This window comes from Pecten maximus, chromosome 12 (assembly GCF_902652985.1).
Source record: "Pecten maximus chromosome 12, xPecMax1.1, whole genome shotgun sequence".
NCBI lineage: Eukaryota > Metazoa > Mollusca > Bivalvia > Pectinida > Pectinidae > Pecten > Pecten maximus.
Genome location: NC_047026.1, coordinates 26,597,642 through 26,669,730, shown reverse-complemented (window position 1 = coordinate 26,669,730; position 72,089 = coordinate 26,597,642). Strand labels below are relative to the sequence as shown.

General features: G+C 36.7%; 1 protein-coding gene across 1 annotated transcript; it reads right to left on the bottom strand.

Moving 5' to 3' along the window:
* Nucleotides 1-33,997: 33,997 nt before the first annotated feature.
* On the bottom strand, nucleotides 33,998-60,683 carry LOC117339405. Its single transcript, XM_033900972.1, has 12 exons — nucleotides 60,611-60,683; nucleotides 55,870-55,975; nucleotides 47,547-47,674; nucleotides 42,580-42,745; nucleotides 40,485-40,651; nucleotides 39,536-39,703; nucleotides 38,173-38,310; nucleotides 37,761-37,937; nucleotides 36,416-36,520; nucleotides 35,969-36,046; nucleotides 35,271-35,352; nucleotides 33,998-34,948 (listed from the first exon to the last, which is right to left on the bottom strand). Exons 1-12 carry the CDS (start codon nucleotides 60,672-60,674, stop codon nucleotides 34,516-34,518), a joined length of 1,812 nt encoding a protein of 603 aa, XP_033756863.1. The 5' UTR covers nucleotides 60,675-60,683; the 3' UTR covers nucleotides 33,998-34,515.
* Between the last annotated feature and the right edge of the window lie 11,406 nt (nucleotides 60,684-72,089).

Sequence of the window (72,089 nt, the reverse complement as noted above, 5' to 3'; positions counted from 1 at the left end):
TTCCCTAATATCATGGTACCACAGGAAGAGAAATCAAGTTTTTGTTTCATCAATGTGTTAAACCATCATGTTAAAACTTACTAAAACAAGAGGCCCAGAGGGCCTGTATCGCTCACCTGGTTTTCATGAGATATGAAACAAGAATGATGCTTAAGTATATTTGTCACTGGTATTGCTATGTCATTATATCATAGGCATTTTATATGGGTATGTGAGGTTTTTATGCCAAAAAAATTTATTAATCCATAAAATGAAATTGACTTATGGCGCAACCCCATAGGGATGCTACCACACAAATGTAAATGATATCCATTGCTTAGTTTCAGAGAAGAAGTTGTCTCTGTCGTTTATATCAATTCTGCCAAAATGACCCCTTTTGGCCCCGCCTCTTAGCTTCCCGGGGGTCAGCCCTGTCATTTGTACAATTTTGAATCCCCAACATACAGTGATGCTACCAGACAAATATGAGCGATATCCTTTGCTTGGTTTCAGAGAAGAAGTCCTTTATATGAATAGAGTCAAACTGACCCCTTTTGGCCCCGCCCCTCAGACCCCTGGGGGGGTCAGCCCCACCATTTGTACAATTTTGAGTCCCCACCCCATAGGGATGCTTCTGACCAAATTTGGTCAAATTCTGATCGGTGGTTATGAAGAAGAAGTCAATTGTTGATGGACGGACGGACGGACGGACGGACGCTACAGTATGGCATATAAGCTCAACTTGATCCTTCGGACCAGGTGAGTAGTCCTTCGGACCAGGTGAGCTAATAATATAAATTTCCAAAAAATCTTGTACAATTATGTCATCACACAAGAATGACATGTAATTATATGTCTGGCCTGTCCCACTTTGTCAATATAATAAGTTTAATCAAACTCTAAAATTAAAATTTCAGTATTTTCTCCAAAAACAACCCAAACAACCTCCACATAATAGTATGGAAGCACCCTGTATACATTATAGACATGTATAGATATTGCAATACAAATATTAAATTTCCAAAATTCACTTATTCTCTTCTGTCACCAAAATATATTATTTTTACCCAAAAAATCACCCTTTCTGAAAAGTGAGAGGAAAATAACCCGATACATGCAGTCAGGATACAATTCATTCCAATTTGGCTATAAACAAATTTGAAAACCAATTGGAGAGGCAATAAAGATATTCGTCCCATTTCTCAAAATCTAATGTTTTAACCTTTAATCTGTAGGGGTGTTGAGATGCCTTTACCACAATCATGCAACTATAATCTAGGTTTAGTTGACATAACACTGATACTTTTTCAGAAACTGAGCTAAACACAAAACTTTAAAAGTCTAGATTCCCACTATCCCTAATTTCCAGACACTGGACAATAAATTCTGAATTATATCACATAAATTAAGGTTTTGTTGAGATGTTGACTATGTGATCTTATAACTATGTAAGAAGCTTGGTTGAAGTTGGATTTATACTTTCTAAGAAAACGGATCTGAAAGCAAAACTTTAAAGTGAAATAATAACGCCGCCATCGTCGCCACCGTATAAAAGTAACACAATAGTCTTGTTTTGCGACGTTGTCACAGGCGAGAAAAAATGGTGACAATTTGATATTGATGTTTGGCTGATCACCTTGACCTGCTGGAATACATTTTACTCCCAACGAAACAAAAACAAAACCATGTAGGCAGAAAACCAGTAACTAACTATTGCCAACAGAACTCGTAATTGACTATATTCGATGAGAAAAACCTAGAAATAGCCGGAGTGATGTAGGCAGTATAAACCAGTAACTAACAAACTAAATGATACATTTTCTCAAGTTTAGAAAAAAGGACTTCAATGTACTTTATATGTTCATCAACTTTGATATAAAAACTTACCTTGTTACAAACTACAAGAAAATAGTTGTTGTGATGCAATATGTCTGACTTTTCGTGCTCTATTCAAACTCCTTCAATAACAGCTGAACGCCTTAACATCATAGACATTTTCCTAATAAAGAAATCATAAAGATTATGAAATATTACTGAATTATTCATATAAATGCATTTAGAACAAAATAAAGGTAGCTTTTTTTCTATTTAACATATTTCATTTTTCTTTTTCACATATTACACTATGTCACCTAGACTGGCCACCAGCCCCTAAGTTTTTTGTCAGAATTGCTCCACTAAATTCTAATACTAGATTATCTCCCCCTAGTTTGAAACTTCTAGCAATTAAATTGATATATATTCTAGAGACAGATGGCCGGTCTATATGTCAGTGTTCTACAAATAGGAAGGTGAATGCAATTAAATGTAGTTCTTGTTTGATATGTCGTATTAAGCTGCATGTGAAATTTTTCTTACTAGTTTCTACATGTAGTTCTAGATTTTCTATAGCGATGTCGCCAACTCACGTGTACTCCCCAGTTATAGACTCAATAATGTTACAAGCAAAAGATAAGCTACAACAGGATGACTGTCACGAGTTTCCTGAAGCATGAATACTTCCTAAACCATGACAAGTAAATTTCTTACAGCAAATATCTGAAGAAATGAAAGTCCTAGAAATATAGGCCAACGAATGCTAGGGGGGGGGGGGGGTTCTGTGAATAAACATTTGTGAATAAAATCAAAATGGCACAATTATCTAGGAGTTTTCTTCATGAATACAAACCCTTTCATGTAACACTTTATAAAGATCATCTGGTCAATGACAGTCTACAGACAGCAGCGTGTACTCTCCATCCTGTCCATAAATGCTCAGGGATTTCGTATATTACGTCCTGTTTCTTCCCCCCAGTCTGTGTTCATTATGTTTGTACAAAACACCAAAGATTAAAACGGTCATTGCTCTAGCCATTTCATTCCTTGAAGGATTTTGATTAAAAGCACAATTAAAAAGGGCCATTAACATTTTGAACAAGTTCAAGGTTTGTTGGGTCAAGGTCACTGTTACATATGTATGTACTTTTTTTTTAAATATTCAATATCAGCACTCTAATGACTTGACATTCCCTGAAGGATTTTCATCAAACTTCACACATTAATCAAGGACCATGATATCTATTGTTGGGTCAAGGTCACTTACTATTTTTAGAAAATCATTTGGGTGCTCTAGAAGCTTTGTTCCTTGAGGAATTTCGATCACACAATTATAAAGGACAACAATATCATGGACAAGTTCGAGTTTCAGGGTTGTTTGGTCAAGTTCAAGGTCACTGTTACCATTTTAGATCTTTTCACCACTCTATCAGCTTCCTTTGTTGGATTTTTATCAAACTTCAGACTCTTTTTTAGGATCGTAATATCTCTGACAAGTTTGACTGTCAGGGTTTTAAGGTCAAAGTCACTGTTACATTCGTACTTTTTTTTTTAAATATTTAATCATGGTAATAAAAAAAAACACCTGCAATCTGAAAGAATAACTGCTCATCCAAATTAATTCAGAATTTCCCAAACACTGAACTGATATAATAGCACATCAATTTATTCTTCAGACCAAACATTTTACTGCCAGCATTAATTAACAGGTATTTTCATATTGATAATATTTGATGAAATTGTTAAAATCAAGGTAAAAATAAATCACTTATAAAATGATTTTCTGGATAAAGAAGAAAAGCTGTTATCAAATACAAGTAACTGTATTTTCTATGTTTAAAAGTCTGAATACATTCCTCTTGTGATCGCATGTCCTGGAGAATTAGAGAATCTGTTTAAACCAATCGGTTTTTGCAATCAACAAATTGAATTTACCCGAGATTTATTAACTTTATAGGTCAAAAATCATCCTGACAATGAAGTTTGATAGACGTTGAAACATTTGCGAAATCCGTCTTTATAAACAACTTGTATATTTTAAGAATTTTCTGCATGACAAAAAGCATCAGTATTAAGCAATAATAACTCAAAAAGAATTGTCTAATTTGTACATGCTAACTTCATCAATCAATACCTAAAAAATTATTTTCACAGAAAATAAAATTGTGTCTCTCAGGCGATCTCTGTCTGTATTTAACATATAAAGTCAGCCATGATGACAAAAAGTATGAAATGAGTTCTTTATTTTATCCAAGCAACCTTCAACTGAACATTTTTCAACTTAACTTTATATAACTTATGCCATTTTGTCAGGAACCTAAAATAGGATTTCTAATTTGACACAGCGTGTTTCTAATAAATATCTTCATCAGAATTAATCTCCTCTGATTGGCTTAGCTTTGCATGCAACATAAAAATAATTACCAAAAATTCATTGAAATTAATTACATTTCGTTTTTACCCATACCTTGAAACTTTTCTGAAGAATACAACAAATTTACAAGGTTATTGTCCTTGAACCAATAACAGTGAATCAACAAGAAAATCTTTGATGTAAGGGAGGATTTCAATCTCTTCTAAATTTCAGATTTAAAGGTTCATACATAAGACAATAACAGTATAACCTGACTAAACCAGCCCTTGTCTAAACCAATCCCTGTCAATGCCAGCGTTAACAGTTTGTCCCAGCAAGCTTTGACAGTCTGCCTCAGGAGCTATGTCAGTTTATAACCCCTGGAAGCTTTGACACTCTGTCCCAACAAGCTTTGACACTTTGTCCCAAAAAGCTTTGTCAGTTTGTCCCAGCATGCTTTGACAGTTTGTCCCAGCAAGCTTTGTCAGTTTGTACCAGCACGCTTTGTCAGTTTGTCCCAATAAGCTTTGACACTTTGTCCCAGCAAGCTTTGTTAGTTTGTCCCAATAAGCTTTGACACTTTGTCCCAGCAAGCTTTGTCAGTTTGTCCCAACAAGCTTTCACAGCTAGTTTATCCACACAAACTTTGACAGTTTGTCCCAGCAAGCTTTGTCAGTTTGTCCCAACAAGCTTTCACAGTTTATCCACACAAACTTTGACAGTTTGTCCCAGCAAGCTTTGACAGTTTATCCACACACGCTTTGACACTGTCCCAGAAAGCTTTTACACTTTTTCCCACCCAGCTTTTACAGATTATCCAAAGGAAGCTTTGACAATTTTTCCAATTAACCTAAAAATAGCTTCAACATAACTTTCCCCTCTTAATCAAACTAGTAAATTATATCACTTTTTTTATTGATGCAAATTGTATGTACTAACTTATTGTTCAATTCCCTGGCTTACCAACCTGTCCTGAACAAGAAACATCTGCAATCCAGCAACATGTTTTGGTCCCAATGACACCAGGTAAGGCAAGGTTATACTACAAAATGTATATAAGCATTTTAATGACTCAGCTGTTCTTTTTGTATAAAACTTATAGTCTAGGATATGATTTCCAGTACAACACCAATCTTATCATCAAAATACCTCATCGCCTGATTGAGTTAGTGCCTACAAGCAAATAATTAGCTGAAAACTTTTCAAACCCGCCTTTATGATAAAAACAAAGCAGAAAAATCGCATTTAGTTAAATGCCCTACTTACTTGATGAGGCAATTTACAAAGTTCTACCTGTCTGACCTAATTAAATAAAGGATACAGACAGGCATTATGGGTAACTAGCAATTTACAAAGTTTTACCTGTATGACCTAATTAAATAAAGGACACAGACAGGCATTATGGGTAACTAGCAATTTACAAAGTGTTACCTGTATGACCTAATTAAATAAAGGACACAGGCAGGCATTATGGGTAACTAGCAGTTTTAAAGATACTGCCCCATATCATGGGTAACTGGCTATTGTGGTAACTTCACTTTAACATTTTTTTTCTCTAAAACATATCTGATATATCTCTACAACCCTGGTAATTTCATTCTGTGGATGAAATGATATCATATCCTCCCCAGGCTGAATTTCTCATTAATGGAATAGGACATGATTCTGAATGACTGCCTTCCTTATCTGGAGATAAGGCTCTAAGGCTATTTTCTGCAATCTTATACATAACTACAAACATACAAGTGACATGAGAAGAATACCAAGATTCAAATGCATACAGGCAGACCTAAAACCATGATCCGGGCTGCAATTAACATTTATTGCTGATCTTATTCAAAACAAGGTGTGTTTCTCTGTTTTAACGCCCCAGTAATCTCCAAGATATCACGTGTACTTTATTTTGCAAACTTACCTCTTGAGACATATTTGGGAATACATGATTTTGTGAACGCTGATCAAGGAATGACTTTAAATTCATGAATAATGAGCTATATTAAAGTCATGGACAATACCAGACTCCTATATCGATAACAGATAGCTTGATCACCATTAAAACGTGCTATTTTTTGTACAAATAACTGGGAAGGATTTGAATTTGCAATTGACACTCCTTGTGTATCAATGCAAAAATATCTCCCACACGAAATACAAATACATGATTTACAGATGAATATCTCCCCACACGAAATATAAATGCATGATTTACAGATGAATATCTCTCCACACGAAATATAAATGCATGATTTACACATGAATATCTCCCACACGAAATAAAAGAGGCCCAGAGGGCCTGTATCGCTCACCTTGTTTTCATGAGATATGAAACAAGAATGATGATTAAGTATATTTGTCACTGGTATTGCTATGTCAGTATATCATAGGTATTTTATATGGGTATGGAGGTTTTTATGCCAAAAAATGCATTAATCCATGAAATGAAATTGACTTTTGACGAAACCCCATAGGGATGCTACCACACAAATGTGAGTGATATCCATTGCTTAGTTTCAGAAAAGAAGTTGTTTAAACCAATTGACTCCTTTTGACCCTCTGCCCCCATGGGGTCAGTTCCTTCCTTTATAAAATTTTGAATCCCTACCCAAAAGGATGCTACAAGTCAAATATGAGCTATATCCATTGGTAAGCTTCAGAGAAGAAGTTATTCATATCAATTTAGCCAAATTGACCCCTTTTGGCCCCACCCCTCAGCCCCCGGGGGGTCAACCCCAAAATTTGTACAATTTTGAATACCTACCCCATGACCATGCTACCATACAAATGTGAGTGATATCCATTGCTTAGTTTCAGAGAAGAAGTTGTTTATATCAATTTAGCCAAATTTACCACTTTTGGTCCCGCCCCTTAGCCCCTAGGGGGTTCAACCCCAACATTTGTACAATTTTGAATACCTACCCCATGACCATGCTACTATACAAATATGAGCGATATCTATAACTTAGTTTCAGAGAAGATGTTGTTTATATCAATTCAGCCAAATTGACCCCTTTTGGCCCCATCCCTCAGCCCCCAGGGAGGTTGGCCCCACCATATGTACAATTTTGAATCCTGACCCAAAAGGGATGCTCACAGTCAAATATGAACAATATCTATTGTTTGGTTTCAGAGGAGAAGTTGTTCATATCAATATAGCCAAATTGACCCTTTTTGGCCCCACCCCTCAGACCCCCAGGGTGTCAGCCCCATCATTTGTACAATTTTGAATCCTCACCAATAGTGATGCTTCCAGACAAATATTAGCGATATCCATTGCTCGGTTTCAGAAAAGAAGTCGTTTGTATCAATATAGCCCAATTGACCACATTTGGCCCCACCCCTCAGGCCCCTGGGGGGTCAGCCCCATCATTTGTACAATTTTGAATCCCCACCCCATAGTGATGCTACCAGGCAAATATGAGCGATATCCATTGCTCAGTTTCAGAGAAGAAGTCGTTTATATCAATATAGCCAAATTGACCCCTTTTGGCCCCACCCCAGAGGCCCCCAGGGGGTCAGCCCCATCATTTGCACAATTTTTAGTCCCCTACTGTATGATGTCCCTAACAAAACAACTGTGTGATGTCCTACCCATAGGGATGCTTCTGACCAAATTTGGTCAAATTCTGATCAGCGGTTATGAAGAAGAAGTCAATTGTTGACGAACGGACAGACGACGGACGACGGCCGCCACGGTATGGCATAAGCTCACCTTGGTCCTTCGGACCAGGTGAGCTAACAATGTAAACTATTGTGTATGTGGGTTTTATAGAGTCAAATAAAGTGTATTTTGGTAGTGTAAACTTATGTATGTGAGTGGCATAAACTTTAGTATGTGAGTGGCATAAACTTTAGTATGTGAGTGGTGTAAACTTTTGTATGTGAGTGGCATAAACTTATGTGAGTTGTGTAAACTTTTGTATGTGAGTGGTGTAAACTTTAGTATGTGAGTGGCATAAACTTATGTGAGTGGTGTAAACTTATGTATGTGAGTGGCATAAACTTATGTGAGTGGTGTAAACTTATGTATGTGAGTGGCATAAACTTTAGTATGTGAGTGGCATAAACTTATGTGAGTGGTGTAAACTTTTGTATGTGAGTGGCATAAACTTATGTGAGTGGTGTAAACTTATGTATGTGAGTGGCATAAACTTTAGTATGTGAGTGGCATAAACTTTAGTATGTGAGTGGTGTAAACTTTTGTATGTGAGTGGCATAAACTTATGTGAGTTGTGTAAACTTTTGTATGTGAGTGGTGTAAACTTTTGTATGTGAGCGGTGTAAACTTTTGTATGTGAGTGGCATAAACTTTAGTATGTGAGTGGCATAAACTTTAGTATGTGAGTGGCATAAACTTTAGTATGTGAGTGGTGTAAACTTTTGTATGTGAGTGGCATAAACTTATGTGAGTTGTGTAAACTTTTGTATGTGAGTGGTGTAAACTTTTGTATGTGAGCGGTGTAAACTTTTGTATGTGAGTTGTGTAAACTTTTGTATGTGAGTTGTGTAAACTTTTGTATGTGAGTTGTGTAAACTTTTGTATGTGAGTGGTGTAAACTTTTGTATGTGAGTGGTGTAAACTTTTGTATGTGAGTGGCATAAACTTATGTGAGTTGTGTAAACTTTTGTATGTGAGTGGTGTAAACTTTTGTATGTGAGTGGCATAAACTTATGTATGTGAGTTGTGTAAACTTTTGTATGTGAGTGGTGTAAACTTTAGTATGTGAGGTGTAAACTTTTGTAAGTGAGTTGTGTAAACTTTTGTATGTGAGCGGTGTAAACTTTTGTATGTGAGTTGTGTAAACTTTTGTATGTGAGTGGTGTAAACTTATGTATGTGAGTGGTGTAAACTTTTGTTTGTGAGTGGTGTAAACTTTTGTATGTTAGTGACATAAACTTTTGTATGTGAGTGGTGTAAACTTTAGTATGTGAGGTGTAAACTTTTGTAAGTGAGTTGTGTAAACTTTTGTATGTGAGTGGTGTAAACTTTTGTATGTGAGTGGTGTAAACTTTTGTATGTGAGATGTAAACTTTTGTATGTGAGTGGCATAAACTTTTGTGAGTGACATAAACTTTTGTATGTGAGTGGTGTAAACTTTTGTATGTGAGTGGTGTAAACTTTTGTATGTGAGTTGTGTAAACTTTTGTATGTGAGTGGTGTAAACTTATGTATGTGAGTTGTGTAAACTTTTGTATGTGAGTGGTGTAAACTTATGTATGTGAGTTGTGTAAACATTTGTATGTGAGTGGTGTAAACTTTTGTATGTGAGTGGTGTAAACTTATGTATGCGAGTGGTGTAAACATTTGTATGTGAGTGGTGTAAACTTTTGTATGAGTGGTGTAAACTTTTGTATGTGAGTTGTGTAAACTTTTGTATGTGAGTGGTGTAAACTTTTGTATGTGAGTTGTGTAAACTTTTGTATGTGAGTGGTGTAAACTTTTGTATGTGAGTTGTGTAAACTTTTGTGAGTGGTGTAAACTTTTGTATGTGAGGTGTAAACTTTTGTATGTGAGTGGCATAAACTTTTGTGAGTGACATAAACTTTTGTATGTGAGTGGTGTAAACTTATGTATGCGAGTTGTGTAAACATTTGTATGTGAGTGGTGTAAACTTTTGTATGTGAGTGGTGTAAACTTTTGTATGTGAGTGGTGTAAACTTTTGTATGTGAGTGGTGTAAACTTTGTATGTGAGGTGTAAACTTTTGTATGTGAGTGGCATAAACTTTTGTGAGTGACATAAACTTTTGTATGTGAGTTGTGTAAACTTATGTATGCGAGTTGTGTAAACATTTGTATGTGAGTGGTGTAAACTTTTGTATGTGAGTTGTGTAAACTTTTGTATGTGAGTGGTGTAAACTTTTGTATGTGAGTTGTGTAAACTTTTGTATGTGAGTGGTGTAAACTTTTGTATGTGAGGTGTAAACTTTTGTATATGAGTGGCATAAACTTTTGTGAGTGACATAAACTTTTGTATGTGAGTGGTGTAAACTTTTGTATGTGAGTTGTGTAAACTTTTGTATGTGAGTGGTGTAAACTTTTGTATGTGAGTGGTGTAAACTTTTGTATGTTAGTTGTGTAAACTTTTGTATGTGAGTGGTGTAAACTTTTGTATGTGAGTTGTGTAAACTTTTGTATGTGAGTGGTGTAAACTTTTGTATGTGAGGTGTAAACTTTTGTATGTGAGTGGCATAAACTTTTGTGAGTGACATAAACTTTTGTATGTGAGTGGTGTAAACTTTTGTATGTGAGGTGTAAACTTTTGTATGTGAGTGGCATAAACTTTTGTGAGTGACATAAACTTTTGTATGTGAGTGGTGTAAACATTTGTATGTGAGTGGTGTAAACTTTTGTATGTGAGTGGTGTAAACTTTTGTATGTGAGTTGTGTAAACTTTTGTATGTGAGTGGTGTAAACTTTTGTATGTGAGTTGTGTAAACTTTTGTATGTGAGTTGTGTAAACTTTTGTATGTGAGTGGTGTAAACTTTTGTATGTGAGGTGTAAACTTTTGTATGTGAGTGACATAAACTTTTGTATGTGAGTGGTGTAAACTTTTGTATGTGAGTGGTGTAAACTTTTGTATGTGAGGTGTAAACTTTAGTATGTGAGTGGCATAAACTTTTGTATGTGAGGTGTAAACTTTTGCATGCGAGGTGTAAACTTTAGTATGTGAGGTGTAAACTTTTGTATGTGAGTGGCATAAACTTTTGTATGTGAGGTGTAAACTGTATGCGAGTGGCATAATCTTATGTATGTGAGTGGCATAAACTTTAGTATGTGAGTGGCATAAACTTTAGTATGTGAGTGGTGTAAACTTTTGTATGTGAGTGGTGTAACTTTTGTATGTGAGTGGTGTAAACTTTTGTATGTGAGTGGCATAAACTTTAGTATGTGAGTGGCATAAACTTTAGTATGTGAGTGGTGTAAACTTTTGTATGTGATTGGTGCAAACTTTTGTGTATTTGAACAGTGTAAACTTTGAACAGTGTAAACTTTTGTGAATTTGAACAGTGTAAACTTTGAAGTATTTAAACAGTGTTAAACTTTTGTGTATTTGAACAGTGAAAACTTTGAAGTATTTGAACAGTGTTAAACTTTTGTGTATTTGAACAGTGTTAACTGTTGTGTATATATTTGAAAAATGTAAACTTTTAAGTATTTGAACAGTGTAAACATTGGTGTATTTGAACAGTGTAAACTTTTGAGTATTTGAACAGTGTAAACTTTTGTGTATTTGAACAGTGTAAACTTTTGAGTATTTGAACAGTGTAAACTTTTGTGTATTTGAACAGTGTAAACTTTTGAGTATTTGAACAGTGTAACTTTTGTTTATTTGAACAGTGTAAACTTTTGAGTATTTGAACAGTGTAAACTTTTGTGTATTTGAACAGTGTAAACTTTCAAGTATTTGAACAGTGTTAAACTTTTGTGTATTTGAACAGTGTAAACTTTTGAGTATTTGAACAGTGTAAACCTTTGTGTATTTGAACAGTGTTAAACTTTTGTGTTTTTGAACAGTGTTAAACTTTTGTGTTGTTGAAAAGTGTAAACTTTTGTGTTTATGAAGAGTGCAAACTTTGGAGTATTCGAACAGTGTAAACTTTTGTGTATTTGAACAGTGTTAAACTTTTGTGTATTTGAACAGTGTAAACTTTTGAGTATTTGAACAGTGTAAACCTTTGTGTATTTTAACAGTGTTAAACTTTTGTGTTTTTGAACAGTGTTAAACTTTTGTGTATTTGAACAGTGTAAACTTTTGTGTATTTGAACAGTGTAAACCTTTGTGTATTTTAACAGTGTTAAACTTTTGTGTTTTTGAACAGTGTTAAACTTTTGTGTATTTGAACAGTGTAAACTTTTGTGTATTTGAACAGTGTAAACTTTTGAGTATTTGAACAGTGTAAACCTTTGTGTATTTTAACAGTGTTAAACTTTTGTGTTTTTGAACAGTGTTAAACTTTTGTGAATTTGAACAGTGTAAACTTTTGTGTATTTGAACAGTGTAAACTTTTGTGCATTTGAACAGTGTTAAACTTTTGTGAATTTGAACAGTGTAAACTTTTGTGAATTTGAACAGTGTTAAACTTTTGTGAATTTGAACAGTGTTAAACTTTTGTGAATTTGAACACTGAGTGTAAAGCTCCTTTTCCAATTAATCTATGCTGCAGCACTACTCCATTTTGATTGTTTTTGTTTATTCCTACAATATTAAGTCAAAATTTGATTTTGTCACATGATTTTGACATGTCCATAAAATAAGTGAATATTACTGACAGATTCCAGTGATATGACTCTTGCAACTTGAAGACTGTTTCAGGTCATTAAGAATTGATCACAATTAAGACTGATTACAATATGAAATCTAAACACTACACAATCCTAATATCATATCCATAGAACTCCTACCACCATAGGTAAACATATACACACCAGTTTAATTCCTGCCCCAGGCTATGCATCTTTTAAAGACCTTTTATTTTCCTGCTGTTAAAATGACATTGTATTTATAAATATCCATTAAATGCAGCAGATATGTTCACAATATCATCTGGCAAACCTCAAATGTGTAGAATTATGTCACACATTTGTTGAACTCACATGAATAGATATTTACTCCTGTGCTACCACCGACCGTCTGTGGCTTTAACCATAGAGAATACAATAGCATTACGAAAATGGAAATCTTCCGAGTGACTAGTTTGTGATCGTCTCGTGTAATGAAGCGTGTGTATATCCCTATATGTCCCAAATACATTTCACCACTCCCTCCAAATGTCAATACACTTTTCTGCATGGAGAAAATTGCTAATGCAATAACAACGATTCAGAAACAATTTTTGCTCTTTGATATCGTTCAAGGCGAAGTATCTGACATAGAGGTTTATTAAACTAGCCCTACCCTGCACTGTGCCGATACAAGGAACGGACAAGTAAATCCTCACAGGACATCCCAGTAACACAGGGGAATTAATCCCAATATATTTACATAAGTTATACAAGTACCTATTCATCATCTACAAATAATGGTCTTACATCAGAAACAAATAACATTTGAACAAGTAAACGAGGCTTGGTCAAAGGGAGATAACTTGTAAATCTGAAGTATTCCCAGTCAATGGATTATTTGGGAATACAGCCACAGGCCCATAGATTTTAGTAACATCATCTAATTAATGAGGATTCAGATAGAGACATTAGTAAATCTTTGTAATTAGCTGTGTTAATTGTAGATTTTTATCTATTGTACTCAGGTAATGTCTACTAATGTTGATGTGATGAACACCTTGGCAGACTACCTATATGGGAGGTCATTTTGTTTCTTTATAAATTAATTTGATCATATCAGGTGGGTCAACAGAAAATTGATTAAGCTCACTTTTGAAAACAAGAGGCCCATGGGCCTTAACGGTCACCTGAGATTTGAAATATTTCAGTTTATTTAATTGACCCTTTTTGCCCCCCCCCCCCCCCATCAGCCCCTAGGGGTCAGTCAGGGCCAACATATGCATATTATCACACCTTCATTCCATGCTGAAAATGTTAACCAGAATGAATTACAATAGAAATCAAAACAAATCAGTCAAAAATGTGATATCCCTATATAAACTATAGTAAAATTTACCCCCTCCCCAGGGGCAAACATGTGACCCTAGGGTCATGAAATTTAAAATTTAAAAAGAAGATTTTTGAAATTTCAGTCAATTTGACCCTTTTTAGCCCCGTGGGGTCAGTCAGGGCCAACATGTGCATGCCATCAAACTGTCATCCCATGCTGACAATGTTTACAAAATTAGAATTAATTCCAATAGAAATAAAATAAATTAAAGTCAAAAATGTGATTTCCCTAAATAAACTATAGTAAAGTTTAGCCCCTCCCCAGGGGCAAACGTGAAACCCCTGGGTCATGAAATTTACAATTTTGGAAAAGCACCTTAAGACCCTTCCATCTATGAAGAGTGTTTGATTCCACCATATCTGAGAGTAGAGAAGAAGATTTTTGAAATTTTAGTCAATTTGACCCATTTTAGCCCCACTCCTCAGGCCCCTGGGGGGTGGGGACCGTATAATTCACAATTTTGGTTGACCTTTAGCCATAGAAGCTTCCAGCCAAATTTCATTGAATTTGGTTTAGGGGTTTTGGAGAAGAAGTCGAAAATGTAAATTGTTTACGGACGCACGACGCACGGCGACGGACAAAAGGCGATTAGAATAGGTCACTTAAGACTTTGTCTCAGGTGACCTAGAAATATAAACTATATTAAACAAATTCAGCACTGAGGGCCAATAAGTACTATATGGTATATAGCGCTCTAAGGGTTAAACTTTTCCACCTCATATAATTATTAGATAATACAAAAAAAAACATCAACCTCAAAGACATAAAGGAATAGATTCTTGTAACATTTCTAATACTATTAATACTACATATATAAACTATATTAAAACTTTTCCACCTCCCATTTCTGAAGAGTGCTAGATTCAGGCATATCCGAGTGTGATGAAGAGGTTTGTTGAAATTTCAGCCACTATGACCTCTGTTGGCCCTGCCCCTCCCTGGGGATGCGGGTCAATATATCAATATTCTTAAAATGGCACCCATCCTAATAGTCTAAGTTAGAAAAATTTCAAACTGAAAAGTAACAAAATATTTCCTACAAGAGGTCAAACAGACCTGTATTACTCATTTGGATATGGCTGAAGATATTGAAAAATATTCTACATTTCTACAGAATTTTCAAGGCCCCACCATATACACATTTGGTTCCCCTTCACCCAAGGAAGGATCAGAGTAAATATGAACCAAATCCTTTGATTCCTACAGAAGAAGAAAGGATGCTGCGCAGCGCTATGGCATAAGCTCACCTGGTCCAAATTTTCCAATATAAACTATTGTAACCTTTACCCACTCCCAAAGGGTGAATGTGATGCCCAGGGTAATGAATTTTACAATTTTGATTAAAGTACCTGAAGACCTTCCTATTTCTGTTGTGTGCTAGATTCTGACACATCTGAGTGTGAAGAAGATTGTTGAAAAAAAGAAATACGTACAGTATGTTTTATGTCGCATTGTTACCATGCATTGATGCTGAAAATAACCTTTTCCTGAGTGCGAAAAAAAAGAAGAAAAAAAAAAAAAAAACAAGAGATCCCAGAGGGATCTTGGCGCCCACCATTGAATGATCTTTATAGGTTCCATGTCAGATTGATCTTTTCTCTACTTTTCCCTTCCTCTAAGTCTTACTAATCTGTGTAAATTCAGAAACATCCCTCTAATACTTTTCAAACAAGGGTAACCTATATATAAAATTTAAGATTTAGCGATAATGGCTGTCTGTTGTTTACGGATTGGTCCCAAAATGCAACACCAGGGACCAAGGGGAACCTACATATGAAATTTCAGAAAGAGCGATAACAAACTTCAATTGTCAAAATACAAGATGGCTGCCTGTCGGGCAGGTTGTTTTCTGACTGGTCTCAAAATCAAATATGCATAACTAGGCACAGAGGGCAACCTACAAATGAAATTTCAGAAAGATCCCTTCAGCAATTTCTGATAAACAGCGATAACAAACATCAATTGTCAAAATCCAAGATGGCTGCCTGTCGGCCATGTTGTTTTCCTATTGGTCCCAAGATGCAATATGCAGAACTACAGACCAAGGGGAACTTACAAAAATGTTTGAGAAAGATCCCTTCAGTACTTTCTGAAAAATAGCGATAACAAACTTCAATTGTCAAAATCTAAGATGGCTGCCTGTCGACCATGTTGTTTTCCGATAGGTCTCAAAATGTAATATGCATAACTAGGCACCAAGAGGAACTTATATATGAAATTTGAGAAAGATCCCTTCAGTACTTTCAGAGAAATAGTGATAACAAACTTCAATTGTCAAAATCCAAGATGGCTGCCTGTCGGCCATGTTGTTTTCTGATAGGTCTCAACATGCAATATGCATAACTAGGCACCAAGGGGAACCTACATATGAAATTTGAGAAAGATCCCTTCAGTACTTTCTCAGAAATAGCGATAACAAACTTCAATTGTCAAAATCCAAGATGGCTGCCTGTCGGCCATGTTGTTTTCCGATTGGTCTCAAAATGCAATATGCATAACTAGGCACCAAGGGGAACCTACATATGAAATTTGAGAAAGATCCCTTCAGTACTTTCTCAGAAATAGCGATAACAAACTTCAATTGTCAAAATCCAAGATGGCTGCCTGTCGGCCATGTTGTTTTCCGATTGGTCTCAAAATGCAATATGCATAACTAGGCACCAAGGGGAACCTACATATGAAATTTGAGAAAGATCCCTTCAGTACTTTCTGAGGATTAGCGATAACAAGAATTGTTTACGGACGGACGGAGGGACGGACGGACGGAGGGACGGAGGGACGGACGGACGGACCACGGACCACGGACGCAGGGCGATTTGAATAGCCCACCATCTGATGATGGTGGGCTAAAAAGATGGTTGAAAGTTTAGTCAATTTGACACTTTCAAGAGATCAAGGGAGATTGAGACCAAATACTTCACCATTTTACTTCTTTTTATGCCATTGAATCTTTCTGTAAAATTTCATCAAAATCAGTTCAGTGGTTTTAAAGAAGATGTGAAAATTCTTGAAATGTTTATACAAGGTGCATGACAATCAATGGATCCTGACAACCTAAAGAAGGTCCCCAAACCACACCTGGCCATGTAAGCCCAAAACCACACCAACCACACCTGGCCATGAAGCCCCCAAACCAAACCAACCACACCTTGCCATGTAGCCCCCATCACACCTGGCCATGTAAGCCCAAAACCACACCAACCACACCTGGCCATGAAGCCCCCAAACCAAACCAACCACACCTAGCCATGTAGCACCTGAACCACACCAACCACACCTAGCCATGAAGCCGCCGAACCACACAAACCACACCTGGCCATGTAGCCCCCAAACCACACCAACCACACCTAGCCATTAAGCCCCCAAACCAAACCAAACCAATCACACCTTGCCATGTAGCCCCCATCACACCTGGCCATACAGCCCCCAAACTACACCAACCACACCTTGCCATGTATCCCCATCACACCTGGCCATGTAGCCCCCAAACTACACCAACCACACCTTGCCATGTAGCCCCCATCACACCTGGCCATGTAGCCCCCAAACCACAACAACCACACCTGGCCATGTAGCCCCAAAACCACAACAAAAGGCCCAGAGGGCCTGTATCGCTCACCTGGTTTCATGAGATATGAAAGAAGAATGATACTTAAGTATATTTTCACTGGTATTGCTATGTCAATATATCATAAGCATTTTATATGGGTACATGAACAATGCTTTTATTGAAATTCTAAAAATGTCAATTTAGCCAAATTGATCCCTTTTGGCCCCGCCCCTCAGCCGCCCGGGGGGTCAGCCCCACCATTTGTACAATTTTGAATCCCTACCCCAAGGGGATGCTACCAGGCAAATATGAGCAATATCCATTGCTTTGTTTCAGAGAAGTCGTTTATATCAATTTAGCCAAATTGACCCCTTTTGGCCCCGCCCCTAAGACCCCTTGGGGGTCAGCCCCACCATTTGTACAATTTTGAGTCCCCACCCCATAGGGATGCTTTTGACCAAATTTGGTCAAATTCCGATCTGTGGTTATGAAGAAGAAGTCAATTGTTGACGGACGGACGGACGGACGGACGATGGACGCCACGGTATGGCATAAGCTCACCTTGGTCCTTCGGACCAGGTGAGCTAACAACCACACCTTGCCATGTAGTCCCCATCACACCTGGCCATGTAGCCCCCAAACCACACCAACCACACCTAACCATGAAGCCCCCGAACCACACCAACCACACCTTGCCATGAAACCCCTGAACCACACAAACCACACCTGGCCATGTAGCCCCCCAACACACCTGGCCATGTAGCCCCCCACCACACCTTGCCATGAAGCACCAAAACCACAACAATCACACCTGGCCATGCAGCCCCCCACCACACCTGGCCATGTAGCCCCCCACCACACCTTGCCATGTAGCCCCCCACCACACCTTGCCATGTAGCCCCCCACCACACCTTGCCATGTAGCCCCCCACCACACCTTGCCATGAAGCACCAAAACCACACCAACCACACCTAACCATGAAGCCCCCGAACCACACCAACCACACCTAGCCATGTAGCCACCCATCACACCTGGCCATGTAGCCCCCAAACCACACCAACCACACCAACCACACCTTGCAATGTAGCCCCCCATCACACCTGGCCATGTAGCCCCAAACCACACCAACCACACCTAGCCATGTAGCCCCTCATCACACCTGGTCATGAAGCCCCAAAACCACACCAACCACACCTGGCCATGTAGCCCCCATCACACCAACCACACCTAGCCATGTAGCCCCCAAACCACACTTGGCCATGTAGCCCCCGAACCACACCAACCACACCTGGCCATGTAGCCCCCAAACCACACCAACCACACCTGGCCATGTAGCCCCCAAACCACACCAACCACACCTGGCCATGTAGCCCCCAAACCACACCAACCACACCTGGCCATGTAGCCCCTCATCACACCTGGCCATGTAGCCCCCAAACCACACCAACCACACCTAGCCATGTAGCCCCCAAACCACACCAACCACACCTGGCCATGTAGCCCCCAAACCACACCTGGCCATGTAGCCCCCGAACCACACCAACCACACCTAGCCATGTAGCCCCTCATCACACCTGGCCATGTAGCCCTCAAACCACACCAACCACACCTGGCCATGTAGCCCCCAAACCACACCAACCACACCTAGCCATGTAGCCCCCAAACCACACCAACCACACCTAGCCCTGTAGCCCCTCATCACACCTGGCCATGAAGCCCCGAAAAAACACCAACCACACCTGGCCAAGTAGCCCCAAAACCACACCTGGGCTAGCAGGGATGTTCAACAGGGCAATACAGTATACTGGTAAGATTTAAGTAAACTCAAATGGAATTATAAACTTTTTGAATTAACAGCAATGATTACAAACATAAAACTTTCTGTACTTTACATTCAAAAATTTAAAAATTGATCAGATAGCATGTGAGATTAATATTAAAATATTTGTTTAGTTTTCATTTTCGATTATAGGACAGAACACCTGCCAGTCCACGCCATCAATGAACAGACAACAACATAACAAACCAACAAACCTGATCATGTGACAACATTCGTATTGTGGCATATACTTCTCTTATCAGTAAGGGCAGATTTCTTCACGTGTCCACAAAGATACACACAGATACACAAAGATACACACAGATACTCATCTGATTTATACCTGCCTTTAAGGAGCATTCTTCCTGTTTTCTGATTTAATTTTATTGCACTGCTATCTGTTCATCCGTGCATCACGATGAATTACACACAAATTGCATGACCTGATAACGGGGAAGACATTTGTGCATTCTCAGAATTCATTCAATCTCCAGGCTATTGAAAGTACAGTGAGTGTTTAAATTTTCTCTGAAAAAAATAAATGAGAATTTTCCCCAAAAAAAATTTTTAGCGACTGCAAATTCAAATACCTTGACACACAATGTCTCTAGAACTTGTCACAATGACTTATTTGTGCGGTTTTATAGTGGGAGAACTGGGTGTTTTTGGTCACACTGGTTTTATTTTGCTTTGTCTTAATTTGACATTTTCATCATCCTAGTGTCTAGATGTCTATTTCAGTTTTGAATATCCAAAACTATAATATATTGGACAATAGGTTGAATTCCAATAGGGAAACAAATCTATTACTTCTGGACATCAGCACAGTGAAATAGTGGTTTTTACATAATTTACAACTTTGGAGAAAACCTTGAATACGGCATAAAAAATGGCTTTTAAGCTACCAGAGGCCCTATTCATCCGTTACAAAAGCTGCTATCCCAAAGCAGGGATTGACATGGCAGTCTTCACCCTGTACAATACCATAGCAGGGATTGACACGGCAGTCTTCACCCTGTACAATACCATAGCAGGGATTGACACGGCAGTCTTCACCCTGTACAATACCATAGCAGGGATTGACACGGCAGTCTTCACCCTGTACAATACCATAGCAGGGATTGACACGGCAGTCTTCACCCTGTACAATACCATAGCAGGGATTGACACGGCAGTCTTCACCCTGTACAATACCATAGCAGGGATTGACACGGCAGTCTTCACCCTGTACAATACCATAGCAGGGATTGACACGGCAGTCTTCACCCTGTACAATACCACAGCAGGGATTGACACGGCAGTCTTCACCCTGTACAATACCATAGCAGGGATTGACACGGCAGTCTTCACCCTGTACAATACCACAGCAGGGATTGACATGGCAGTCTTCACTCTGTACAATACCATAACAGGGATTGACATGGCAGTCTTCACCGTGTATACCATAGCAGGGATTGACACGGCAGTCTTCACCCTGTACAATACCATAGCAGGGATTGACATGGCAGTCTTCACTCTGTACAATACCATAGCAGCATCAACCTTTGCTGGTTTGGTTTGATATTGACCTATCAACAGCTTAGGTCATTTAAGGACGACTTCTTCTTGTGTGCAAGATGCATGCGTGAGATGCACGAGTATGTATTTTGGGAGGTTGCGGTATGCTTATGTTCATCTCCTTGTGATAGTCCGGAACTGATGCTGACTTTATAGTGCTACATCACTGAAGCATGCTACTGAAGGCACCTAGCAGGACACCCCACCCCGTCACATTATACTGATAATGGGATAATTGGACTACTGACAGAGGTTATCTCCCCTGGACTAGTGTCCGAGATTATCTCCCTTGGACTACTGACAGAGGTTATCTCCCCTAGACTAGTGTCTGAGATTATCTCCCTTGGACTACTGACAGAGGTTATCTCCCCTAGACTAGTGTCTGAGATTATCTCCCTTGGACTACTGACAGAGGTTATCTCCCCTAGACTAGTGTCTGAGATTATCACCCTTGGACTACTGACTGAGGTTATCTCCCCTAGACTAGTGTCTGAGATTATCTCCCTTGGACTACTGACAGAGGTTATCTCCCGTGGGGCTATCGACTCAGGTAATTTCCAATGGATCAATGACTAAGGTCATCTCCCTAGACCACTGAGTGTGGTTATCTCCCCTTGGCTACTAAATGTGGTTATCTCCCCTGGGCTACTGACTGAGCTTATCTCATCTGGACTAGGGACACTAGTCGCTGATGTTATTTCCTCTTGAAATAGTGACAGCCCTTATCTCCCAGGGACTAGTGAATGAGGTTAAAGCTATTATATACCTTGGACTAGTGACTGAGGTTATCTCCCCTGGACTAGTGTCTGAGGTCATCTCCCCTGACTAGTGTCTGAGGTTATCTCCCTTTGACCAGGGATAACTCTGGAGGGGCCATGGAGCCATTTGCCCCATATTTTCCAAAATGGCCCACCAAAACTCACAAATTTCTTCAATTTTCTATGTTTTGGCCCATACAATTTCTGAAATGTTGTCAAAATGGCCCATGATTTTTGGGTCCACAGTGAACCCTGTTGAGTATATCACCCCTGCACTACTAGCCTAGGTTATCTCCCCTGGACAAGTGACGGTCATTATCTCCCCTATCACCCCTGCACTACTAGCCAAGGTTATCTCCCCTGGACAAGTGACGGTCATTATCTCCCCTGGACAAGTGATGGTCATTATCTCCTCAGTTATCTCCCCTGGACAAGGGATGGTCATTATCTCCCCAGTTATCTCCCCTGGACAAGTGATGGTCATTATCTCCCCAGTTGTCTCCCCTGGACAAGTGATGGTCATTATCTCCCCTGGACAAGTGACGGTCATTATCTCCCCTGGACAAGTGATGGTCATTATCTCCCCAGTTATCTCCCCTGGACAAGTGACGGTCATTATCTCCCCAGTTCCAGTTATCTCCCCTGGACAAGTGACGGTCATTATCACCCCTGTTATCTCCCCTGGACATGTGACGGTCATTATCTCCCCAGTTATCTCCCCTGGACAAGTGACGGTCATTATCTCCCCAGTTATCTCCCCTGGACAAGTGACAGTCATTATCTTCCCTATTGGGTGGTGTTTGAGACAATGATATTATTTTTCATGTCTCAATTTAGGGGATTTGAAATAATAATAAATAATAATTAATACCAAGTGATCTGCTTCATATGAAATATCTGTAGTGAGACTTACCAAGATACCTCAACATGTACCTAAACATCAAGCAATTATGTTGTTTACTCTCTTTCTGTAATAATGTTCTTTTTTCATTTCAGATCTAGTGTCCCCGGAAACCTATCTAGAGAGAAGTTAAGATTCAATGAGACTAACTCTATACTTTTAAGTGGACATTTTGATGACAGCTTCATGCAGATGTTACAAACTGTCAAAATCTAAGATGGCTGTATGGCTGTCAATACCAGTCACTTTATTTTCTCCGTCCTAGTATCGTTGATAATAACACAAACAGACCAGAAGAATTGTGAGTAGTGATGCTAATCTCAACAAAGCAGGAACTCCACACATCAGTGTCATAAAATTGTCACAGATGGAATTTTCCCTGTCCACTTATCTTCTTTCTCCAAAATTTTATAAGAGTTCAGCTATAATTGTTAAGCATTGCAGGGATTTTCTTACCCTTGTTTTACAAGCTTGTTTTACAAGGGCCTGTACCTCTTCCATCAGGAACATAGTGGTGTTTCTTGCTTATTCAGGAAATATTATCAACATTCATTTTTTCTATGTGTAATTTATATTAGCTTTGATAAATAGTAACTTGCATAATTAATACATCTCCTTGAAATACATGCTGATCAACAAAATGAACATGTCTTCATACAAAGTGATGTACAGGGACACTTAAACAATTTCTGCTTGGGAATATAGAACATGAATTTGGGAAAGTACAAAATCTCACTAGGGGAATGGGCCTATATTGGGCCGAAATGTACCCCCAAAAAGCACTGCTTTGGTAAAACATGTTTGTATTTTTAAAATGCTTTATTATGCTCACTTTAATCACAACTTTAAAATTATGATTATGCTATTCTGAATCGAGATGAGGGGGCCTATAGTCTCATGCACATGAACATACACATTGTACTGTACAAACTTACCAGGTGATCTTATTGAAGGCAATGAAAAACCATTACATGGATGGGCTTCACATCAGGCATGCCTGGTGATTTAAATTAATATGGTACATGGTATGGTATGTATAAATCCTTTTTTTTCTTTTTCTTTTTTTTTATTAACTTTGCAATTTTTTTTGTTTTAAAATCAGAATTTTCTGAAAATCTTGTCGTAAGGCAGCTTTAAAGGCGATATTAACATCAGGACCGTTGGGATAACCCTCTGAGGTACTTTTAACAGTGTATCCCATTGCCAAGTGAATTTATTGAATAATTGGACTTATGGATCTGATCAACATCTTGCACACTTTATGCCTGAGCATATAGTATTTGTATGTTTTTTTTATGAAATGTCTAGTAGAACTGGACTGGGCTAAATGCTAGTGGTCTGGTATCAAATATTCAGTGTGTACATCGATCTAGCATTAAGAGGTCCAAGGTTTTAGTCTAGGTCGGACTGATGCATTTTCCTCCTCTTATATGAACCTACATTTAAGTGAAATCCCATGTTTGGTTGTATTGAGGGTTTTTGTCGAGATTCGAGATATCAAGAAAAACTGTGTGGAAAGTGTAAAAGGAATGGGTCAGCGTGGTTTGTTCCTAACTGTTGAATGGTCTCTGTCATTTAGCTGACTGGTCATCCTTCTTTGGTTCAGTTCGGTAAGATCATGTCAGAAACATGTTTAGTTCTCTTCATTCAGTGTATGACATATTTTATCATTGTTTATCTGTGTGTTGTCTTTTAAACATTGTACCGACTTTAAAGTAAAATTTATTTGAATCATTATTTATTGCTTTCATACTTTGTCACAATAATAATATTGTTTACATGTTGTGCCATCTATACGACACTAAACAGTCATAAACAAAGTTTCTTGAATCCGTGTGTTCTACTACTTAATTGTACTCTTTTATATGTCATTTGTTTGTGTCGTCAGCGCGACGTCATATCTGCAATATACTCGATGTAATTTCCATTTATGAAATAAATATCACTCATAAAGAAAATTTCCAAGTTCTGTAAAAGAATAAAACTAAACGGCTTCATTTCATTTTTAACTGAAGCTCTCGGTCAAACAGTCGTGCAGTTGTCAATTTCAAGTGTTACTGACAGCTGATGAATGTGTACCAAAATTTACCATTTTAAATTAATTGTTGTCAAAAATATTACCACCAAATAATAGTTATATATGTATAATTCAAATATATATTAATATTTTCGGGTGACATGCTTTGACTCTCTACATTTACAGTATGTTCGTTAAAATTTTACTTACCCGCAAGTTGTATCACCGCAGTCCGCAGTTGCAGAAAATATCCTACCCGCCAAGTATCGATGCGAATCTTAAGCTGATAGCTGATTGGATAAAAAAGATGTTATAGCATATTAAAAGAAATGATATATCATCAACATAGTTATTTTCAATATAAGATTTGAATCATCAATTCCTGATAATTTACAACACGTTATAAATACTTTTAATGGTTTGGTACATAAAATGTAGAAGAATTTCCTGTCATTTCATTGGATATTATTTTTAGACTATGCGAAAGTACACAATGTAAACAAACACACATGTTTGTGTGTATTGTAGCGGCGAACTGTTAACTACGGAAGCGTATTAGGGCCACATTTAAACTTTTTTTATTTTTAATTTCCACACTTTAGTGTGTAAATTATACACTTTAATCTGTAAATTTGACATTTAAATGTGTAAAATTTACACTTTAATCTGTAAATATAACACTTTAATCTGTAAATTATGCACTTTAAAGTGTAGATTTTACACTTTAATCTGTAAATTTTACACTTTAATCTGTAAATTTTACACATCAATCCGGAAAATTCACTTTGACTTTTACTTACTTTAACCCTCGATGAAATACTCAATTACACCTCATGTACATTTGTGTATATTGATTTCTACAAGGTCAAATAGCCTACCTTCTGATCTCGAAGACCTCTCAAGGTATCGAAATGGCTCCATGAAAAGCAAAAGATTAAATTTACGGATTAATGTGTATAATTTACAGATTAAAGTGTATAATTTACAGATTAAAGTGTAAAATGTTCATATTAAAGTGTAAAATGTTCATATTAAAGTGTAAAATTTACAGATTAAAGTGTATAATTTACACACTAAAGTGTGGAAATTAAGAATAAAAAAAAGTTTAAATGTGGCCCTAATACGCTTCCGTAAGATATTAATTTTCCTGGTACGGGGATCGGGGAACGTCTGGGTGCGACGTACACAAAATCACGAGGACCGTAGGGCTATCGTATATGTCTCTGGTCGGATATGGATTGAGAAATATCCGATCGAGTTTGAAATAGATCACAAACATCTAGCCTATTCTATGTCTCTATCGGTTGAGTGTGGGTGACTAATTTGATTTAGACTTTTTGTATGTAGAATAAAAGACTACAAAATAGTAATTCTATATTGTCTGTTATTTATAAATCCAGTTGTGAATACGGGCAGTATATATATTTATCACCATTTTAAGCATTTTTTTATTACAAAGAAAATGTTTTTCATGGACTTTATCAATGTTTTGTGATTAAAATGAAACATTATTATCTTCAATGTTAGAATAATTCCTATATTACATTAATTTCCTGTTGGCGACTTTTGTGGTGGTAATATCTGTTAGTTATGGCAGAGACGTGTGATATATATACACATCTCTGGTTATGAGTAAATGCATTCTTGTAACATTTTCAATCATATGATTGTCAGCTTTAGGGTGAAAATGGTAATTATTAGTTTCTCCAGAGACGTGTATATCTGATATTTTAAGATTCATATTTATTGCACCGGATTTTTTTCATTTCTAATGCATTTTACAGGGACTGCATCACCAGTATACCCCCGCTGCTGAAGTTAAACTGGCAGTAACTGCATTAGAAACATCATTGGGACAGGTTTCCTTGGCCCGAGTTGTCTCCCTCACCCACTACAGCCACTTAATCTACACGAACCAATGACGATCAGTCACCAGCTGTGACATAACACCTCGTCAAATGATGTTGATCTTGCCGATTTAAAAAAAAAAAAAAAGTCTCGATTTAGGTTACAACCTCTACTCGCGACTCTAGGTTAGAACATTAGTCCGGGGTGACTGTCAGGTGTTGTCAGTTGGTGCTCCCCTCCTCCTTTCTCAACGCGGGCTTGGGACCGGCTACAGCGGAGTTACCTCGTCAAATCGGCTTGCCTCCACTTTTATTAGAAAATAACCCCACAGGGGGTCCATTCACAGTATGCTGTTACATAGCCCGAGTTTCCTCTGAATCTGGTGTCAGAGTCAGTGGAAACTCGGGCTAGCGGTTAGACTGATTTTAGCCATCAGGCCTAATCAGTTAATGTACTTTACCTGTGTCATGTTTAAAATCAAATATCGAAGACAGATTGTTGAAATATTGGAAGTATAAAATATATACTTTGAAATTGCTTTCCAACTGAACTGCTGATTTTATTTGATAGTATTTGAATATTGCAAATCATTCAATGTACACTTTAAGTTTGGGGTACATTAGTACATAATGTTTACTATTTGAATTAACATCAACTATTCATATCTCAAGCTTAAATTCCTGTTGCATTTTGGTAATGAGATACATGTGACATATCCTTCTATATAGATTTGGTTTCATGTGTGTTTGATATATAGGTCTTTGATTTAGGTAATCTATATTTTACGATCCCTGCATATAAAATATTCCTGGTAATGATAATAATATGATGTATTTTATCACTAATATCTTCGAATAAAAGTTATATCCAAATTTTGTCACAATGAATATCTAGAGAATATGTAAAATTCATTGGAGAGCATGTCAGTTTAAAGTTAACAGTGTCAGAAATGGTAATTTGATTTATCAGCATGTTTACTGTTCTAGAACGTAATCGTGAAAGTACAACTGTGATTGACATCCTTGCTTGGCTCTTAATTTAGTTTCATTTGCACAAATCCCAATCTGCCTTGAATTTCTTTATGTTCTGAACCTGATTTTTATTGGAACATGCCGACGATGACTGTATCCTGTCCTATAAAAACAGTAACATGTTTAGGATGTACATTAGATACAACATATATTTGTTTATCTTAGCTTGCTATCATGGTGACATGATGTAAACAATACTGATTGTTTAACAAATTCAGGCAGGGGGCTTATCTGTGTTTATATCTTTTATGAATAGAATAGGTTAGTGTAATTACAGCTGAATATAATAAATATACAAATAAAATATAAATAGATATGTAGCTTGTAGTTTGTACATGTGTTAATAAAGATGCTTTGATATTATATATCACACAGGTCTTGGGTTTTCATTAATGATGTTTATAATTGCATTTAGTCATAGAGCAAAACTTGCTTTACGTCCCTGTTCAGCTACATGCTTAGATAAAGGGCATTGAATAGAAAGAGAGCGGCTATATAACATAACTGACCAACTACTGAAATTTCCCGAATTCACTTTCTTTAATTTGCCCCCGTTTCAGAAAACAGCAATCTTATTTTTTCCCTCTATCAATTGTCAGTTTTCATTTATCTTAATAAACATTCAAACTGTTAAAGAGACTTTACAAACTCTCCATCGAGTCCGAAAACAACACCAAATCATCTACATACGGTGTTCCAGGTAACTGTTTAGATCAGTGAGTGACCAACTCCCTCTGACGAAGGACAGGGAGTATATTCCAGATACTTTTGAGGTCATTGTACGCATACTTAAAATAAACAACACAATTATCTACTTGTTTGTTTTCATCCCTTTATACTTTACAAAATATGTTCTGTGAAACACCTTCACTCCGAAATTCCAGATACGGAAATGAATGGCTCCACGTTTTTGCCGTTGAAAGAATATTGACACGTTGTTTTCTTTTACAAATCGTTAATAATTTCGCAGTGCATGTTTGTTGTACAATAAAAGTGCGTGTTTGTTGTACAATGAGAGTGAGTGTTTGTTGTACAATGAGAGTCCATGTTTGTTGTACAATGAGAGTGAGTGTTGTACTACGAGAGTGCATGTTTGTTGTACCATGAGAGTGAGTGTTTGTTGTACAATGAGAGTGAGTGTTTGTTGTACAATGAGAGTCCATGTTTGTTGTACAATAAGAGTCCATGTTTGTTGTACAATAAGAGTCCATGTTTGTTGTACCATGACAGTCCAGAGTCCATGTTTGTTGTACAATGAGAATGCGTGTTTGTTGTACAATGAGAGTCCATGTTTGTTGTACAATAAGAGTCCATGTTTGTAGTACAATAAGAGTCCATGTTTGTTGTACAATGAGAGTGAGTGTTTGTTGTACAATCAGAATGCGTGTTTGCTGTACAATGAGAGTGAGTGTTTGTTGTACAATGAGAGTGCGTGTTTGTTGTACAATGAGAGTGAGTGTTTGTTGTACAATGAGAGTGCGTGTTTGTTGTACAATGAGAGTGAGTGTTTCGTGTACAATGAGAGTGCGTGTTTGTTGTACAATGAGAGTCCATGTTTGTTGTACGATAAGAGCGCGTGTATGTTGTACAATGAGAGTGCATGTTTGTTGTACAATGAGAGTGAGTGTTTGTTGTACAATGAGAGTGCGTGTTTGTTGTACAATGAGAGTGAGTGTTTCGTGTACAATGAGAGTGCGTGTTTGTTGTACAATGAGAGTCCATGTTTGTTGTACGATAAGAGCGCGTGTATGTTGTACAATGAGAGTGCATGTTTGTTGTACAATGAGAGTGAGTGTTTGTTGTACAATGAGAGTGAGTGTTGTACTACGAGAGTGCATGTATTTTGTACAATGAGAGTGCATGTTTGTTGTACAATGAGAGTGAGTGTTTGTTGTAAAATGAGAGTGCGTGTTTGTTGCACGATAAGAGCGCGTGTATGTTGTACAATGAGAGTGCATGTTTGTTGTACAATGAATGTGAGTGTTTGTTGTACAATAAGAGTGCATGTTTGTTGTACAATGAGAGTGAGTGTATGTTGTACCATGAGAGTGAGTGTTTGTTGTACAATGAGAGTGCGTGTTTGTTGTACAATGAGAGTCCATGTTTGTTGTACAATGAGAGTGAGTGTTGTACTACGAGAGTGCATGTTTGTTGTACAATGAGAGTGCATTTTTCTTGTACAATGAGAGTGAGTGTTTGTTGTACAATGAGAGTGAGTGTATGTTGTACCATGAGAGTGAGTGTTTGTTGTACAATGAGAGTGCGTGTTTGTTGTACAATGAGAGTCCATGTTTGTTGTACAATGAGAGTGAGTGTTGTACTACGAGAGTGCATGTTTGTTGTACAATGAGAGTGCATTTTTCTTGTACAATGAGAGTGAGTGTTTGTTGTATAATGAGAGTGCGTGTTTGTTGTACAATGAGAGTGAGTGTTTGTTGTACAATGAGAGTCCATGTTTGCTGTACAATGAGAGTGAGTGTTGTACTACGAGAGTGCATGTTTGTTGTACAATGAGAGTGCATGTTTGTTGTACAATGAGAATGCGTGTATGTTGTACATGGGGAGAGTGAGTGTTTGTTGTACAATGAGAGTCCATGTTTGTTGTACAATGAGAGTGCGTGTTTGTTGTACAATGAGAGTGCATGTTTCTTGTACAATGAGAGTGAGTGTTTGTTGTACAATGAGAGTCCATGTTTGTTGTACAATGAGAATGCATGTCTGTTGTACAATGAGAGTGCATGTTTGTTGTACAATGAAAGTGAGTGTTTGTTGTACAATGAGAGTGCGTGTTTGTTGTACGATGAGAGTGCATGTATTTTGTACAACGAGAGTGCATGTATGTACAATGAGAGTGAGTGTTTGTTGTACAACGAGAGTGTATATTTGTTGTACAATGAGAGTCCATGTTTGTTGTACAATGATAGTGCGTGTTTGTTGTACAATGAGAGTGAGTGTTTGTTGTACAATGAGAGTCCATGTTTGTTGTACAATAAGAGTGCGTGTTTGTTGTACAATGAGAGTCCATGTTTGTTGTACAATGAGAGTCCATGTTTGTTGTACAATAAGAGTCCATGTTTGTTGTACGATGAGAGTGCGTGTTTGTTGTACAATAAGAGTCCATGTTTGTTGTACAATGAGAGTGCGTGTTTGTTGTACAATGAGAGTCCATGTTTGTTGTACAATGATAGTGCATGTCTGTTGTACAATGAGAGTCTATGTATGTTGTACAATGATAGTGCATGCTTTTCGTACAATGAGAGTGTATGGTTGTTACATAAGGAGAGTCCAAAATAGCTTGATTAATTCCTCATCGAGATGACTGACTTGTAATAAAACATACTATAAAAAATAACCACAAAAGGCTTGCGTCATGGTAATATCAACGTTTATTATGCAAAATATGTACATATACTAAACTGTCATTCTGTTATACAGCAACAAATTCTTTAAATTTACAAAACATTATCATTTAAATAGTCCCTCTACTCAACAGCTCCTACTTTTAAGATTTCAAAAGGTATCGTCTAATTGTATTATTATTAAACTTTTATCAGAAAAGAATTAAATATTGAAATACATTTTTAAAAAGGACAATCTGTCTTCTATAAACTATAAAGATTCTGTCTAGATATCTGAGAGGATTTTATTTCACTGAGACACACTATATAATGTGTGTAGCAAGAGAGCAACATAAAGTACAATAACACGGGGATATGATGGACAGTAAAACACGCATCTTACTATTCAAGTGTACAACAATATAGTGGAAACAACACATGATACAATGATAAACACAATAATACAATTAACATTATAAAACTCACCCTACTGTGATACACAGTAGGACACTCATTATACTATTACAATGGTGGGATACACATACAATACGTTCACACATACACTACGTTCACACATACAATACGTTCACACATACAATACGTTCATACACTGTATATACAATACGTTGACATATACAACACGTTCATATATACAATACGTTCATATATACAATACGTTCACATATACAATACGTTCACATATACAATACATTCACACATACAATACATTCACACATACAATACATTCACACATACAATACGTTCATACACTGTATATACAATACGTTCACATATACAATACGTTCATATATACAATACATTCACACATACAATACGTTCACACATACAATACGTTCATACACTGTATATACAATACGTTCACATATACAATACGTTCATATATACAATACGTTCACATATACAATACGTTCACATATACAATACGTTCACATATACAATACGTTCATATATACAATACGTTCACATATACAATACGTTCATATATACAATACGTTCACATATACAATACGTTCATATATGCAATACGTTCACATATACAATACGTTCATATATACAATACGTTCACATATACAATACGTTCATATATACAATACGTTCATATATACAATACGTTCACATATACAATACGTTCACATATAAAATACGTTCATATTTACAATACGTTCACATATACAATACGTTCACATATACAATACGTTCACATATACAATACGTTCACATATACAATACGTTCATATATACAACACGTTCACATATACAATACGTTCACACATACAATACGTTCACACATACAATACGTTCACACATACAATACATTCACACATACAATACGTTCACAGATACAATACCTTCACACATACAATACGTTCACATACAATACATTCACACATACACTACATTCACACATACAATACGTTCACACATACAATACATTCACACATACAATACATCCACACATACAATACATTCACACCTACAATACGTTCACACATACAATACGTTCATACACTGTATATACAATACGTTGACATATACAATACGTTCATATATACAATACGTTCACATATACAATACGTTCACATATACAATACATTCACACATACAATACATTCACACATACAATACATTCACACATACAATACATTCACACATACAATACGTTCATACACTGTATATACAATACGTTCACATATACAATACGTTCATATATACAATACATTCACACATACAATACGTTCACACATACAATACGTTCATACACTGTATATACAATACGTTCACATATACAATACGTTCATATATACAATACGTTCACATATACAATACGTTCACATATACAATACGTTCACATATACAATACGTTCATATATACAATACGTTCACATATACAATACGTTCATATATACAATACGTTCACATATACAATACGTTCATATATGCAATACGTTCACATATACAATACGTTCATATATACAATACGTTCACATATACAATACGTTCACATATACAATACGTTCATATATACAATACATTCATATATACAATACGTTCACATATACAATACGTTCACATATAAAATACGTTCATATTTACAATACGTTCACATATACAATACGTTCACATATACAATACGTTCACATATACAATACGTTCACATATACAATACGTTCATATATACAACACGTTCACATATACAATACGTTCACACATACAATACGTTCACACATACAATACGTTCACACATACAATACATTCACACATACAATACGTTCACACATACAATACCTTCACACATACAATACGTTCACATACAATACATTCACACATACAATACATTCACACATACAATACGTTCACACATACAATTCGTTCACACATACAATGCGTTCACACATACAATGCATTCACACATACAATACAATCACACATACAATACAATCACACATACAATACAATCACACATACACTACATTCACACATACAATACATTCACACATACAATACATTCACACATACAATACATTCACACATACAATACGTTCACACATACAATACGTTCACACATACAATACATTCACAAATACAATACATTCACACATACAATACATTCACACATACAATACATTCACACATACATCACACATACAATACATTCACACATACATCACACATACAATACGTTCACACATACAATACGTTCACACACACAATGCGTTCACACATACATCACACATACAATTCGTTCACACATACAATACATTCACACATACAATACGTTCACACATACAATTCGTTCACACATACAATACGTTCACACATACAAAACATTCACACATACAATATATTCACACATACAATTCGTTCACACATACAATATATTCACACATACAATTCGTTCACACATACATCACACATACAATACGTTCACACATACAATATATTCACACATACATTTGGTTCGGTTTGGTTTATTTTGTTTAACAGCTAAGGTCATTTAAGGACGGCCTCCCGTGCGTGCGACATGCATGCGTGTGGCGAGTGCGTATGTGTGTTTTGGGAGGCTGCGGTATGTTCGTGTTAAGTCTCCTTGTGATAGGCCGGAACTTTTGCCGATTTATAGTGCTACCTCACTGAAGCATACTGCCGAAGACACCCAGCAGCACACACCCACCCGATCACATTATACTGACAACGGGCGAACCAGTCGTCCCACTCCAAATATGCTGAGCGCCAAGCAGGAGTAGCAACTACCATTTTTAAAGACTCTGGTATGTCTCGGCTAGGGGACAGAACTCAAAGCCTTCCTCACAGCGGCGAACGCTCAACTTAAGGCCAAAAGTGAGGCATTGTCAAGGGGTTCATTAGGAAGAAGAAAGTTGTTAAGAAAGAAGAGAAAAGATAAGATCCCAAATTTAGTCGCCTCTTACGATCATGCAATGGGGGCAGCAGGTACAATTCTTACGCCCTACCTGCAGACACACATACAATACTTTGATTTTATTGAGATTAAGTTTAAGTTTCCAAATATTAAGCTTTAAATTCACGGGAAACATTCAGAAAACCTTCAGCTGTTTCTAACATAACAACAATGTCATCTGCCTATAGCAAAATAGATACTTTAACAAATGTACCCATGCGCTCTTGAAATATATATAACCAATATAATGAAGTTGGTCAACATTATTTTGCATTATCAATTCTTCTAAATTATTTCAATATATTGAGAACAAAATGGGTAGAGATGTTTCCCTTGTTTTACTCCGACAAAGATATGTGAGAAAATCAGTCTTAGCATTTCTAGCTTTAGTATTTGCGTACAGATTAATTGCAACATTATAATGAATATATTTCCTGTAATGAAATTCGTAAGTCTTTTTTTTCATAAACCGACGCTCCAACCGATATCATCCCTTTTTAATATTCGTGGCGTTTCTTGAATTGGTCATACTGATTTTCCTGTACAAGATCTCGTGTGTGATCGTATATGTCATTAACATCTGTGTTCCTGTCTTTCCTGATAAACGTGTCATACTCCTCTGTGTTATTCAGTTGTCTGGAGTGTGAATAAATCCCATCATTATCCGCGCGATGCCCGCCAAGTACACCGTAACCATAGTGATCAGTCGCCGTCGCTGTTGACCTTGACCCTGGACCATTAAGTTCAGCCCGCGCTAAGCTATAAACATCTTCTTCCCCTTGAGTAGAATGACCAGGTTGCGCGAGGCTGTAATCTTCTTTTCCATTGACGTTATTGGGAACACCATCGTTATGAGTCAGATCCACACCTGAATTGGATGTTTGTCGATGGGCGTACGTTACCATGTGTTTGGAACGGTTTCCCCTTTTCCTATTCAATACACAAAAACAAGGCATGCTATTACAGGCTGTCAAAGGGGTTTATATAAGAAAACATGTGTTCGGTTTTATTGTATATATTGATGCAAATACAATGTTTATATCAAAATAGTCAGTAATGTATAGCACTGTCGTTATGGTGTAATGGTAAATGCTAGTGTATTGTCGTGCAAGGTTGCTGTAGTCTTAATATAATTGTAATACACGTGTGCTTACCATGTGAACCGTAAACAGTGCGGTATTGACCTTCTCAAAGAGGAGAAATTTTATATTGAGCGGGTGGTCTTGTTTTGTCGGAGTCTTACAATGTATACCTTTTATAATAAAAAGCTGCAAGGACCAGCAAAATGATGACAATGACTGACAGTCCAACGAAAATCGGCCAAAGTAACGGACCTGAAATAAAAATTAGAAAAAACAACAATAAACATCACAAGCCTGATATGATTTCGGTAAGAAATTGATATACTGAATATCACGCTGTGCCTGTAACTGATGTAATGGTCCTCTTAAGCTACACTACTGTAAACTATACGGTGAGCAACCCTTATATACTGAACGTTAATTTCAATATATTTGTTTTTACCTTCTGACTTGTTAGTTTGTATTATTGACTTGTTAGTTTGTATTATCGCCTTCGGCTTTGTCATTTGTTTGTCATTGCTATTCTTTGTTGTGTTGTTATTAAACAACGAGAAAATACCAGAAAAATTTACAAAGATACTGGAGTATCAAGTATATCGAGGCAAGAAAAAACAACAATAAAACGAACAAGACATCAAAGGAAGAGCCATGTGAAGCCCCTTCCCTCCCTTAATATCGGCATCGGGACCAGGAGCTCAGGAAGACAAAGCGTTTCCGACACCGATACCTAAAGGACCCACACTAGGTTTCCTGTGAGTCTTATGTAGTACAATGATAAAGTATTGATGGCAGTATAGATATTCTGGGAGAAATATTACGGCTCAGATTATTAAAGTTTTGATGGAAGGACATGAAAATGACTGCTTACTCGTTGATAAGGGATCCGTGTCCACTGCTTCGGGTCGATAGAACGGGAGACAATTGGAATCAGTGGTATTGGCAGTGTCTGGTGAGATGGAGTTATAAGACAATAAGACAAAAATATACCATAATTAATACGCATAAGACAGCTGATTTAAAAGTATTTCATGATATTATTCTCAGAACTTGTTCGCCGATTCATTATTACAAGAAGTATTTCAGAACTAACATGAATTCAGTTGAGAATATGAGATCGATTAGATTCAATTATAAATGTAAGCGAATACCTGGAATATCCTTTGACACAAAATTACACTAATTTCAATGGAAATGTTGATAAAGTCTGACAATATCGAGATCCTTTTTGAAATTCCGAAATAAACGATAAGTAACTTTTTAATCCACTGGAACAGACCGACACGGTAATCTTAGAACTGCCATGTTATCAACTTACTGTTTATAACACAAAGGGAACTAAACACCTCCGAACAATTTGTTGTGTTTTCCAGGTGCAATGTTCCTTTAGACATCATTCCGAAGGGACATAACTCTTGACGTCCTGTATTAAATAAATTTCGCATCAATATAACCAATATAACCAATAATACCACAACAAGCATTTCCATCGGCTTAGAAAATAATATTATCATCCCATATTGTAAAAAATGATATTATCATCCCATATTGTAAAAAATGATATTATCATCCCATATTGTAAAATGATATTATCATCCCATATTGTAAAAAATGATATTATCATCCCATATTGTAAAAAATGATATTATCATCCCATATTGTAAAACATGATATTATCATCCCATATTGTAAAAATGATATTATCATCCCATATTGTAAAAATGATTTTATCATCCCATATTGTAAAATGATATTATCATCCCATATTGTAAAAATGATATTATCATCCCATATTGTAAAAATGATATTATTATCCCATATTGTAAAAAATGATATTATCATCCCATATTGTAAAAATGATATTATCATCCCATATTGTGAAAATGATATTATCATCCCATATTGTGAAAATGATATTATCATCCCATATTGTAAAACATGATATTATCATCCCATATTGTAAAAAATGATTTTATCATCCCATATTGTAAAAAATGATATTATCATCCCATATTGTAAAAATGATATTATCATCCCATATTGTAAAAATGATATTATCATCCCATATTGTAAAAATGATATTATCATCCCGTATTGTAAAAATGATATTATCATCCCATATTGTAAAAATGATATTATCATCCCATATTGTAAAAATGATATTATCATCCCATATTGTAAAACATGACGTCGCCGTTAGTAACGTCGCTTCTGACAGTGGCGTAATAATTTCTAAGAGAAAAGAGTCAGTTGCTGTCAATGAAAGTAGATTTGCACAGATAATGTACAGAGGGTCCACTGTATACAGTGAATTAAATTAAAGGCTAAACTTGAATATATTTTTTAATGTTATGGAGGTATAACACACACAAAATTGGATTATTTTAATTAAAGCGTATTTTGTATTACTGTTTATATCTCCATAAAAATATTCAAGCTAATCATTAACTAAGAAATTTCAATATACATTCAGTATTTTAGATTAAATATTTCAAATTTGTCTCCAGTATTTTTTTCTTTATATATAACCATTGGAAACGCACGTGCATTGAATTGTAAAAACGATTGGACTTCTCAAAAGCAGCTATAATATACCGAAAATGTATAACTCAATTGTCACTAAATGAAGCCAATACACTAAAATATTTTATCCTATACTGTACCGATATCTTGTGAAATACTATCTATCCATATGGTTGTATTATTTCCCAAACACCCGGAGAACAACTGTTCAACTTCGTCAGATGAAGCCAGTTTCCCGCCTACGTTTGCAGCACAGAAATCCCGAGCTGATTGGAAGGTTTGAAGTGTGGACACAAACACGGCAGAGAAGGAATATTCTAAATAACAAATAAATAGTATGAATGATAAGTTATCTTTTAAATTCAAACTATGAGATAATTATAACTCTATAATACTCATTTAATGTGCTTGATATTTTAAAACATAATCATAAACATTACGGAATTGTTTTATTACACCGATTTATCTAATTATCTTCGCCAAATTATATCTGAATGAGCCTGATCTTAACTTTAACGTTCTATTCTGACCAAGGAGAAACTTTCACCCTACTCTGCTGGCATGTATTTTTTCTTGTGTCCCAAAATTCATCATCGGTTCCACATTTACACGATCTATTTCCGGTTCCTTTGCACAAGAGATTGCCAACACAGGCTTCGTTTGAGTCACAACTTCCATTTATTGAGGATTCTGAAATATATATTTAAAATTATTAGAATTCATGTCAAAACGAAATATTTTGTTTTCGGTAATACGTGTACTAACTGTTCAGATTGTATACTATAGTGTTGTTATCGCCAAACTTAATATAGATCATTGAAAACAAACTTGATACAGAAATCTATTATCCGATTCAAAACCACCGCGACAAAATAACTTGCTCATAACGCTTATTAAAACGTTTCAAATTTTCACCATCCAACCAAATCTCTCGTGTATACACGAATCCAGCACTTCCAGTTTCTGAGAAATATATTGAAAAAATTGTAAGAGGAAAACACATGGGATTACACGCAGACAACACAATGAGGGGATAAACATAGTAATGTTAATGGCAGATAAACAACACTGTATCACAGTCATCATTTTCGTTTTTTTTCTGTAATTAGTTTTTCCTGGCAAATTCGTGTTGGATCGTTTTACAAAATGTATGTTATAAAGTGCAGAAAAAAAATCGTACTTTTTACGATTTTTACAATTTATTTTTCCTGTGATGAGAGAGAGATCAAAACTTCATACAACAATTGTCTCCTCTTAGTCCCTATTGTTCCTATTCACCGTCTACGGTGTTTAATTTCAGTATAAATCGTGGTTGGAATTATTGTAATGTATTTCACTATTTGATTACTGAAAAAACATCTGCTGTACCATCATCATGGTCGGTCATTACTGTACATGTATTATTATTATTGTTTATAACACAAAGGTAATTATTGTTTTCTATAATCAGCGTAATAATCGTAGCTGCATGATAAATTACAGACGACAGAATGGTTCCATATCTTTCAATTACACCATTATGATATTCATCTTTATATTCCCAGTAGTAAACCAGATAATTTGTAATTGTTTTTTTTTTTTCCTTTCGGTATTTATTAGCCATTCTTGGGGTTGTACAAACTCAAAGTTAATTCATTGTTAAATCAAAACAGAACTGAAATGGCAAAGATTTAGCAAAAATAGGTAATTGGATATATGTTGTTTCATAAGATCGATATCAGCGGATATTAAACAATGCAATGTGAAGCATGACGTCATTGATGATGGTTTGTTTGTTTTTGTTTTGTTATAGCGTCCTATAAACAGCCAGAGTCATTTAAGGACGTGCCAGGTTTGTATGGTGGAGGAAAGCCGGAGTACCAAGAGAAAAACCACCGGCCTACGGTCAGTACCTCACTGATGATGACGTACTTACTATCTAGGCATGCCTTCTTTTCAGAATTCCAGAATGATTTGGTTTCGTTCCCACATCTGCAGACACTGTACTTTCCTCTATGTTTACAAACCAAACTAGTCATACAGCTTGTGTTGTCTGTACAGCTCGCGTTAAAACCCAGTCCTAATGAATCATCATGTCTTTCGACTTTTGACCGAGAATATAGAAAAGCAATATACATTTTCTAATACTCAAATGTTTATACAATAACTGGTATTGTGTAGCCCTTTTGTAGCTTTCAACCAATAGTTATATAAATATGATTATCAGCAAAAAAAGTATAGACCAGGTACTTGTATAATGCTTTAATAACAATAAACAGCACATAAACAGTATAGCATTAGTATAATGTTAGAATGGCTATCATCAGCATAGAAACAGTATATAACTGGTATAATGTTATATTGACGATTGTTGGGAAATATTTTATAATTTCTAATCAATTCAAACGAAATGCTGTGGTTGTGCTGAATATATGACAATGTGTTCAAAGAGACCGAATCAGTACCTATCAGGTGAAATGGATTCACAACAACGCCGGAGACACCATTGTTCTTTGTTTTTTGTTATTTTTTTCCCATGATGACTGACCGCCGTCAACTTACCCATTGGTTTCCATACTTAGTGTGTATGTTTAGCTGTTTTTAGACGTCAATCAAATATCAACTGGTTTCTTTTTCAGACATAACTCTTACAAATCAAATCGTCCTTACAGATTGGCCGATGTCTCGTTGTAACGTCCCTAAAGCTAGATCTAAACAACAGCAACTCGTTTTTATTGATTGGTAATATCAAAATACAGGGTATAGCATATATCTTATCCTCAAACATTTTATTACTAGTAATTAATAGAAACGAGCTTCTGTTAACAGAATTTGGTAGAATTGTGGAGATATAACCTGCAGAGATTGTTTATATGACATGTTACCTGTGTTCGTACACTTTACGATGACGTAGCCAGCTGTACAATTTCTCTGTTCCGTGTATCTGTGACAGTTAGACAGGTGAAACTCTTTACCGGAGCAGTTATAGATGACGCGGTCCCATATTGCTGTGTCTGAATTTCTAATCGTCCCTGCTTGTGTGCTTCCGTGTCTGTTAAACCAAACGTTACATCCATATGTAGTCAAACCTGTGTAATAAGGCCATTCAAAGTGTCAAACCTGTGTAATTAGGCCATTCAAAGTGTCAAACCTGTGTAATTAGGCCATTCAAAGTGTCAAACCTGTGTAATTAGGCCATTCAAGGTGTCAAACCTGTGTAATTAGGCCATTCAAAGTGTCAAACCTGTGTAATAAGGCCATTCAAGGTGTCAAACCTGTGTAATTAGGCCATTCAAGGTGTCAAACCTGTGTAATTAGGCCATTCAAAGTGTCAAACCTGTGTAATAAGGCCATTCAAAGTGTCAAACCTGTGTAATTAGGCCATTCAAGGTGTCAAACCTGTGTAATTAGGCCATTCAAGGTGTCAAACCTGTGTAATTAGGCCATTCAAGGTATCAAACCTGTGTAATAATGCCATTCAACGTGTCAAACCTATGTAATTAGGCCATTCAAGGTGTCATAACCTGTGTAATAGGCCATTCATAGGTGTCAAACCCTGTATAATAAGGCCATTCAAGGTGTCAAACCTGTGTAATAAGGCCATTCAAAGTGTCAAACCTGTGTAATTAGGCCATTCAAGGTGTCAAACCTGTGTAATAATGCCACAGAGTGGCCATACAGTTAATTGTGTTACATTTGGAACTCAAACAAAGAAAAACGACCTCTAACCGATTGTGGAAAAAATATTTCATCAAGGTTTTCTCCAAATTGGTTGGCATTACTCTAAAACATACAATCAACGGAAAAGGGAACTCAACACTTACAGAGGAGAAACTTTCAGGCATGGCCGTTTTAATTTTGAAAAGGGTTTATATCATTCAAAGGCATTACCAAAATTTTGATGTGTCTCGTCCTGAATTAACGAATTGGACCAGACTCTCTGTGCGGCTTAGCATGCGCAGTCAACAATTAGAATCCGGTTGAACGAGACTAGATCTTAAACGATTCTGATAATCAATGGGATATTTAAGCCAATCAAATTCGTCCAATAGATTTACCTCTACTGGTGCCCTGTAGGGTCAGGTCGTGACAATGGTTGTAAACTCCGCGAAGGTTTCGGAGGGGCGGGGCGTTATACAGGTATCGGCATGTCTGTCTGTAGACACATTTGTACATGTACATGTAACGCCACCTCCCAGGATTATGCATGGATATCAACGAATATTTACACACGTTATCCATGACATGTTCCTGTGTCTCCCTGAAAGTCATTGTCAGTAATTTACCGGAGTTATGGCCCCTGGTACAACTAAGTGAGACAGATCTGGTCCGGACTTATCCTCGAAAAATAGTTTAACACGTTCAATAAAACTACACAAGAATGTTAGAGAATATGTAAAGATGTACATGCAGGGTTAAGCTTATCGCAGTTTAACAACAATTTCAAAATCCCAATAAAGTAATTTCTTTTAGAACTATGCTTAACAAAATTTTATGAAACTACATCGCTCTTCAGTGTCTTCCTATCTGTCTATTTCAACAAATATACACACACAGGTTTTGTGTAATGGTCAATCAATGCTTAGATGAATGTTATCTTGGTAAAGTTATATTACTTATGAACGCCTATAATTTAAGACATCGGGTGTTTCCAAAACCATTACTAGGAAACATGGTGGAGACTTCTGATTGGTCAAAATTGAGATAGTGTCTCATCGTAACCAGGTATAACTGAGACGTGGTTTATTGGCCGGTCAAAGACCTAAAACATTATAATGAAATTCATTTAACTATTGAAACTGTCTCTCTCTTCCATCGCGATTCAGGACCAAGGGTGAGAATAAGAAAGAGACTTACCAGGAAAATGGGTGCTACATGTATTTCCCAAATGCAAATGAGAGGAGGTATTACTGTAGCTAGCCTTTAGCTAACAGTTGTTTAGCTCTCACGGTTATTAATCCAAGGCGTAATCCAACTTACCCGAATCCAAATAGTTTACATACAACGTCGGTGTTGATATCCGACCAGCCATTTAAACAGACACCTGCCCACATGAAGGATCCGTCGGCATGTTTCCGGAAAACCTCAACCCTTTTTCTGCCATTGGGGGAATGCCCGGAATGGTAACCATTCAGACGAACCGCGCCTGTTTAAAATCGGATATTGAACACTTCAAGTATAAGATAAAACATGTCTTTCCGGTTACTTTTTCTGTATTTATTGCATTCCAAAAGTGTTTTTTGTAGCAAAATGAAATCATATCCACTCTTTTTCTATATAAAAAAGATACGGCACGTTTTGTAGGCCACCAAATCACCTAGTAATAGTCGTAATTGTTAATATTGGCAGACGCTACTAGTGCGCTAAGTCGACATCCAGAGGAATTTTCTGTCTTTTTGCGTCTTAAAATGATAGACGATCTCACATGAGTGTTATATTGAACTTATTAATGTAAAACAAGTTCAATAATCTGATATGCCACACGCCCTTTGGACAGTCCATATCGAATTATTGATATTCCATATTATATAGCCAGTAGTGTAAGATTCTGTTTATCACAGAACTCATATCTATGAGAAGAAATCTCCAATAATTTCTACATATTTCCATTTGCTGTACATTGTCACTATATAATTTAATTTTGCTTGTAACAAGCATTTTCATTGGCTCAAAAAATTATGTTATCATCTCATAACATAAATAATGACTGTGACGTCAGCGGAGTAATCGTTGTTCACGGGATTTTGTATTTATCGATGTGCTTTTAAATATCTGGAGCAAAATAAACATGTTAAACTTAATGAAAATGTTTCTTATCGTTGTTAATTAAATTATAAGGGTTAACTTTAATAAAAAATTTTACGTTATTGAGCAATAACACAAAAAACTGGGGTGTACTCTTTTCATAAACCGCGAAGAGCAATAACACAAAAAACTGGGGTGTACACTTTTCATAAACCGCTTCGCTTCGCGGTTTATGAAAAGAGTACACCGCAGTTTTTTGTGTTATTGCTCAATAACGTAAAAAAGATATAACAGTTAACCCTTAAATAACCTTACTAAACAAATTAGGAAGTTATCATATAACTGTCCAGTAATTTCCATTGGTGTAGTGATATATAGAACAATGTTCATGACGTAATCACTAAATGACGTCGTTTTGACTGATGTCACTATATCAAGTGTATTTTTGACGTCACGAAATTGTGTACTACTGGATTAAGAAAATGCGATTGATCAATGCGAATGTGTATCCTCATGAGGGATTATACTGATTAAAATGTTGAAATCAAATTGATGTTTTCCACAATCTACTTGTTTTGACGGGAATGATCGACCGTAGTCGTGACGTCACAAGAGTAGGCCCCATTGACAGCGCGAAATTTGACTTTGTATCATAGATGTGTCATATTTCATTCATCTTGTCCTTGGAATATGTTATGAAGAGCTGACCTCTTCCAGTAAGAACCCATGTTGTTATCTAGTAAGAACATGGGTTCTTATTATGACCTATTTCCCAGTGTTGTAATTATACACAGCATGTACTGGGGTCATTTTGCAACACTGTATAACAAGCTGTCTAGGTTGCCATGTACTTTTAAAAACAAACACACATTTTTCAGTTTTTTTTTCGATACATTTAATTTTAATAACTTTGAACATTGCTATTTCAGTGCAATTTTAACAAATCATTTCAAATTGATTGTCACTGTACAATTATTAAGGTTTAATTCATTGCTTTTAGACGTACCTGTGATCTCAGTCTTTATTTCATTTGTGTCACTGGCTCCAAAAACGCTCAGAGCATCCTCAAAAGACATTTTACAATGTTTAGATGGAGGTTCTAAGAGGGAACTTATTTCCTTTTCCTGTACAGAAGATTTTCTCTTATAATCCCGTACTGCAGTGCTCCTGTGGCCAGTTCGTTGCATAATAAGTTGTTTGTCTACTCCGTCCTGGAATAGTGATGTGGCACAGGTTCTTTTCCCGGAATGATTGGAAAAGTTTCCTTGGATCCCCGCTTTTGTACACATCGTTTTCACAATCGTCGAGAGTTTGTTAACACCGACAACCTGACTGGAAAATTTCATGTCTTTTCCCTGAATCGGGCGCCTATAGAATGTTCCCGTTTTCCCAACCTTTTCGAGATAAAGTTCATATAGATCATACAGTGACCGGTCGCTTCTCGCCTCAGAATAATGTTTCATACATTTTGGCTGTATCTTTCTTTGATTTAACCCGCCAGCAAAGTTTTTTGACGTTCTACCTTGAAATTCAATCAAAGTTCCCAACTCGTCTGCCCCCAACACAAATTGTTCACCGCATAATATACGATGTTCATCCATTCCACGCAAACCAAATAGTTTACAGTTGAAATAAAAGACAGTGTTTAACAAAGATTGGGACGACTTACCCCCTAACTGTTCTTTTTCCCACAATACGTTTTCATTTTCCAAAGAAATTGGATCAGCTTCCTTTTTCCTACCACCGATTCCACGCGATGTCAAATCTTCCATCCTTGCGTCCAGCGTTTTCCGAAAACCCTGGAATCTTAAATCTCCTGTATCCAAATAATTCATGCTGATCACACCATTCTCTCTTAAATATCTCAGTAATCCTGATACTAGTTGGTAAAGACTGTTACCTGGATATTCTATTCCGTCCTGTCGCCGACATTCTATCACAAAGCATGATAGGTAATGGTTCATCTGTAAATCATTCATGGTAAGAAGGCCAGGGACATCTCTGCTTTTTGTCCATTCGTCCCATGCACGTTTTGCCCAGTTTGTGTTTTTTCTCGTATTTCTGTTTTCCTTTGACTTTATAAAGTCCTGTATATATTCCGAATCAACGGGCGGTCCGAAACGTGATTTTGTGTTTTCCGTGGGTTCCGGTCCTTCTTTGGGTAATTCCACGTTAAAACTTCCAAAGGAATAGTCCTCTAGGCCTAAATCCAAACTTTCAGAAATTGCATATCTGTCAAGAACTTGTGACAGATTAACGTCGTCCAAGTCATCAAAGTCATTCAGAAAATAAAAATAAAAATTCTTTACAAAATCCGACATTTAAATCAGCGTGTTTGGCATAAAAATGTGAGTAGGTGGCTAATTATGTAATCCAAAATTTGATAAAAAGAATGATAAATCAAAAATCAAAACCAACTCAGGATTGACAGAAGAAATAGCCAATCATTTTCAAATAGGCGTGTCAATGTGTATCATCAATCTGGATTAACAGAATCAGTAGCCAATCAGAATAAAGTAGGCATCACCAACCCAGGAGTGAAAGATTCCTATGCTAGCTAGCCCAGTGTACATTTTAACATTGTAGATAATTGAACATTGTTCTCGATGAAAGTAATATGTCGCATCTATGATACAAGTAGGTTACACAATAGTTTACTCGTTCTTCAGGTATAACCCACGCGGCACTCCGTGCCTTGTTGGTTATATTCTGAAGAACTCGTAAACTATGGTGTAACCAATACCTGGAATGCGATATCGCTGCTACAGGTTGAATGTAAGAAAGTCTTCAGAGATTTAAAACGGAAATATGTGTACATCTATTAAACCGCCTTTTTTGAAAGTTGTCCTATAATTCTTATAGGATGGCAGACAAATTATTCATAATGAACACGCGTTATACAGTTTTCTACCACATTACCCCGTGTTATTCAACTCTCAGACAATCAGTTAATCATTACAGCTGTTGATTAACAATCTGTTTATACCACACGTGGTATAAACTCTGTACGCATTCTGATTGGCTAACACGGTGAACTTTGACCCAAGCTGCAATTGTTATTGACGTCATCAATAATCTAATGACGTCACATCACCGGGTCCCGGACGTCACCGGTACACTTTATTTGCATACGCGAAATTACACTTGGCCACGTTTCCCTTTGATTCAAGCCGATATTATTGTGGTAGAAACAGGTCACACGACTCGAGATTGTTGGATATGGAATTTATTTCCCACTCGTAAGTTATTTTTTAAAAGTTGCAAAAAACACTCGCTAAAGCTCGTGTCTTTTGTAACTTTTAAAAAATAACTTACTCGTGTGAAATAGATTCCATATCCAACAACCACTCGTTGTGTAACCTCTATGTCTACAATCCTGTGAGAATTATAGGAATATAACTTATCAAAGAAGGCAGTTCAATGCTTCAATAACGTCGTCGTTCGACTCGCGTGGAATAGTTTTCTCAGCAGAGACAAATGTGTGACGTCATGAATTATTTATGATTCACAATAGTTTTATTACATATGTGTGTCCTACCATAGATCATAGTAAGTAAAAAAATATGACATGGCCATCTTACATGACAGAACGGGTCAATCATATGATAAGTAGTATCTACATATTATTGAAACTTTATTGAATAAATAACAGATAAAACATAATTCAAAAGTAATATATATCCAGTTTTAAGGTAAAAAAACTCAATGTTCACATATTGAGGGAATTACAGAAAAATGGCAATTAAGTATAATCATAGACAAATCACCTAAATGTCGACATTGGAGTGTTTTGCGATTTTGATGAAATGGTACGTAGATTTATTCACCACAAACTAAATAGCTATAATCTTAACTGTATTAACACGATTCCTGTTTTTGTATTAAACAAAATAGTCGCTATTTCCCGGCCTCTGACTGGTAGAACATATACGTATTACTCAGTTTCCACCAGATAAATTATAGGCTGGTGTTTAAACCTTCGTTTAGGTACGGATGAAATACACCAAGAATTACGTCGTAAGAATGATTGTTCTAGTCGAGTTATATATACTTAGTAGCTTGTCAGAAACAAACGAGAGCAAAGACCTTCGGAGGTCCTTCAGTTTTATCTACATGTATAGGTACATCCTGTTGATAGACTTGTAAAATGCCGGGAAAATAAAAACAAAAACAAAACAATTAAGTGTATCTGAGGTACTTACCATCACATATTACACTAACGTTACACGCGTTTGTTGAAACATGTTGTGAATGATCGCAATCACCCAAGTTTCCTCTACAGTTGTTTGGGATAGGATTTGGATTGATGATTAACTTTTCTTTCCTCCCTCTAAAACGAAAATAACAAAACACTTATTACATTTCTATTCTGCTCTAGAAAAACGATTATCACAAAAAAAAAAGAAACTAATGTTATCTTAACAGAAGTGCGTTTGAAACTGGATAGAAGCGCGCGAGGGGTCTTACTGTGGGAAGAAACAGGAGTACCCGGGGAAAACTCACGTGGTCGGGCAGGTGACCCCATACCTTTCACGTCCGATCGGGGAATCGAGCCCCGGTCGTCTAGGTGAAAGGCATTTGTGTTACCACGGTGCCATCCGACCACTTCTGGCTACTTCTGTTGGAGTACACACCAATATTTACATTTGGTTGGCGAAGTCACAATATAAATTAACTTTATAGATTTGCAATCATTGAGAGCTTATAACTGACGCCCAAATCGTGACATTATTCAATAACGATTTTAAGGCCACGTGGCGGATTGTTATTATTTTAAACTTTAAGATAAGGCATCTGATTAGCTATAAAAAGATTTGTTCACTTCTTACTCATCATGTTTAATGAAAAATCACACTCCTGCCCACATGTACCAGTGTTCTATGACTGACATGTATCAAATATTTTCAAGTTGCTGTTTATCATATGTACATTGTAAGTGATTGTTTTCTGCTCAGTACTCCATTATTTTAGATTTCTAGTATACTAGTAGTGTTAACTATGTAAGGTATCTATATAACTCAGTTACTCGTTCTGGGGCCCATCCATGTACGTTGAGTCCTTTGATCACTTCAGCAATTGTTAAAGTGTAAAGTATATCTCATTTTAGCAGTGGTTCCCCCCGATATTATCAATATTTTACAAAAATACCATTCGCATGATGTTTTCTGTGAATTTTTAAGGAACGGTGTTTTATCAAACAAATGTCAATGGAAGCGTTTAGTCGATGACCACGTAAGAAGCCATTAACGGTTTAATCTTTGTGAAAGAATGAACGCCGATAGCGACTTTTTAATATAATGAATTACAACCATATGTCATATGGAAACTAAGTACTTTACGGTTTCAACAATATGTTTTAAAAATATTGTCAATCATTGTGCTGATATTGATAATAAAAATACATAATTGTGTCATTATTGTGGATCTATACACAAAGATACTTGTATATATATTTTACAGAGTAAACACGAGAGCTGGTCACGTAATAGCTTTGTATGTGAGCATTCAAGTACACACTACATAACACTTATCGGTGGTATTCTTAGTTATGATTGATCCCCATACGACCTGGAGGACTTTAGAATAAAATCCATTGTTATCATTACTCCTTCAACACAAGTGGCGTCATGTAATTTAACGTTAGATAGATATATATTTGAGTAGACAAACATTTTATTAGTCTTTCCTGTTATACATAACATTGCATTTAAAAATAGGCTGGCTGATTAGTGGATCTAACTTCTTGTCAAAATATTGTTTGTAATTTATGAATTAATCTTGTGATGTGTATTACTACAACTGAAATCAGTGTACGGCTGCTCTTTTAAATTTGATTATAATATTGCGTGATTGTATCATATACAGCTTGTGTAACATGGTGTATTAAGCACCAATGTATGACTATATCGTTTAACTTCTTCCAAAGGGTTCTACTCAATTTTTGATTGTGAGTTATGCAACAGTAATACTATACATAATAATAATGTTATACATAATAATATATTATACATAATAATAATGGTATACATAATAATAATGTTATACATAATAATAATGTTATATATAACAATAATGTTTATACATAATAATGTTATACATAATAATAATGTTATACATAATAATAATGTTATACATAATAATAATGTTATATATAACAATAATATTATACATAATAATTAAATAAGTATTTATATAATAATCCGAATTTTTATGTTAATGACCGTAGCGACCAAACAACAACTGTTCTGAATACATTATGACAAAATTAGATGATCTGACCACACGGGGACATTGTACGATGTTTACTTGCCGAAATATACGCATTTTAATTCCAATCCAAACCGCCTCACAGCTTCGGGTCGCCATCTTTGCTCAAATCAAAACATCTGTGCGTTTGAAAGAGTCAGTACTGCAAAGCTTCTAAATGATCTTGTGTTACAAATTTTTAGATTATAATAGAAACGAAATATGGATTTTAAAATAATTTGATTTAAATTACTTATGCATTAGGTTAGCGAATCGTAGCAATTATTTACAATGCACTCTAACGTTGTACTTACTACTGATCACAATGTTTTTATTTAGACATTTTCTATATCTTTCGCTTCATATCATTTTAAGAATATTGATTTAGATTTCCCAATAATTTCGCGGGAAATGCATTTGATGACGTAACCATAAGTCTACCGAGCCCCGTTCGATTTGCACTCTTCTAAGAAGATCGTATTCCGTTATATGTAAATCGAGTAAACCGGGAGAATGAAAAAAAAATAAGCAAGTTTTTAAGTTTTCTCAAACACGATGACACAAACATGTGCATGTATGTGTTATAAATCATTCTCTAGTGAAACTCATCACTCGCACACTTAAAACATGGTCGCCGCCATCTTGGAAGATAAATCTTCCAGCTCTGAGACGGAAGAGTAGAAGATCTTCCAGAAGCAGAAGAGTTACAAATCGAGTGACCAGAAGATATATTCTAGAATGAGAAGAGTGCAAATCGAACGGGGCTCAGGCTATAGAATCAGGCATATTTAGTCGATAAATGGAGGTTTGGAGTGGATAACACTTCGGTCCATTAGCTGTATGATATTTCTTGGCGTCGGTTATTAGAACGTGACACGGAAAGCACAACGATACTAAAAACAGAAGATCATTGAACATTCCCGGATTATTTTCGCTATTTTTGAGACACCAATGTGCTAAAATACAACGGAAAGTAACACAGATTTAATTCATAGTTATCGTATCGTAACCTATGTAGTTGGGCTAGACCTACTTTCGTTTTACAGTTTCTTCTCTTCTTCTTTGGTTATTAAACCTCCGTCAAAAATGACGATTACGGTTACGGATATGGTCATAAAAATAATTCATATTCTGATCCATAGTCGATCTAATTACTTAATTGCGGGATATTTCTATCAAGTATATTTGTACTTCTCATGTACAGGGTGCATCTTTGTTTAAAATTGACTGGTCTGCAGGTCCAGAGACATATATACAGATATATGTCTATGGCAGGTCTGATCTGACTCCCTAAGCTGACCCCGACCACAGGGCCACGTTAATATCGTATCCTTTTGTAAACACCTCATAATAAATGTATCAACGGCAGAATCGTCTGGATTACAATTTTTACCGTTAAAATACTTTAATATATAAATACTTATTACCGGTTAGCTTGTAATGTTATACATAATAATAATGTTATACATAATAATAATGTTTATTTTACTGTGTGATGCGTGTAATCCTCTTTATTACACTGTTGCAGGATTGCTTCGTACCACTCGGGACCACTAGCCCTCCACCTCTGGGTTGCGAGTTCGAAACCTACGTGGGGGCAGTTGCCAGGTACTGACTGTAGGCCGGTGGTTTTTCTCCGGGTACTCCGGCTTTCCACCACCTCCAAAACCTAGCACGTCCTTAAATGTAAGCGGGCTATCTGATGAAGCGGTCTATCTGATGAAGCTGGCTATCTGATGAAGCGGGTTATCTGAGGAAGCGGGCTATCTGATGAAGCGGTCTATCTGATGAAGCGGGTTATCTGATGAAGCGGGCTATCTGATGAAGCGGACTATCTGATGAAGCGGGTTATCTGATGAAGCGGGCTATCTGATGATGCGGGCTATCTGATGAAGCTGGCTATCTGATGAAGCGGGCTATCTGATGAAGCTGGCTATCTGATGAAGCGGGCTATCTGATAAAGCGGGCTATCTTATGAAGCTGGCTATCTGATGAAGCTGGCTACCTGATGAAGCGGGCTATCTGATAAAGCTGGTTATCTGATGAAGCGGGCTATCTGATGAAGCGGGCTATCTGATGAAACGGGCTATCTGATGAAACGGGCTATCTGATCATGAGGAAGCGGGCTATCTAATTATGCGGGCTATCTGAGAAAAGCGGGCTATCTGATGAAGCGGGCCATCTGATGAAGCGCTGATGAAGCGGGCTATCTGAGGAAGCGGGCTATCTAATGAAGCGGGCCTTCTGATGAAGCTGGCTATCTGATGAAGCTGGCTATCTGATGAAGCGGGTTATCTGATGAAGCGGGCTATCTGATGAAGCGGGCTATCTGAGGAAGCGGGCTATCTGATGAAGCGGGCTATCTGATGAAGCGGGTTATCTAATGAAGCGGGCTATCTGATGAAGCGGGCCATCTGATGAAGCGGCCCATCTGATGAAGCCGGCCATCTGATGAAGCGGGCCATCTGATGAAGCTGGCTATCTGATTAAGCTAGCTATCTGATGAAGCGGGCTATCTAATGAAGCGGGCTATCTGATAAAGCGGGCTATCTAATGAAGCTGGCTATCTGATGAAGCTGGCTATCTGATGAAGCGGGCTATCTGATAAAGCTGGTTATCTGATGAAGCGGGCTATCTGATGAAGCGGGCTATCTGATAAAGCTGGCTATTTGAGGAAGCGGGCTATCTGATGAAGCGGGCTATCTAATGAAGCGGGCTATCTGATGAAGCGGGCTATCTGATGAAGCGGGCTATCTGAGGAAGCGGGCTATATGATGAAGCGGGCTATCTGATGAAGCTGGCTATCTGATGAAGCGGGCTATCTGATGAAGCGGGCTATCTGATGAAGATGGCTATCTGATGAAGATGGCTATCTGATGAAGATGGCTATCTGATGAAGCGGGCTATCTGCTGAAGCGGGCTATCTGATGAAGCTGGCTATCTGATGAAGCTGGCTATATGATAAAGCTGGCTATCTGATGAAGCGGGCTATCTGATGAAGCGAGCCATCTGATGAAGCGGGCCATCTGAGGAAGCGGGCTATCTGAGGAAGCGGGCTATCTGATGAAGCGGTCTATCTGATGAAGCGGGCTATCTGATGAAGCTCGCTATCTGATGAAGCGGGCCATCTGATGAAGCGGGCTATCTGATCATGAGGAAGCGGGCTATCTAATGATGCGGGCTATCTGATGAAGCGGGCTATCTAATGAAGCGGGCTATCTAATGAAGCGGGCTATCTGATGAAGCGGGCTATCTGATGGAGCGGGCTATCTGATGGAGCGGGCTATCTAAGGAAGCGGGTTATCTGATGAAGCGGGCTATCTGATGAAGCGGGCTATCTGAGGAAGTGGGCTATCTGATGAAGCGGGCTATCTGAGGAAGCGGGCTATCTGAGGAAGCGGGCTATCTGATGAAGCTAGCTATCTGATGAAGCGGGCTGTCTGATGAAGCGGTCTATCTAATGAAGCGGGCTATCTGATAAAGCGGGCTATCTGATGAAGCGGGCTTTCTGATAAAGCTGGCTATCTGATGAAGCGGGCTATCTGATGAAGCGGGCTATCGAATGAAGCGGGCTATCTGATGAAGCGGGCTATCTGCCGAAATGTTTTCCAAAAACATATAAAGTGCGCGCTATACGGAATTTGTCAAATACAAGATAAAAAAACTCAGAGTTCGTATACAAGAAAACAAACTAAGTGTACAAATAGACTGGTTTAATTAACATTGGTGTATACAGTTATATATATCGGTATTATGAGGGTGGCGTTAGTATCCAATTATAAAATGAAATAAAATGATGTGTGTCCTGTTATTATTATATATCGTGTGTGTTTGTCTGTTAGGGTGTGTGTCTGTCCGTTAGGGTGTGTGTTTGTCTGTTAGGGTTGTGTTTCTGCCCGTTAGGGTGTGTCTCTGTCCGTTAGGGTTGTGTGTCTGTCCGTTATGATGTGTGTCTGTCCGTTAGGGTTGTGTGTCTGCCCGTTAGGGTATGTGTCTGTCCGTTAGCGTGTGTCTGTCCGTTGGGGTGTGTGTCTGTCCGTTGGGGTGTGTGTCTGCCCGTTAGGGTTGTGTGTCTGTCCGTTAGGGTGTGTGTATGTCCGTTAGGGTGTGTGTCCGTCCGTTAGGGTGTATGTCTGTACGTTAGGGTGTGTCTGTCCGTTATGGTGTGTGTCTGTCCGCTATGGTGTGTCTCTGCCCGTTAGGGTGTGTGTCTGTCCGTTAGGGTGTGTGTCTGTCCGTTATGGCGTGTCTGTCCGTTAGGGTGTATGTCTGTCCGTTGTGGCGTGTGTGTGTCCGTTAGGGTGTGTGTCTGCCCGTTATGGTGTGTGTCTGTCCGTTAGGGTGTATGTCTGCCCGTTAGGGTGTATGTCTGTCCGTTAGGGTGTGTGTGTGTGTCCGTTAGGGTGTGTGTCTGTCCGTTAGGGTGTGTGTCTGCCCGTTAGGGTGTATGTCTGTCCGTTATGGTGTGTGTCTGTCCGTTATGGTATGTGTCTGTCCGTTAGGGTGTATGTCTGCCCGTTAGGGTGTGTGTCTGTCCGTTAGGGTGTGTGTCTGCCCGTTATGGTGTGTGTCTGCCCGTTATGGTGTGTGTCTGTCCGTTAGGGTGTGTGTCTGTCCGTTATGGTGTGTGTGTCTGTCCGTTAGGGTGTGTGTCTGCCCGTTATGGTGTGTGTCTGCTCGTTATGGTGTGTGTCTACCCGTTAGGATGTGTGTCTGCCCGTTATGGTGTGTGTCTGTCCGTTATTGTGTGTGTCTGTCCGTTATGGTGTGTGTCTGTCCGTTAGGGTGTGTGTCTGCCCGTTAGGGGGTGTGTCTGTCCGTTATGGTGTGTGTCTGTCCGTTAGGGTGTGTGTCTGTCCGTTATGGTGTGTGTGTCTGTCCGTTATGGTGTGTGTCTGCCCGTTATGGTGTGTGTCTGCTCGTTATGATGTGTGTCTGCCCGTTAGGGTGCATGTCTGCCCGTCAGGGTGTATGTCTGCCCGTTAGGGTGTATGTCTGTCCGTGATGGTGTGTGTCTGTCCGTTATGGTGTGTGTCTGCCCGTTAGGATGTATGTCTGTCCGTTATGGTGTGTGTCTGTCCGTTAGGGTGTATGTCTGCCCGTTAGGGTGTGTGTCTGTCTGTTAGGGTGTGTGTCTGTCCGTTATGGTGTGTGTCTGTCCGTTAGGGTGTGTGTCTGCCCGTTAGGATGTATGTCTGTCCGTTATGGTGTGTGTCTGTCCGTTATGGTGTGTGTCTGTCCGTTAGGGTGTATGTCTGCCCGTTATGGTGTGTGTCTGCCCGTTATTGTGTGTGTCTGCTCGTTATGGTGTGTGTCTACCCGTTAGGATGTGTGTCTGCCCGTTATGGTGTGTGTCTGTCCGTTATTGTGTGTGTCTGTCCGTTATGGTGTGTGTCTGTCCGTTAGGGTGTGTGTCTGCCCGTTAGGGTGTGTGTCTGTCCGTTATGGTGTGTGTCTGTCCGTTATGGTGTGTGTCTGTCCGTTATGGTGTGTGTGTCTGTCCGTTATGGTGTGTGTCTGCCCGTTATGGTGTGTGTCTGCTCGTTATGATGTGTGTCTGCCCGTTAGGGTGTGTGTCTGCCCGTTAGGGTGCATGTCTGCCCGTCAGGGTGTATGTCTGCCCGTTAGGGTGTATGTCTGTCCGTGATGGTGTGTGTCTGTCCGTTATGGTGTGTGTCTGCCCGTTAGGATGTATGTCTGTCCGTTATGGTGTGTGTCTGTCCGTTAGGGTGTATGTCTGCCCGTTAGGGTGTGTGTCTGTCTGTTAGGGTGTGTGTCTGTCCGTTATGGTGTGTGTCTGTCCGTTAGGGTGTGTGTCTGCCCGTTAGGATGTATGTCTGTCCGTTATGGTGTGTGTCTGTCCGTTATGGTGTGTGTCTGTCCGTTAGGGTGTATGTCTGCCCGTTAGGGTGTGTGTCTGCCCGTTAGGGTGTGTGTCTGCCCGTTAGGGTGTGTGTGTCACTATGTAAGGATAATGAACCTCAATACAGTCTATTTATTCCAATTTTGTTTGAGGTGTACGCGTTTTGTTCTTTATTTCTGTAGCTCTTCATATTTGGAGAAAATAAAATAAAATAATTAAACATTCACAAGGGCACCACATTTATATTATTTCATCGAGTTCATGTTTTGAAATGAATAATTATTATGTGTAAAGCATATTAGATGTAACAGTTTTTGTTTGTTTGTTGTTAGAGTTTTTTTGTTTGGGTTTTTGTGGGTTTTTTTGGGTAAAAACGTATATGGAATCCTCAGGTTAACATGTACATGTATACATACTTGGATTCATTGCAGGTGTCATAGTCATTTTTGTGTGGCCAGCATACACACTTGGAGCACAAGCTACCTGCATGTTGCTGCTGACCTGAACGTCCCGCTCTAGTCACTGAAAAAAAAACAGAAAAGAAATCAAAGTAGAGAAATGCTGTAGTGAAACCACAGCTTTTTAGATATAAACAAATATCCAAAGAACGAGTTTGAAATGAAATGAATTAAAAAAAAACTATTGTAGACCCATTATCAGTCCATTGGTCTAGAGTTCAAATACGACAGAATATGCTGTAATGTCTTATCACGTGGCTAGTTGGTGTCTTCCCACTCAGCCAACATATCCTAGTTTAACATGGGGGGTAGGAACAATAGAGAACAATAGGCACTAATTACAGGTAAGTTATAGCCTGTTTTGATGACGTAATTGATTCTCAGGTTACCTGTGCTACATGTTGTTAACAGTTTGTAGATAATGTATACTAAATATATAAATATCACAAATACTTTTATATAATTAAAAAAAATATTAAAATAGAATAACTCAAATTTTCATAGATTAGTGAAAATAGTTCATTTTTCTATATCTTTCATTGGTATAAATTTTACACTTTATCATAATTATCATGTTATAACTAATTTTTCTTTGTTTTCATGGTAAATACTCAAATGTGATTGGTCGAAAAATTCTTTTCATTCTTCTATGAAAGAAATTCCGAGAATGGCGCGAAAAATGTGACGTCACAGTACGACAATTGACGTTGCGTATTGATTTGAGAAACAGAATCCCATTTAAAACCAGTAAAATTGTACATAAAACATGTTTTAAATTAGAAAATCATTTTCAAAAATTAATTATAAGCGTTGATGTACGCGGATTCATACAGAAGTTTGCAAACAAAATTTGTTTCATACCCCGATGAAACTAAAAAAATGACATCAATGCTTAATTATAAACAGAAAATACATTTGTTAAATTTTAACCTTTACATTGAAAGGACACATTATCAATAAGTTTAAGTCAACGTTACCTGTTTCATGGTGATATATAACAGGTATATATACATGTAAGAGAAAACGATTAAAAACAAAACACTTTAAATGACATTTTAATTGTTCAAGTAAAACAAACCATGTATGATCATGAAACTGATTGAATAATAAAGCACAAATCATTGAAATCACGGATAAAGTTCACAATATCACCAAAGTTACTGTGTAATCACTGCATGATACAGGTATATCGGCGGTTCTCATATACGCAGTCTTCACATACGAAATTATTCATGTAATAAATAGTTCAATCTTATTACGACAAAGAAATACTAGTCTATATAATTGTCACTTCCTTTAACACGAGTATACGCTAATCGTAATCCTAGCAAGTTCAAGTCACTTTATGAAATTGAATGTTAAATTACACTTGTATATACTGTTTAGAACACACATGTTCAATTTCTCAAAGTATATCATAATCACTTATGTCCCGCTATGAAATTGAATGTTAATGTTCAGGAAACACAAGTATATGATACACGGGTATATAATTGTCATTATCCTGGATTTATTACTCCAGGTGGATAAGATGTGAAGCTGTATCACCATATGCGGTCACATCCATCGTGTTGTTTCGTAGTCTCTATCTTGAGAGTCTGGAGTCTCCATTCCAGTTGTTTAACAATAGTTGTAAGTTCAAAATCTATCAGTAATACATTTTTCCATAATTTAAATATTGTTGTGAGGTTTGGGATTGTCACTCTCTCGGTAACCCAGATGAACAGAAAAAAAAGCTTCAGTTAGAAACTACTCGAATTATTTACTGGTTTGCCATCTTATGTAAGTAGAAATGCATTACACTCTAAGAGCGGTTTAGAACCGCTTGCTAATCGCTGTTCTGTAATAAAATCTGGAACTCTACTGCAAAATTACTAAAACTTCAACTCTACTGCAAAATTACTAAAACTTCAACTCTACTACAAACTTCAACTCTACTACAATATTACTAAAACTTCAACTCTACTACAAAATTACTAAAACTTCAACTCTACTATAAAATTACTAAAACTTCAACTCTACTACAAAATTACTAAAACTTCAACTCTACCACAAAATTACTAAAACTTCAACTCTACTACAAACTTCAACTCTACTACAAAATCACTAAAACTTCAACTCTACTACAAAATCACTAAAACTTCAACTCTACTACAAAATTACTAAAACTTCAACTCTACTACAAACTTCAACTCTACCACAAAATCACTAAAACTTCAACTCTACTACAAAATTGCTAAAACTTCAACTCTACTGCAAAATTACTAAAACTTCAACTCTACTATAATATTACTAAAATTCAACTCTACTACAAAATCACTAAAAAACGTTACCTCATTTAATCTCAGAAAACTCAAAACAAAATTCTCTTCATCAAATTTCCTATTTAAGCTGGCTAACTTACAATTTTCCCGACCTTGGAAGCAACTAGACTTTGAGATATGATAAAATGTTTCTTACCCAGTATTCAAATTATCACTTTTTATTATAAAATAATATTTTCCCCACTTTCTGATTAGCTAAAATAGTGTGACGTGATTCCTGATAAAAACTCATATTAACCGATCTTGCAAAAAAGCTGGTAAACAAATGTTGGTTGACTGAGTGTTTGTAAAGATAGAGTAATTATGAGTTGTTGTCCCTTACAGGTATTGTCCAAAGGTGTAAAATATCTTGCACGCTTTTAAAACATAACAAACAATAATTGATTGTTAAAATATTAAATTATCGCAATAATTAATGTATTGAATGCATTTTATTATATTAGTTTATTTTTGATTGTGTAGTATTTGAAATTTAAGATTTGATTAGATATTTACATCATGGACCAGCCCTCTAACATTAAATGTACAAGTGTTACTTGCATTCATTGCGTGATTATCAAAAATCAAAACCTTCATTTTATCATAAAACTATTAAAACCTTTTGATTCCGATTATTACATAGTTTTATTAACCGGAAGCAATATCAAGTTAATCAAACAATGTAACGACCTTATCAGAAGGCTGTAATTGTATAAAAGTCATTGGAAAACAAAAAACTCACATATCCCGTGCCAGACCAAGAGAGAAATGTTGTACTTTAGATAAAGACCTGATCCAATCACATTGGATAGATTACCGTCACTACCATCATAATTAGAATCTATATCATATCTGTAATAAGTATATATAGACCAAAAACTGTACCGAAACCTGAATGATTTCACACCACTAGACTTGCAGCTATTACTACATAAATGTAATGATTCACTAAGCAGTATATTCTAGACAGTCTCTCGCACAGGAAATATGTCATCTTGTAAAAATGTGCAGTCAAATCTACACGAACGACTGCATGTTGATAACGATGTCCTACGTGTATCTATAACGACCGATGGTGTCTGTATATTTAAATTCCGTATATTATTCAATTACGCAACTTAAAATGAACTTTTCAGGGTATTTGATTTTCATTCGTATTAAGGGCGTTTTTGTATTATAAGAGTTTTTATTAAGTGGGTTGGATTGTATTTCAGGGGCCGCGGTGGCCGAGTCGTTAAGGTGTACCCGACACTTTATCACTAGCCCTCCACCTTTGGGTTGCGAGTTCGAAACCTACGTAGGGCAGTTGCCAGGTACTGACCGTAGGCCGGTGGTTTTTCTCCGGGTACTTCGGCTTTCCTCCACCTCCAAACCTGGCACTTCTTTAAGTGACCCTGGCTGTTAATAGGACGTTAAGCAAAAACAAACCAAACTGTATTTCATTTGCTTTTATTATCAATATAAATATGAGATGATTAACTCCATCCCGTTTTAACAATGTATTATTGTCATCCATTAGTTTGTATTCGTGTCCTCTACACTGTACTGTTTACGGGAATAAGAAATTGTCATTGTCCTGATGTTCAGCAACAAATCTTGATTGGTACTGTATTGTACAGTTATACAGTTATCTGTCTATAACTGATTTTCACGAGTCTTTTTCAACTGTATTGCTAAAACAACGCGTCCCGTAGTGTTAATAGTCAGCTTTTCCATACATTTTGTGAGTCTTCTATGAACACAGGACTTGGGGTCCGCATGGAGATTTGTCACTGGTCATACCTGCTGATAACCTCGCTGTGCTACTTTGTTGTTCAGAGAATAAATGAGAATTATTAAACCCGTTTTAAAACACGTTATAAATTATCATTAGGTATTTGATGTAAAGACTATAACGGAAGCCAGGATCTCTGCCCTGAATGAGGTATGATGTTTGAGTGTCATTTTGAGTTTGGGTCTCGTTGTAGTAGTTGGTGACTACCTCACTGAACAAAACACGGGAGAACCATTATATGCCGCCCAGAGAAACCAGGGTAACGTGTCTTGGCCAAGGACACAACCACGACAGCACATACAAACCGACATCTCGGATCTTTACCTGAGCTATCACGGCCCACGAATCAGAGACAGAAATGTATTAAAATGTCACAAAGCTAGACACGAGAAAGACGTTTTAGTGCATGGACGTCGTCTTAACACTATGCAGCAAGGTAATCCGTGCAATGCATGGGTTTTGAGACAAATATACAAATTCCGTAAGGACAATTTGGAAGATAATATAAAGTGAATGTTAAGGTTACCTGACGGTCAGGTAATTATAGACAGCAACGTTAATTAGTCTGTTGCTTAACTAAACCATACACACAGACAAGTGTCTATTGTTTTGTATTGCTTACCTTGTGATGATCTTGTTATTGGAATCGTCACAAGAATGACAACACAAAAACAAAGCCCCGCCATGTTGGCTATCCTCGTCCTGCGTTGACACATTATGTACGAGTTATGAAACCAGGATGTTAAAAAGTACTTCACAACAATCGAGTATGAGCTTGCTTTTTATTGTTTTAAGTCCACAAGGACCAACTTCCGTCGAGATATCTTCCGCGTGCTGCTAGATGTACCTGCTTGTGATCCATTAACAACGCTCAGATTTGATGAGATATGGTTTGTTAACGCTATTGAGTACAGAATTTTCAGCATCATTAAAACAACATAGAATACCGATACTAAACCTTAACCTTATTTATATCTAAACAACAGGGGATACCGATACTAAACCTTAACCTTATTTATATCTAAACAACAGGGGATACCGATACAACAACGAAACCTTATTTATATCTAAACAACAGGGGATACCGATACTAAACCTTAACCTTATTTATATCTAAACAACAGAGAATACCGATACTAAACCTTAACCGTATTTATATCTAAACAACAGGGGATACCGATACTAAACCTTAACCTTATTTATATCTAAACAACAGGGGATACCGATACAACAACGAAACCTTATTTACATCTAAACAACAGGGGATACCGATACAACAACGAAACCTTATTTATATCTAAAACAACAGGAGATACCGATACTAAACCTTAACCTTATTTATATCTAAATAACAGGGGATACCGATACAACAACGAAACCTTATTTATATCTAAACAACAGGGGATACCGATACTAAACCTTAACCTTATTTATATCTAAACAACAGGAGATACCGATACTAAACCTTAACCTTATGTATATCTAAACAACAGAGAATACCGATACTAAACCTTAACCTTATTTATATCTAAACAACAGGGGATACCGATACTAAACCTTAACCTTATTTATATCTAAACAACAGGGGATACCGATACTAAACCTTAGCCTTATTTATATCTAAACAACAGAGAATACCGATACTAAACCTTAACCTTATTTATATCTAAACAACAGGGGATACCGATACTAAACCTTAACCTTATTTATATCTAAACAACAGAGAATACCGATACTAAACCTTAACCTTATTTATATCTAAACAACAGAGAATACCGATACAACAACGAAACCTTATTTATATCTAAAACAACAGGGGATACCGATACTAAACCTTAACCTTATTTATATCTAAAACAACAGAGAATACCGATACTAAACCTTAACCTTATTTATATCTAAACAACAGGGGATACCGATACAACAACGAAACCTTATTTATATCTAAACGACAGGGGATACCGATACTAAACCTTAACCTTATTTATATCTAAACAACAGAGAATACCGATACAACAACGAAACCTTATTTATATCTAAAACAACAAGGGATACCGATACTAAACATTAACCTTATTTATATCTAAAACAACAGAGAATACCGATACTAAACCTGAACCTTATTTATATCTAAACAACAGAGGATACCGATACAACAACGAAACCTTATTTATATCTAAACGACAGGGGATACCGATACTAAACCTTAACCTTATTTATATCTAAACAACAGGGGATACCGATACAACAACGAAACCTTATTTATATCTAAACGACAGGGGATACCGATACTAAACCTTAACCTTATTTATATCTAAACAACAGGGGATACCGATACAACAACGAAACCTTATTTATATCTAAAACAACAGGGGGTACCGATACTAAACCTTAACCTTATTTATATCTAAACAACAGAGAATACCGATACTAAACCTTAACCGTATTTATATCTAAAACAACAGGGGATACCGATACTAAACCTTAACCTTATTTATATCTAAACAACAGGGGATACCGATACAACAACGAAACCTTATATATATCTAAACAACAGGGGATACCGATACTAAACCTTAACCTTATGTATATCTAAACAACAGGGGATACCGATACTAAACCTTAACCTTATGTATATCTAAACAACAGGGGGTACCGATACTAAACCTTAACCTTATGTATATCTAAACAACAGGGGATACCGATACTAAACCTTAACCTTATGTATATCTAAACAACAGGGGATACCGATACTAAACCTTAACCTTATTTATATCTAAACAACAGAGGATACCGATACAACAACGAAACCTTATTTATATCTAAAACAACAGAGAATACCAACAAAATATATCAAGAAAAATGAATGTAATTTTATTCTAAACCGAGAACGATAAGCCAACAGCTTAATTTAATGTTTTTTGACTCGGTGTATTTAAAGCGTTAAACATTCTCAAGAGCGTTGCTACTTACTAAAAACTTAAAATCGTGGTCTGGCAGGTCGCTAAACAGGAAGATTTCATGTCTCTTATCCGGGTTCGTCATACCAGTTGTATCAGTCATGTATATACACCATCAGAGGAAAAATAATAGACAACTAATATCAGGTACACCATATACGGTAAATACTAGGTACATTATGTACACCATATACGGTAAATACTAGGTACATTATATACACCATATAAGGTAAATACTGGGTTCATTATGTACACCATATACGGTAAATACTAGGTACATTATGTACACCATATACGGTAAATACTAGGTACATTATGTACACCATATACTGTAAATACTAGGTACATTATGTACACCATATACGGTAAATATTAGGTACATTATGTACACCATATACAGTAAATACTAGGTACATTATGTACACTATATACAGTAAATACTAGGTACATTATGTACACCATATACGGTAAATACTAGGTACATAATGTACACCATATACGGTAAATACTAGGTACATTATGTACACCATATACGGTAATTACTAGGTACATTATGTACATAATATACGGTAAATACTATGTACATTATGTACACCATATACAGTAAATATTAGGTACATTATGTACACCATATACGGTAATTACTAGGTACGTTATGTACACCATATACGGTAAATACTAGGTACATTATGTACACCATATACGGTAAATACTATGTACATTATGTACACCATATACGGTAAATACTAGGTACATTATGTACACCATATACAGTAAATACTAGGTACATTATGTACACCATATACAGTAAATACTAGGTACATTATGTACACCATATACAGTAAATACTAGGTACATTATGTACACCATATATGGTAATTACTAGGTACATTATGTACACCATATACGGTAATTACTACGTACATTATGTACACCATATACGGTAAATACTAGGTACATTATGTACACCATATACGGTAATTACTAGGTACATTATGTACACCATATACGGTAATTACTAGGTACATTATGTACATAATATACGGTTAATACTATGTACATTATGTACACCATATACGGTAATTACTAGGTACATTATGTACACCATATACGGTAATTACTAGGTACATTATGTACATAATATACGGTTAATACTATGTACATTATGTACACCATATACGGTAATTACTAGATACATTATGTACACCATATACGGAAAATACTGGGTACATTATGTACACCATATACGGTAAATACTAGGTACATTATGTACACTATATACAGTAAATACTAGGTACATTATGTACACCATATACAGTAAATACTAGGTACATTATGTACACCATATACAGTAAATACTAGGTACATTATGTACACCATATACGGTAAATACTAGGTACATTATGTACACTATATACAGTAAATACTAGGTACATTATGTACACCATATATGGCAATTATTAGGTACATTATGTACACTATATACAGTAAATACTAGGTACATTATGTACACCATATATGGCAATTATTAGGTTCATTATTTACACCATATACGGTAAATACTTGGTACATTATGTACACCATATATGGCAATTACTAGGTACATTATGTACACCATATACTGTAAATACTAGGTACATTATGTACACCATATACAGTAAATACTAGGTACATTATGTACACCATATACGGTATATACTGGGTACATTATGTACACCATATACGGTAAATACTAGGTACATTATGTACACCATATACAGTAAATACTAGGTACATTATGTACACCATATACGGTAAATACTAGGTACATTATGTACACCATATACAGTAAATACTAGGTACATTATGTACACCATATACGGTAAATATTAGGTACATTATGTACACCATATACAGTAAATACTAGGTACATTATGTACACCATATACAGTAAATACTAGGTACATTATGTACACCATATACGCTAAATACTAGGTACATTATGTACACCATATACAGTAAATACTAGGTACATTATGTACACCATATACAGTAAATATTAGGTACATTATGTACACCATATACAGTAAATACTAGGTACATTATGTACACCATATACAGTAAATATTAGGTACATTATGTACACCATATACAGTAAATATTAGGTACATTATGTACACCATATATGGTAATTACTAGGTACATTATGTACACCATATACGGTAATTACTACGTACATTATGTACACCATATACAGTAAATACTAGGTACATTATGTACACCATATACGGTAATTACTAGGTACATTATGTACATAATATATGGTTAATACTATGTACATTATGTACACCATATACGGTAATTACTAGATACATTATGTACACCATATACGGAAAATACTGGGTACATTATGTACACCATATACGGTAAATATTAGGTACATTATGTACACCATATACGGTAAATATTAGGTACATTATGTACACCATATACAGTAAATACTAGGTACATTATGTACACCATATACAGTAAATACTAGGTACATTATGTACACCATATACGGTAAATACTAGGTACATTATGTACACCATATACAGTAAATACTAGGTACATTATGTACACCATATACAGTAAATATTAGGTACATTATGTACACCATATACAGTAAATACTAGGTACATTATGTACACCATATACAGTAAATATTAGGTACATTATGTACACCATATACAGTAAATATTAGGTACATTATGTACACCATATATGGTAATTACTAGGTACATTATGTACACCATATACGGTAATTACTACGTACATTATGTACACCATATACGGTAAATACTAGGTACATTATGTACACCATATACGGTAATTACTAGGTACATTATGTACATAATATACGGTTAATACTATGTACATTATGTACACCATATACGGTAATTACTAGATACATTATGTACACCATATACGGAAAATACTGGGTACATTATGTACACCATATACGGTAAATACTAGGTACATTATGTACACTATATACAGTAAATACTAGGTACATTATGTACACCATATACAGTAAATACTAGGTACATTATGTACACCATATACGGTAAATACTAGGTACATTATGTACACCATATACGGTAAATACTAGGTACATTATGTACACTATATACAGTAAATACTAGGTACATTATGTACACCATATATGGCAATTATTAGGTTCATTATTTACACCATATACGGTAAATACTTGGTACATTATGTACACCATATATGGCAATTACTAGGTACATTATTTACACCATATACGGTAAATACTTGGTACATTATGTACACCATATATGGCAATTATTAGGTTCATTATTTACACCATATACGGTAAATACTAGGTACATTATGTACACCATATACAGTAAATACTTGGTACATTATGTACACCATATACTGTAAATACTAGGTACATTATGTACATAATAAGAGATAAAGACAGCGGTACAGGAGAGGTTGTTCTGCTCATCACTATCATAACTTCCATTTTATGGTTCAGTCAACTATACAGCCAAGGAAATGTCTGTGAACAATATTAGAGGGGACCACATCTTGCACTAGTACATACGCTGGTCCATTGGTTCTGTGTATTAGGAACCTTTTTTAAAACATAAAATACAATACATTGTATATATCACTTAATGATTAATCACACAAAAAAATCAAATAAACAAGGACAAACAAGTAGGAGTATAAAATAGTGTTAATGAAAAAAAAGTCGTGTTAAAAGTCAAATGAAAAAACAAATCTTTTTTTTTTTGTATTTATTTTATTTTTCAAGTTTTTCAGCATAGTATCATCATCATCATCATCACCATCACCATCACCATCTTTACCCTCATATATATTCATTATGATATCATGTATTTTAAATCGGTCTGTTTATTAATGAAAAACGAATTAGATAAATAATTGTCTAAATGTTGACATTAATAAAGGATTGATAAATAACTGTACTGTACGTGTGTACTGTAGACGCTGTGCTCACTTCAGGCAATGTCTGTAATCGTATCATATCAAGTTAATTTCAATCAATATCACAAAAAGTGTGTTTAATCAAAATAATAGATTTGGTGTCACAGGTCTTTTTACTACGATACCTTTTTTTTTTGTTCAAAATTTCAATCAATTTGCAAAATATTGGATGATTTTCCTTTGCATTACAATAATAAATTACTGCAACTGATTAATTTAGAGGGGTGGAATTAATTACTTACTTCTACTGGACATTTAAGACGAACAGAACCTGTCTCATCCATCTATTGTTTACATAACAGTGTAGCATGAATTATAATTCCCAAATTAATTTGCCCTTGTATCAAATCAGTCTTCTTTACACTATAATCATTTACCTTTTTCTGTTCTCCTACTGGCTTTATGATATTTTATAATTAATATAGGTTGGTCACTCATATTAGAAGTAGCCTCTATTTTTTTAGTGGTGCCAGTTGAGAACAAAGTTACAAAAAAGAAAAAAAAAGAAAAAAAATCTATACCAGCTGGTATAAGGCCAGGGTTTAGACATACAAAATCTACAGTTTACATTCACCAACAATCCCGTCAAGTTCTATGCTTTTACTAACAATCCCACCATAGTTTCAACATTCTGCCGGACAGATGTACACAAAATTAATATACAATCGAAAGCTTATATATACTAAATGATAAATATACAACAAATCAGATATTTTCTATACATCATTGGCATTGCTCCTTACTCTCTGAATAAATGTCAACATGATAATGACTTGTCCGAATATAAGGACACATCATCCTTCACAACATCCTGTCTATTTGAATTGTCAACTTACTGCACACAAAAAATCATTAAATTAATTCCACGTGCAATCAGATTAAAATCATCTGTCCGTGGCTTCCCTACTATGTACTAAGCCTGTAGTAAGAAACAGATGGCTTTAATTAATCACTTGTTCCACACGGTGTGTTAAACTTTTGTAATGTTTTGTTTTAACTTCCGATTCCGACAGTCGATACCTCTCCGGTATGAATTACTCCCCTTTGACCACGATATAGTACAGCAGATAAGAGAAAAATACAGCATTTTGTGGTAAAAGCATGAAACTTGGTGTGAACAAAGTTAATAACCAAACAAAACATTTCAGATATGGACCCATCGCCAAAAAGCCCTACTTCCGGTAAAATCCAAGATGGCCGCCACGGTATCACAAAAACAAGATTTTAGGCAAAAACAATGGTTTGATATGTTGTATATGGAATGGAATACTGTTTATCAACAATCTATGAAGTGTGCAAACGAATCAACTTATACTTCATTATGTTTTGTTGCTTTTTTTTCTTTCAAAACCAGAACTTCCGGTTTCTTAAAAAATGTCGCTATTTTCTCTTTTATTGGAACAAAAATGTAATCATTTTGAAAAGAGGGACATTATTTGTACTAATATCTTGGAATTAATTGCTATGAAACAATATTAAATCTTATAAACAAGCCACAGTTTGTGAAACTAAATGCATTTCTACTTCCGGGTTTCTATCCAAGGATTTTCAGCTGAGGAACTATCTGTCTAGGGTGTCTTTTTTAGGAAGGATCGATTCAATACTTCGATCTTTGGTCGCAAACATTAATTGTCTGCACTAATGGTCAAGCGCGAAGAACCAGGGGATTGGCCTTGTCAACACATCTTTGTTTAATTCAAAATTACCTTCTCGGATCGCTTTTCACAAAAAGAAAGATGGTAATTTCAAGATGAAACGTTAATAGCCAGTACTTCAATTGTGGTCTTTCGTTTGCCATTTTTTGACACAATTTATCTAAACAGATTGGTTGTTCTTCGAAAGATTCTGCATTGTTGTCATAGGAGGTCATCAGTTTATACAAAGCAATTACAGTTAGCTGGTGTGTTTTCTCGTCCTCGTTACATGGGAAGCTTTAAGAAAGCAATCTGCTGTTCCAGAAGAGGCTATGTTCGCCTGTGCTAATGTGAATGTCCATCCCGATCCTTCGAACGAGTCACCTAAATATTTGAATAGGCCAATCTCAAATTGTAGGCCGCCAAACATTACAACGAACTGGTTTTCGTCATATGAATCGGGCCAATTCCAGTGTATCTGTCGCAAGTGTATAGAACAGTTGACCAAGTGCGATAACCGGAGTTTGTCCTGGATTTCAGGACTGCACACATTTCCGGATGATCGTCAATGAGTGTTTAATCATGGCCACACACTTGGATTCGTCCTGATATAACGGCAGAAGCACTGACACTATTCGATGATGTTTCATGTGTTGCGTGAAAAGCTCTCCATGGCACTGCTCTGGTGATTCTCCCAAATCTTCAGTTGCTTCTCGAATTTCTGAAGCCACTTGTATTCGTCTTGCAATGGAGTAGAAACGTCGGCGATATCCATCTTCAGGTGGAGGTACAGCCGGAATTTTTTCTCTAAGATTAGCAGGTGGAACATTTGAATAGGACTGAGGAAAACTTGACGTGATGCGAACAGATATGCCAGCATCGGGAACAGATAATCTGTCGTGCCCTGGTCTGGTCTCAGATGTGTGCTGGAAAAAACATATCCCTTTCTTAAGATAAGAATCATCAGCTGTTGTTGCACTCGGATTGTGGTCGATGTTTTCAAACGCGGCTGTGGTAAAAACGTCAGTTTTCAAACTAGGATGACAAACCAAGTCATCCTCTGGCATAGGAAGTTTGTTATCTTTGTTGATATAAATAGTACTCTGTCGTATGAAATGCATATTTCAAGATGAAGCAATCTGTCAATAAATGAACGACTACGAGTTTGACAATGCATAATAATACCAACATAAGATGTAGAGGTGTTTCACGTAATACCGCATGACGATGACCTTTGTTACCACCAGCTTTGAAGTATTGTATGAAAGAAATTTTGACATTGAAAAGGTATTCTGTGAAGGACTCTCTACCTCGATACTTGGACCATGCAGAAGCACGTTTACATTTGATATGCTCTTTTCTTCGATCAGAGTCGTCTTCATCGCAAAGTCTTGAAGGTCGATTATAAAGCGAAACTAAACACCTTTTGTACATGTGGTACTTAGCATCTTCAGCTACAAGATCAGCAGAACTTAATTTTGCCAAAAGGGCCGTATCCTGAAGTTTCAAGGCGCATTCTCGTATTCTATTATTTGTAATGAATATAAACACTTCATGCAATGATCCTGCAGCGGATGGAAGGTCACGGAAAAAACCCCGATATTATCATGCATTGTCGTTCGGCAGGATAAGCTTTGTCTCGTGTGTTTTCGACATCCTCAGTGATATTCGTTTTCGTTGTCAGCTTGATGATGGCGATTCTCAGCTCTGTCTACTTCTTTCCTATTATATTGTAAACTGCCATGCTTGTGCCACTTCGCTTGTTTCAAATGTAGTGAGTTTGCAAGTCCACTTCCATCATCAAAAGCACTGTTGTCAATGTCACTTTTCAGGTAACCAAGTTCCTCTATCTTTATGAAATTGTCCGCCAGAGTTTTGTAACCTGCACCCGCATCCTTTCGTTTTGAAGTGGCTGGACACTGTAGTGCTTCTTCAGGTTATTGCTGACAGATAATGCATCGCTTCAGATCTAATTCCTTATATTCTTTCTGTGGTGGCTCTGTGTCTGAGGCAGCAAACTTGAATATTTTGCGGTATATCTTCGAGAATTGCCATAAAGAATAAGGTCAAACTAATGTTCTTAATTTCAAGAATTTTGTGGAATGGGATTGATACCTTTATTCATATAAGATTTATAGAAGTGTTCCTTAACTCCAAAGTACCTTATATCTATCATTAGAAAATGTCAACAAGCCTAAAACGTTTTCGAACAAATTCTAGAAAAAAATGTTATATTACTACATAGTTTACATTTAGGCGCCTCTTCTGCAGGTAATGCAGAATTGCACTTGCTGCCCCAATTACATGATAGTAAAAGGCGACTGCATTTGAGATCCTGTCTTTCACTTCTCTCATAATGTCTCCCTTGAGACGGCCTGCCTTTTGGACTCTGAGTTGCGCGATCGCCTCTCGAAAGGTTAGCTACATGTATTTTGCTGTGATAGGTGGCCGCCATATTAGATTTGAACCGGAAGTAGTATTCAAATGAATGGAAAAATCATGCTAACATATTTTACATTAAAAAATATCATAGAATTGAAACTATATGATCGAAGCAAATTTGTTGTTTTGATTTCAATAGTTTTAGGTATATGTGTCCACCATCTTGGATTTTTACCGGAAGTAGGGCATTTCGGCGATGGGTCCATATCTGAAATGTTTTGTTAGGTAGTAAACTATGTTCAGGCAAAGTTTCATGCTTTTACCATAAAATGCAGTATTCCTCAGAAAATCGCTAGTTAGCTGCTGTACTAATATGACGTTCATCACACTCTACTCCTCGATTTCCACATTTCCCTTCCTCTCTGTTAATTCTCTGAATCGATTGATAACAGTTTATGGAATATATTGCCCAGGTCACCTCATACGTACTCGCGTCCGATATGAGATTCGAACCCCGGCCCTCTAGGTGAAATGCGAAAATGCGAGTGTATCCATATCAAATCTGTATAGCTGAAACAATAGGATGTCTCACTGCTACCATAAGAGGCGACTAATTGTTGTGCCCCACTTTTACCTCCCCCCCCCCCCCCCCCCCCCCCCCCCCCCCCCCCCCCCCCCCCCCCCTTCTGTTCAGGGGACATTGGAGAGCCCTAATGCCCGCTGTATCCCACTGTACCCCTAAAATAAAATAAACAATAGCATGTGGGATTTGTGACGCAATTCAGTATTCTGGTTTTAAAAAAACATGCTCGGGGATCTTGGTACACTTTTATCTGGTTATAACATTGTATATAACTCAAAACAACACGTCAGCCATCACACAACAAGGATGAGGTTCAATTGATGTATAACTCATGACTGTTTGATGTTTGTCCTATATCTTGTATTTCGGAAACTGGTCCTCGTAATGAGCTTGTTGTTGTTCCGGGTAGAGATATCACTCACGTCGCCCTAACCTTTTAAAAGTTTAGATACATTGACTTTCCTAGTCTTTAGTGACTTCATCTGTCGATGGATGACAAAAATTTTTTTTTTTAAATGTCTAAAAGAAATACATCCCCCC

Excerpts from the sequence above, each read along its gene's own strand:
- LOC117339405 (XM_033900972.1), bottom strand. The coding sequence starts at position 60,674 with ATGGCGGGGCTTTGTTTTTGTGTTGTCATTCTTGTGACGATTCCAATA. Across the intron at positions 35,353-35,968 it reads CACGGATCCCTTATCAACGA|GTCCGTTACTTTGGCCGATT; the intron begins GTAAGCAGTCAT and ends TTTTTATTTCAG. Across the intron at positions 34,949-35,270 it reads GCAGCTTTTTATTATAAAAG|GAAAAGGGGAAACCGTTCCA; the intron begins GTATACATTGTA and ends TGTATTGAATAG.